Raw genomic sequence first — 72,089 nt, 5'->3', positions numbered from 1 at the left:
TGGAGGATCAATTAGCTTTTCAATGTTCACAGAATTTGGAGTGCATAATGGCTGAAGATGATAAGTCTTTGCAGAAGCTTGGTGGATGGTGGCAGGGCACATTCTGTTTTTCTCAAGTGCCCAAATTGATTTTGGTGTGGAGTTTCTTGGGCAGCAGCCAGGGGCTAATGCAGTATCGTCCTGCCACTCCCTTTCTCAGATGCAGAAACATAAAGAGAGATGGACATATGTGCTGAATATGAAACACAGACATCCTTCTGTTTTCAAGGCCCTAAGACAGAGGAATTAACATCAAGAGTGTATACATACATACACAGGGAATGTCTATAAATACTCTAAATTTCAAACCATGTTTTATTTGTCTTACAGAAATGTATTTAATTAATAATGTATCACAAATAACAAGCAATGAGAACATGCCAAATAACATTTCTAGTGATTTGCTGTTTTCTGTTGCAGTAATACCTTTCCTAAACTTTATAGAAAGCCTCTAACAGGATTCAAACTATTAAATAGTAAATAGTAATTTCATTCATTAATAAGGCTGCTAATAAATGAATAAAACTGACATACTGCATATCCAGACAAGAATTCATGATATGAATGTTAATTGACCTAACTTCAGTGTAACATACAAACCTACATACCTGTTCAATTTCTTTTTAGTCTGTGTGAATATATATATATATATATATATATATATATATATATGCCACTAAACAAAATAACTACATTTATTAACCCAGTGGAAATGTTTATATATATTTACATTTATTTATATTACAATTTAAATACATATAATTTAAATAAATAAATAATAAAAAAAAAAAAAAATTTTTACATGCACACATGCATGTCAAATGTATGCAAATGTCTATATCACACTACTTTGCATTTGCAATTTAGATGATAGTAGGATTCAAGAGTTTATGTGCTTAATTTTTTCTGTCAGTCAGATTATTTCAGGTCTACACACCTTCCAATCCAAATGGACTTTCATTCAGATCAATTGAGGTGTTTACATGAAGGCTTTTCAGTCCAATTGAGCCATCAAATGGATTATAAATGGATTGCATGCGTGCATACAAATAGCTATTGTTCAGATATCTTCTGAAAGTCAACTTTTTCCCCCTTTTTTTTGTAAATAAAGATTAATGGAATATGTTTTGCAAGAAAAAACTATTTCTACTTCAAAATGTCCTGTCATGTTTTTACTTACTACTTCTTTGAAATTATCAATTTTTTGATAAATTTTTTTTAATTGTTTTTTTTTTTTTTTTTTAACAATTTTTTTTAATTGTTTCAAAGACAATATTTTTAAACTCCAAAAAAAAAAAAAAAAAAAAAAATTACATGACACTACGTACATATCCAACTCAGCTGCCTAGGAGAAACATGTAAGATATTGAAAAGATCTTAATTGTAATTTTTCTATCAAAATCAAAAACCTAGAAATCCTGGTTTGATTTAGATCCACAAATGTCGCAAAATACAACTGCTGTAGTCTGAGTGTGGCAATCTGGCATGCTGAACTGGTCTCAGTCTGGTACCTTTCAGAGATCATTTTTTATTCTTAGACATTAAATCATAAATCTGTTAGCCATGAACTTACATGCCATCCTCAGAAGGACAGAGTCGAGCAGAAACAAGGGGAGGCATTCCCACAGACATGTCTTGTAACCCTCTACCAGACAAAACTATTTATCAGAAGTTTGTGAATGTCAGCCAGCTCAGGTACACAGCTGCTCTCAAACACATTAGTCTAGTCACCTGACAAACCGCATCCTCAGTTCCCTTTCTGTCACCCAGCAGACATGAAAATGTACTGTGTGGTGACAAATCCAATTACACATCTCTGCCGCATGCCTGTGAAGCTTGTAAACCAATCAGCTGTCAGACGGTCCAGAGTATCAACTGGTCAAAAGTGATCAGAAGGGTAGCGTGAGATGCTTAGAAGGAGGGATTTGCATTTTTTAGGACAGCCCCCTGTCCCAAGTGAGCCATACCCCCTTTAATTGTTTTTGCGTGTTAGAGAGAGCAAGTTTATTCTGGCAGGGTAGAGAGTGCAGCCTCACTCTTGTGAAGTACCAACTAGTGTGGATGGAGCACGACATCTCTCTCCGTCCCACCTTCGCATTCCAAGTCAGACTGACTTTATCTCCATTCACCGGCTGCGACTTTATTTTGTCCACTGCATCTGAAGTGACTGACTGAGAGGAAAAAGGAAGAAGCAGGTTTTTCAGCCTCGGAGGAAGAGAGCAGGGCTTCCCAAAAAAGTGCATCACCAGAAACCAGTACTAACAGCCCTGGACAAGAACCTCGGAAGACGGTCACCATGTGTGACTGTTTTCACCTGGCATTTCCCAACTGGCATGCATCAGCCGCGGGTGGGCATCACTCTTTTTTTTGCTCTATATCTTTAGCTTTTCTCTCTGTGTGTCTCACTCTGCATGCTCTGTGCTATTTTTATCTCCACACTCGGCCCCTGTGGGGGCTCGAGAATATAATTGTGGAGTTGAGTTGTGCGTGTGCGAGTTAGTGGGACACTGGTGCTCAGTTTGTTGACAAGCATCACTGCATTTGTCTGCTGAGATGACGCTGCACTGCATGTGATCTGGGTGTGTCTGCAGTAAAGGGGGTGTGACTGTCTGGCTGTGTCAGCTGAGTTATGCAGTACTTTATCAACAGCATCTGCAGTGTGTTTGTTTTCAGTGTTGAGAGTGCGATTTATGAGCGTTTAGGAATTGTTGAATTTGAATAGTATTGTCTACAAGGATTTATTAAAGCTTATGGGCTTATTATTTTTTTTTTTCTTATTTTCCCTAATATTTTTTATTTTAATAAAAAGCTAATTTTATTTCAACGATTTCTATGATGTTTAATAAGAAATCAATACATATGTATAATATCAAAAATATTTTGACAGTATATTTATATTAATAGAATTTGATAAAATATGATGCACATATATGAAATGTTATATAATATAATTATATAACACATATACATTTTTAAGATAAAACATATGAGATGTATACATAGGCCAAAGTATCTCTACAAAATCAAAGACCCCATAACATATATTTCAAATATATATAATTTATACTAATTTAATAATATAGTTATATATAACAAATATATGCTCAGTTATTTATCTCTTATTTGTGTCTCCACAACATATACAGTATATATATACAGTACAGACCAAAAGTTTGGAAAAATTACTATTTTTAATGTTTTTGAAAGAAGTTTCTTCTGCTCATCAAGCCTGCATTTATTTGATCAAAAATACAGAAAAAATGTAATATTGTGATAAATTATTACAATTTAAAATAATTGTTTTTAAATTTATTATACTTTAAATGATCATTTATTTCTGTGATGCAAAGCTGAATTTTTAGGATCATTATCACATGATCCTTTAGAAATCATTCTAATATGATGATTCATTATCAAAGTTGGAAACAGTTCTGCTGCTTAATATTTTTTCAGAACATGTGATACTTTTTTAGGATACTTTGATGAATAAAAAGTAAAAAAAAAAAAAAAATGAAGCTATGTTTTTAAAATATAAATATTTTGTAATAACAATATACACTACTGGTCAGTAATATGGGGTCATTTTTTTTTCTTTTAAAAAAAAAAATCAATACTTTTATTCAGCAAGGATGTGTTAAATTGATAAAAAGTGATAGTAAAGAAAATATATTATTAGAATATATATTATTAAAAATATTTTTTTATTTTGAATAAATGCAGTTCTTTTTAACCTTTTATTCATCAAATATATTAGACAGCAGAACTGTTTCCAACACTCATAATAAATCAGAATATTAGAATGATTTCTAAATGATCATGTGATAGACTGGATGTTACATGTGACACTGAAGGCTGGAGAAATGATGCTGAAAATTCAGCTTTGCATCACAGGAATAAATTATTTTTTTAAAGTATATTCAAATAGAAAACTATTATTTTAAGTTGTAATAATATTTCACAGTATTACTGTTTTTTTCTGTATTTTTGATCAAATAAATGCAGGCTTGATGAGCAGAAGAAACTTCTTTCAAAAACATTAAAAATAGTAATGTTTCCAAACTTTTGGTCTGTACTATATATATATATATATATATATATATATATATATATATATATATATATATATATATATATATATAATTTTTTTTTATACACTTTATGCATCTTACCTTGCATGTATCTTCTTTGGTTGTATCATTCTATATTACAGTGACTTGATGGTGGTTCTCCTTTTGGCTTCATTATCAATGGATTTTGAAATCCAATTAATGCGTTAACCAAACAGCTCTAAGTCATTTGGGCACCTTGTCTAAATTAATTAAACTACAACCCGAATTCCGGAAAAGTTTGGACGTTTTTTAAATTTTAATAAAATGAAAACTAAAAGACTTTCAAATCACATGAGCCAATATTTTATTCACAATAGAACATAGATAACATAGTGAATGTTTAAACTGAGAAAGTTTACAATTTTGTGCACAAAATGAGCTCATTTCAATTTTGATTTCTGCTACAGGTCTCAAAATAGTTGGGACGGGGCATGTTTACCATGGTGTAGCATCTCCTTTTCTTTTCAAAACAGTTTGAAGACGTCTGGGCATTGAGGCTATGAGTTGCTGGAGTTTTGCTGTTGGAATTTGGTCCCATTCTTGCCTTATATAGATTTCCAGCTGCTGAAGAGTTCGTGGTCGTCTTTGACGTATTTTTCGTTTAATGATGCGCCAAATGTTCTCTATAGGTGAAAGATCTGGACTGCAGGCAGGCCAGGTTAGCACCCGGACTCTTCTACGACGAAGCCATGCTGTTGTTATAGCTGGAGTATGTGGTTTTGCATTGTCCTGCTGAAATAAACAAGGCCTTCCCTGAAATAGACGTTGTTTGGAGGGAAGCATATGTTGCTCTAAAACCTTTATATACCTTTCAGCATTCACAGAGCCTTCCAAAACATGCAAGCTGCCCATACCGTATGCACTTATGCACCCCCATACCATCAGAGATGCTGGCTTTTGAACTGAACGCTGATAACATGCTGGAAGGTCTCCCTCCTCTTTAGCCCGGAGGACACGGCGTCCGTGATTTCCAACAAGAATGTCAAATTTGGACTCGTCTGACCATAAAACACTATTCCACTTTGAAATAGTCCATTTTAAATGAGCCTTGGCCCACAGGACACGACGGCGCTTCTGGACCATGTTCACATATGGCTTTTTTGCATGATAGAGCTTTAGTTGGCATCTGCTGATGGCACGGCGGATTGTGTTTACCGACAGTGGTTTCTGAAAGTATTCCTGGGCCCATTTAGTAATGTGATTGACACAATCATGCCGATGAGTGATGCAGTGTCGTCTGAGAGCCCGAAGACCACTGGCATCCAATAAAGGTCTCCGGCCTTGTCCCTTACGCACAGAGATTTCTCCAGTTTCTCTGAATCTTTTGATGATGTTATGCACTGTAGATGATGAGATTTACAAAGTCTTTGCAATTTGACGTTGAGGAACATTGTTTTTAAAGTTTTCCACAATTTTTTTACGCAGTCTTTCACAGATTGGAGAGCCTCTGTCCATCTTTACTTCTGAGAGACTCTGCTTCTCTAAGACAAAGCTTTTATAGCTAATCATGTTACAGACCTGATATCAATTAACTTAATTAATCACTAGATGTTCTCCCAGCTGAATCTTTTCAAAACTGCTTGCTTTTTTAGCCATTTGTTGCCCCCGTGCCAACTTTTTTGAGACCTGTAGCAGGCATTAAATTTTAAATGAGCTAATTAAGTGGATAAAAGTGTAAAATTTCTCAGTTTAAACATTTGCTACGTTATCTATGTTCTATTGTGAATAAAATATTGGCTCATGTGATTTGAAAATCCCAACTTTTCCGGAATTCGGGTTGTAGGAGCTTATCTGCTTTTTTTTTCTTTGACCTTTAGATGAACTTCAAGCTCTTTAGTTATACAAACAAACACTTAAAGTGACTTAGATGAGGCGAGAGTTATATGTTAGAGATCCTACAAGCTGCAGTGAGCAACCAATACATCTTACAATACAACGGCTGCATGGCAGCTTAATTACTATAAATATAACCAAGAATGACATACGGAGTATTTAATTAAATAAAATCTGTTTTTATGAACTTGCTGTACAGCTTTTCCATGATGCTTAATGTTTGTGAGATTGCATTAACATTCAATATCTGCAATCTGAGATAATGATTTAATTATGGTCACACTAAGATGTATGCATTGCAAAACTGTTGTGTCAGTAGAACAGACTTAAAACGACATTATTCTATACTTCTGTGCATAAGTGGCAAACAAAAACTGTACATTTTGTCAAGATTGAGTTTTGATCCAAATCAAGTCTATCCTATGACAGTTTTGGCTCTGCTATGCTCATATTCTAAAGTGTGAAATTTGTTATAAGATCAATGATAATTCAATCAAAGAACTTTTCTCTTTAGTTGGTGACTGTGGTTTGACTCTGCAGGCCAGTATAAATGCCTTCTGGACTCAACTCAAGGTTTTTGTGAAGGATTTAGACTAGTGGGACTTGGATAATGGCCAAAGTACACCACCTGAGCATAATGAGCAAGAGGTGGATAAGAATGAATCCTCTGAATTAATGCATAGGCCAGCTGATATTTTCACAATGGAAAAGAAAAAACACCTTAAATTACCTTATACGGTTAAAAGTCATTCTATATGGAGCAAGACATTATAATACATGTTACTTCACAATGAAAATAATTTTTTAAAGGGGACATTGGATGCAAAATGCACTTTTACATGGTGTTTACAAATTAGTGCATTCAAGTCAAAACACAAGATGCAGGGGGCATGGTTGGATCCAGATCTACAGGTGGAGATTGGTAGGTTTAGGGGTGAAGATGGGTGGGTTTAGAGGTGGAGATGGGTGGGTTAGGGATTAGGGGGTGGAGATGGGCAGGTTTAGGTATATGTCAGGTGGGAGGAGTTGGACCTGCATTGGGGACCATCCCGATGGTTTCAGCGCCAAGTTTATTTTTGCTTGCAGTGTGAAACCACACTGAATGCACAAGGGGGGCCAGATAAAACCCAGCAATTTGGGGTGGCCAAAAAAAAAAGACAAAAGTCTCAACCACTTCTGTGGCGTAGGGCGTAAAACACTTGGTTGCATCATTTGACGTGACCAACCTGAGTTCAAATCCACCTTCTGCTGAGCTCCTTCTTCTCTCTTTACCCATCACATATCAGATCGGAAAGACATTTAGTTTCAATAAAAATGAAGGAAATATGGGGTGGCCAAGCTTCAATCAGGGGTGGCACTGACTACCCCCATGTCCACCATATAGCTACGCCCCTGGTTTTTGACAAGATAAAAAATGTGTTGTTTTACACCACAATTGAGGAATTTTAACCAAAGTATGTAGCAGACATAAAGACCCTAAAGAATCATACTTGCAGAAAATGGACATCCGATGTCCCCTTTAAAAATCATATTTACAGAGAAGCTAAAATATTAGTGCATCAATAGGCCATAAAATACTAATTGATTTTGCCAACTTAGAGTCCACTCTTAAAAATAGTCATAACTATTAGCATCTCACTAATGTCCTCCTGCTGATGAATAAATTATGAATTTGAGAGTGTTTGCATTTTTCATGCTCTGGTTTCTCGGAATTGACTGAAGTTACTTAAAAACTGAGAACAGGTCATGCATTGACATCTCATTCTGTATCTTTTGTGTCTGTGTGTGTGCGTGTGTATTGACATGTCATACTTTATTTTTACTTATGAGAATATTTGCAATAAAGGCATAGTTAAAACAAACAACATTGTATGGCAAAGAAAATATCTTATTATACAGGTAAGGAATGACATGAGGTTAGTAAATAAATACAGAAGTTGTATTTTTGTGCAAACTCTCTGTTTAATCCTCTAATTATAAAGCCATAATCTCTTTGGAACATACAGTAAATGCATCAATTAATGCTCCTGATTGATTTGAAACATGAGGGAATTGGTCCCATGTTCTTAATATGGAAGAAAATCAGATTCTGTTTTCAGTTTATTTTACAGCCCTGAAATTCAATTATATTTTGAATACAAACAAGTCTTTCCCGCTTGACTCTGAAAGAGGCTTGTGTATGATGTTATGAGAGCAGGAGTTGATGTTCCTGCTCCCTATATCTGGCTGAGCAGCTAATTAACCGTATTAGTTTATTGAAGGAGCAGAGCTCTGGGCCTCGTATGGCCACAGGAGCAAACTAACAACCTCTAATGACTGTAGTCCTGCATTTAAAAAAATCATATAGCTAATACTATGTAATAATAATACTCAATACTTCACCCCAAAATGAAAATCCATTATTTACTCACCCTCATATTGTTCCAAACCCATATGCTGTTATTTTTCCCGTGAAGTATACAAGGAGAATATTTCAAGAAATTTCATGCAACTCATTTCCACAAACACATTTCAAAATGATCATCTCTTTCAAGTTCAAAATAACTTTCCTTCCAACTTATGTACTTTAAATGTGATTTCAGAGCTTTTGCTAACATATTTTGGAGAAACATTTGCACACAAAAGCATAAATTCCTCACAAACGATGTCAGTAAAATGAAAATGTAGTTGAGATTTCTGATGATGTAGTGTAAATTAAATAAAAAAATCTCAATAAAAAATAGAGCTTTTGCAGACATATTTGTTTGAAACATCTGGCCACACAAGCATAAAATCTTCACAAATGATGTCAATAAAATTTAGTTCAGTTTGCTGATGTCACGTATTCAGTGCAGCAAACCAAGTTTTTGCCAGCAGATGAAATGACCTTTGGCTCCCATTGAAAACTATGTTCTGGTGTGTATGTTCTATGTTCAGGAAAACTATGAATTGTCAACAGCTAGTCACAGTGCTTTGAGTGTCCACACCCCTAAACGACATCTAAATGCTCATTGTTCAAATCTGATGATGTAATTGTTTAATCAACACGTCCACATCCACTAGAATAGGAATAAACTGAAATGAACAATGTATGCACCTTCATATTCATATTACTTTGCAGAGCTTCTTTGTAAAAGCTGTGATCCCACTCCTCCTCTCTCATCCCATATTATATATATATATATATATATATATATATATATATATATATATATATATATATATATATATATATATATATATATAAATCCCATGTTCACTTAGAAATAATTAATGTTATTATAATATACCTGGCTCTGTCCACAATGAGACACACATATTTACCTCAGTGAACACTAGTTACTAGCTTTAGTCATGATGATAACAACATGCATTTAAATATAATGACCTCAGACTAAGTTCAGTTTTATTGTAATCTTTCATAACTTTATAAAATTACATAGAGAACCCATGGTTGTATGCACTATCTGTACTTTATAAGTAGTTTTACAGTATTTTGTATCTTTCTCATACAAATTATATACTGTAAAACTATGTTACATAATAGTCACATTCATTAAATACTTTATCACTTTTTGACCGACACCCTGAGAGCAAAAATGTGATTGGGGAGTAACTGCGTTACAAATTTATGAACACTGAATTTTTCAGACAATTCAAGTTGCACTCATGTCCATCTCAGTTAAGGATCAATGATTGTGCTCAAAAATAAAATAGGCTTTTTTATATAGTTCAGGTTTCTTTCTATTAGTGGTTTGTTGCTTGCTAAATCAGTTGCATGGTGATTTTATAACAAATATAAAGCCAAATTAAAATTATGTGTGGATAAAGGGAGTTCTTGGACTTTGAAATGATATTTAAACACACAGTCAGCCATGTGCACACACACATACTGCACAAACATCATGTGATTGACAGCTTGCTTTGTATTGAGTAAACTGATCTATTCTTCAAATTCTTATTGTTTATTTACTTTGGCAAAAAGCACAATGAAAAACTCTGAACTGCATGAGATCTTGTCTTCTTTCTGCATTTATTTCCCACTGTACACTAATTAGTCTCACTAATTAGAACTCGAATTTATACTAAACAAAAACAAGCAACATTCACTGGAGAACAGAAGGACATAAATACCCTTGCAACAAAATACTTGACGATTCATTAGCTTAAAAATCGAATGATATATTCATTTGTGAATGTAAGCAATGTAACACATTCAGATGTTTGTTCTTCAGAACAATAGCATTAGCAGGAGCTTGAACCACAGCCCTGAAACAGGGTTGTGCCATAACTTTAGAAGAAAGGGCAGGTCCCTTTATCTTATCCACAAAAACTAACAACTACCCACAAACAGTTCTGTCAGTGCATGCTGTGCACTTGGTAAATTACTGTCTGGAAAACAGTGAAACTTATATTTCTGCAAGTAAACCACAGATCAGGTAAGTGCAAACCTATCATTGTTAACCTTTAATGTTCAGCTGGCGGAGAACTTGCATCATTGTAATTAAAATGCAGCAACATGTTGGACATACAAACAATTATTCTTATTATTTTGTTACAATTCAGCTAAACTAGGCTATTTTCATTTTGACACTTGGATACTTTGTACTTCAAGATATTTAAGTAGTATACTGATGTAAACAGCATGTTTTAAAAGCAATACGTTGTGCATAGCATAGTATGTTTCCTGAATATTCAGTCACTAACTAAAACTGTTTTTACAGAGCTCACATATTTAATTTGTAATCCTAATAGAGATATATGAAGTATATGAGCCCAGATATGACTGCAAATTGGTTTATTGATTTATTTTAAATACCTTATGATGGACAATGGTCTTTTAAAGAATTTAATGTATTTTATTCAGTAATTATTACATCAACAAACAATCAGGCTCATTATACCTGACAAGGGTGGGGTGCCTGAAAGCATAAAAAAAATTAAGAAAGTATGGCATGTTGTTTAGGCTTGTTCCATTCACTGTGTTGGTTTTTAACAGATATTATTAAAAAAAAAAATACAAAAAAAAAATCTTAAGCCTGTTTAGCTACAATAGCAGCCAGAAAATACACCTTGTTGAAACTTGTTGATTTGCAACACAACCCCAAACATTAAAACCACAGCTATGTCATTCTTCTGCTTGTTCATCATACATGTACGGTATATGTTAAAACCCTCAGTTAATCTCAGTCAGAAACAAAGTGTCACCTCTGATCTCTCCTATGCACATCAGTTTACATCAGGTTATTCAAACCATTGGTTTTGTCAGCATCACTGAGTGAAGGAACACAGTATGTGATCTGTTTAATTGACAGCTTTTCTTGCTCTTGCTTATCAGTTGACCTTATTTATTTCTCACTGTACGTCCAGTTGTTATCCAGGTGCTGAGTTTGACATTCAATCAGCAAAAGTGGTTTCTAAGCCCCTTTCAAGTTCAATATTGCATTACCTGTGGTTAAAAGCAGAGGTTAAACAGCCTGAGGTCATCATAAAACTTGCGTAATTTTGTTTTTAATTTTATAGTTTGGAGGTGTGTCATGGAAAACATCAATGATAATGACAGAATGATAGATGAATGACATATTAATTACCAGAATACCATTGAGCTGGATTGTTCTCAAAGCCTTTGACATCAACAAAGAGTTTTCTACACCCTGTAACAAGTTTGTTTACTTTGCTTATTGTCTTAACTGTGGATAATGCACATTTAGAATTGCTTTTCCCCAAATGTCTATACATTGGTGCATTCGCAAGTTTAGTGTCAGATCATTAGAAACTGTGAAAAGATGGTGCTGGTTTAATACTGTTTATCTGCGACATGACATACAGTACACACATATAAATCTCCAGTGTGCTTCAATGCCATCTAGACCTGATGCCTGGATAAGTGCTTTAAGGAAAGTGCAGGTTAATGGCCAGGGCAGAGTGAGGCTTATAAAAAAATGTTTATGTACCTAAACAATCCTTATATTATCCTTATATATAAGTGCATTCTGTTTTGGGAAACTGGAAATGTATGCCTTTCTAAGAAGAAAGGAGGCCATTAAAGTATTAAAAAATGTGCAACAGAATAATTTCTTCATTGCGTCAAATTGAAATATATATTATTTGTTCTTTTTTTTAAATGAAATCACAGTTATTTCAGATATTTGTAACCATTTTTTCACTGTTCTTTTTCGGATCTATTGAAGCCTAATGTTTCGGATCTAATGTTTCCATGTTGGTCTTATTGCAGGCAGTGTAAGCCAACCCCTTCAGATCAATAGAGTGCCTCACTTTACAGGAAACAACAGAAGAAGGTAGACTGTGTGGATCATGTGGGAATATCTGCTAGGAAATCTTTCACACAGAAATCTTGCCTTAGATTCTGTCATCTTTACAAATAAAATACTTTTGGTCTGGCAAAATAGATCCCTCACTGACTCTCCAATTAGTGTAAACTATAAAACAGCAAATATCTAAAGTATAGATTGCATGCATGACTAACAGGCTTAGGCCTTCAGGATGGATGTGCAGACAACATAATGCACCTGATACAAATTCAAGTCCCATATGAGCTTTTTGCTTACCTCTCAGATGGGAGACCTTAATCCACATATAGGAGCTTGACCTTCTGTTTTTTTTTCTTTCTTTTTATCACAACAGGAGAAAAGCGAAGGCTGAAGGGACCAGAAGACACAGATGATGATTTAGTGAGTATCAATCCAGTAGAGCACATTCAGCAAATATAAAATATACATGTGCTATAGGTCTCTCTGTTTTAAACTGATCAATGGTTTAATCAAACTAATTGGTATTTAATACACTAGGTATGTGAGGAGCCTGAAGTTTTAGAGGAGGAAAGACCTCGTCCACAGGGTTCCTCTCCTGTTGAGGAATTCGCCACCACAGAGAAATACGCAAAACAGGTGAGCCCTACATTAGAAAAGACTCTTATGTTAACTATATAACGCAATGCACAGTATAATAACCCAAATTTATAACTGCATAATGTTGTATTTGATCATCTAACTATTATCTATAAAATATACCACATGCTATTATGCCAGGCTGAAGGTGACTTCTATGACTCACCCACCAAGAGTTCCAAGAAAAGCAAAAGGATTGGTTTCGGCTCGCTGTTTGACAAGCGTTCCTCTGCCAAGATGAATCAAACAGAGGTCTGAAACACTAAAAGTTCTCTCTAATGAAGAATACAGATGATTAGTAATGTAAATACTGGGAAAACATGATCTCAATTTCTAAATTACTTTGGATTCTGTTTCAGGATACACAAAGTGATCAGTCAGAAATAATAGTGAAAACTGTAAAAGAAGTCTGTGCTGAGGGTTTGGTGGTGAGTGGAGGAAAGGATGGCATCTTCATCAAGGAAGTAAAACCAGAGTCACCTGCCTCAAAGCTAAGTGTGAAAGAAGGTGGGTTTTTTATTATAGCACATTACAGAACATTTCTGAAGCTAGAATACAGCTAAATTGGTTATTCTTCCATCTTTTCCCTTGCGTCCTTATTTGTGCCCTTCCATCTGTCCTTTCAGGTGATCAAATACTCAGTGCTACAGTATACTTTGATAATGTGTCATATGAAGACGCCCTCCAGATTCTTGAGCATGCTCAACCATATAAAATGGCATTCTGTTTAAAACGCAAACCACCTCCAAGAACCCAGGAAGATGCTGAGGCAGAGAGGCCAGATACAACCATTGTAATTATAATACTGTTCATTATATTCTTAATTACAGAATACTGCAAAGCTTCTTCTGAAGTACATCTTACATCTTACACCTTACATCTGCTTCATCAATGTTTGCAGGGCGAGGAGGCTGAGCAAGTAGAGGAAGGTAGCGGACCAGAGATGAGAGGTCGAAGAAAGACAAAAAAGCAACATGATCGCATCTCTTTGCCCAAATTCCCTACCTTTAGCAGAGGTCGCAGGGGGAATTTTAAAAGATCTCACAGCACGTCAGAAGCAGAGGAACAGAGAAAATTAGAGATAAGTCCGCCAACAAGTGACACAGAGTCTCCTCTTAAGTCTCCATTAAAATCCCCAGATGGAAAAGACAAGAAAAAGAAACATAAAATGAAACCTAAGAAGCGTATGGCAGGCCGCAGGAGCAAATCTGTTGAAGAAACCCAAGAAAACGAAGAGGCACTTGCAACAGACAATATGGAGGTCTTGGACAATGAAATTATTATGAATATAGTTGAAGAGAAAGTGCCAATGAATAATGTGATAGAGAGTCCTAAAATATTGAATGTAGCTGAAAATACTGACTCAAATAAAACAGGAAATGAATATACATTCCTGACTTTGCCAGCGACTGAATCACTGCATAAGGTTGAGCTCATCAGTGTGGACACCACATTAAAGACTACTGATATTACAGTCGCTCTTGGAGATAATGGCAAAGAAAGGAGAGAGAAATCAGAACTGAGGGATAGCATTCCAGGAAAGGATAAATATGAAATAGAAACAGAGAGCCAATTAAAATCCTCCACAAGTGGAATGAGAACTTTGGATCCATCAACATTCAACAATATTTAAGACAGTCCTAATGTAATATCACACACGGAACCAGTTGGACATCAAGTGGATTCCGATAGCAAACCAATAAATCAAGACATATTAGAAAAGACCCAAGAGTCGGGAAAAACAGACATGACTATTCCTAAAGTTGATGTTTCTCTTGACATGCCAGAGGTAGGACCAATAAGCAAAACACCAATAACTGGCAGTGACAAGGAAAAAAAAGAAAGAAACATTCTAGAAACTGAAAGTTATGGGATTCGAACCAGAGGACCATTGGCAGACATAGCCACATCAAAGAGTAATTTTTCAAATGCAGTAAACAAAATAGATTTTACATCAGACACTTTCACTTTTGAGATTCAAACAAGAGAGGATAGGCCCTCAACAGACACAAAGAAACCAATAACTCCAACTCCTGTTATATCCCAGCCAAAATCACATGTTCTGGATGTGGACAAAAGCACGAAGAGCACTGGAGGTAGCACAGATATTGAATCAAATTTTAAACTGCCTAAAGTGGATGTCTCTGAACTAGACCACCAAGAATCAATAACTGTAAGACAGAAAGACTCAACCAAAGTGCCTCTTCTGAAACGAGAGGAAATTGAAATTCCTGGCATGGAGGGCATAGGAGCAAAAGCCAAGGTTAAGTCTCCTAGAATTAAAGAACAAAAAGTTGAGAATATAATTAAAATCTCAAAAGCAGGAAAAAAGCAAGCTCAGGTGGAAGCAGAAGAGTTTAATGTTGAGGATGTAAAGGATGCAGTATCAAAATTCCCTGCCTTTAAATTACCTGAGAGAGACATTACTGGAGTCCTTGTACAGAGAGAGGTCACAATCATGGAAATTAAGTCAGACAAGACTGGCATGTCACCTAAAGGATCCCCTTGTAAAATTTCGAGCATGAGCACAGAAATAAACATTAAGTTACCTGACACAATGGATAAAGAAAAACAGAGACTTTCTCCTGTTGCTACAAAAGATCAAGCCTTTGTATTACCAAAAATTGAACAAATGCATTTTGATGAAACGGTTGTAATCAAGAGCAAAACAGACCTATCAAAAATGAAACTTGCTGACCACCAACCCAAAACTGGCAAAATGTTAGCAAGGGATGATAAGCCAAGTACATCTCCAGGTGTAAATTTCAAACTTCCAAAGCGTGAAGACATTGAAATACCAGGAATGGAAGCCATTGAACAATCAGTTCAACCAACAAAAATCATAATAGCCAAAGATACAAACATTCAAGATGAGGCTTTGAAAGACTATACTGACGCAAATATCAAAGCTGACAAAATTGTGCATGAAAAGAAATCAAAGTTATCAATGCCAATTTCTGAAATCATGACACCTGACATTCACTTGCCAGGTATTGCGATTGAATTACCAATAAAGGACACGTCACCTAAAAGTGATAGTGGCACAATCAAGGAGAGGACAACTGAGGCAAAAATATCTCTTGATGAAGACAATATCAAAAAGACAGAAGAAGATGGCCTGTTACCAGATGAATCTGAAAAATCCATCATCAAGGTTAGTGGAAAAACTGAAGTGGAGCCATCTGAACTTCCACAAGCTGAAATAAAAGAAGCAGAGTCTAAAATTAAGAAAAGGAAAATATTTTTCCCCAAATTTGGATTCTCTAAATCAGAAGTATCTGATGCTAACATAACTCTCCCAGCCGAACAGGGCTCTTTACATGATGCAGATGGGACAGAATTATATGTTGAAAGTAAGACCACAGATGTAGAGGCTGAGTTCAAGGATTCTACAGATTCTCCCACAAAATTTAAACTTCCTATAATTAAATTTCCAAGATTTGGAGTCTCATTTCCCAAGACAACTGATGCTGAGGGTGATATTCAAATGCCTGATGTCAGCACAGATGAAGCTAAACTACCTGTAGAAGCAAAAGCACTTTCTGGCAAGAAAGGCATGGAAATGACTCTTAGTGTATCCAAACCTGAAGTTGACTTGTCTCTGCCTGAGGGAAAGGCAGATATCATGAAACTAAAAGGTGATGCACCAATAGGTTATATCAAGGATTCTTTTGAGACAACGGAAGGTCAATTTGTTAGTGTAGATATGAAGGTTGAAGAAACTCAGCTCAAAGAACAAGAGTTTACTGTTACACTGCCTAAATTTGGCCTTATCCTCCCAAAGGTTGAAGCCCACAAGCTAAATGATAGTGTGGAAAAAGAAGAATTGACTATAGACCCCAGAGAATCAAATCCAAAGTCTGATCAGGATGAGAAAGATCCAAGATCTCCAACAAAAATTAAACGTCCTAAAATTAAATTTCCAAAAGTTGGTGTCTCATTTCCCAAATCAACAGATGCAGTTTCTGACAATCAAATTCCTGAAGCCATCAATGATGAGCCTACCATGGAAATTAAAGCTCTAGAAACAGAGCTGCCTACAGAGCTGTCATCATTACCTGGAATGAAAACCCCACATATTATTCTCAGTCTTGCCAAACCCAAAGTTGATGCAGCTACCCTAGAGGTGGAAAAGGCTATTGATGAACACTCTGACAAGAAAAAAGAAAAGGTATTGTCTCCAGATTATGTATTTTCTAAACCAGAGGTTAAGATGAGCCTTGTAGGCCATGATCTTGAACAAGAGACGACTATAGAAGATTTGGAAGTGCAAGCCAGTAATCTTGAGGAAGAAGTCAACCTTTCTTCAGGTTCAGTAGATGAAGTCAGCATGGATGCTAAAGAAAAGGAGAGTGAATTCAAACTTAAAAAACGTAAAATATATTTTCCGAAATTTGGCTTTTACAAATCTGACACTAAGATCCCTGATGCTGACACCAGTCTTCAAAAAGAAGGAATATCTGTGCCTGACACTGTGATCAAAGAGACTGAAATGACTTCTCCTGCTCCAGAGGTTGAAGTCCAGTTGAAAAACAAAAGTACTTCTGGTTCTACATCTAAATTCAAGATTCCAACAATGCATCTCCCTAAATCTGATATTTCCATTTCAATGACTGGGGAAGAATCTGTTGCAAAAGATGAGGTATCCAAACCTGAAGTTGACTTGTCTCTGCCCGAGGGAAAGACAGATATCAAAAATGTTCAGAAAAAAGAAATAAAATCATCTGAAGACATGTCATTTACTAAACCAGATATTGATGCTAGCCTGACTGGCCATGATACTGAAGAAATTCCAGCTGTTGCATTTTCAAAACCAAGGTCAGAGCATGAATTTCATGAACAAGTCATTAAAGCTCCAGAGATTAATATTGAGAGGGGTGATACATCTATGGAAGTAGGTGAAGTGGATGTGAATCTTGAGTCCATTCAGACAACAGAGATGTTAAAAGATGATCCAACCATGGGAGGGTCACAGATCAAATTCAAACTTCCTACTTTCAAATTACCCAAATTCAGAAGTTCATCTACCAAAGAAAAAGCTGAAATAATGGATTTGAGGGGTGAGGAAATTACTTTGGAGACTGAAGATTTAATCACAATAGTAGAACCATCAGATGTCAAAATTGACTCTAATGTGCCCAGTCAAGAGCTGAAGAAACTCGCAATCAGTGCTGATCAGACAAAGGTAGATAGTGGAGATCAATATACCCTGTCACTTACAGAGGCCAGTGTATCAAAGGCAAAAGGCTATATTTCTTCACCAGAGGCAAAACTTGGGGAACCGTCAACTAAAGCAGAAGTATCACAAGCCACTTTAGAAAGTAAAATTGATCAAGAAGTTGATTTAAAAAACACAGGTATGAAAATGAAAAGGCCAGGCTTTTCACTTCCTAAATTTGGATTTTCTAAACCAGATATCAAGGCCCCAGAGACTGATGTCAGTCTTGCACAAGTTGATATCTCCAAACCAGAAAGTGATCTGAAAATCGAAGAACAAATTATGAATATCACAGTGTCAAATGTTGAGGATGATCAAAAAGATACAACAGCGATCGGTGCCACAGCAAAATTTCAACTCCCCTCAATTAACATCCCAAAGATTGGAGGACAAGCTATGAAGGAAGAGAAAACTATTCCAATTGTAGATATAGCTATTAAAGGACCTGAAGTGACTGGTCCAGGTACACAAATAAAAATATCAAGTGAATCCCCATCAGTAGATATTAAGGGACCTCATCTAGCCACAGAGGGTCAATCTGTAAGTGTTGATTTAAATGTTGAAGATGCTGAACTTGGAAAACAGGGGGGAAAGTTTAAGATGCCAAAGTTCGGTGTTGGCCTTCCTAAAGTAAAAGGGTTTGATTTAAATACATCCAAGAAAGAAATTCATATAGAAAAGCCAGAGATAACATCTAAGGGGATGGTTCAGCCACCAGAATCAGAATGTCTAGATGTGCAGATGAAGACATCACCTGAATTTGGGTATTCAAAACCAGAAGTAAAAGCCCATGAAGTTGATATAAGTATTCAAAAAACAGATATCCCCACAGAAGGCAGTATGGACCTAGAAGAAGCAAACGTGGATATTAAAGTGTCAAAGATGGAATCTGACCAAAAGGGTTCAACAATTTTTGGATCTCCAACAAAGTTTAAACTCCCATCAATAAGCATCCCGAAATTTGGTGTTAAATCACAAAAAGTAGCATTAGACATTAATGTGGCAGATTCAGAGCTAGAGGGAACATATATGAAAACAGATATTTCTAAACCTGATGTGAAATCAGAAGTACAGCCACCCAAAACTGAAGCTAAAGTTAAAGGGAGTGCAGATATGCCTGAGGCTGATTCCAAAGGAGTGCAAGTAAAAGTGAAGAGACCAAGCTTTTCATTCCCCAAGTTTGGGTTTTCTAAACCAGACACAGCAAATCCAGAAGTTAATATCAGTATACCAAAGGCTGAAGTATCCATACCAGAGGTCAATGTACCTGATAAAGAACAAACACTTCCAGGAGGAGAGGCTGAACATAAAGATGTAATTATTGTTAGTTCCCCAAACACGAAACTGACAGAAGTTAACCTGCCAATATTTGGAGTCAAAACTTCAAAAGGTACAGTAAATTTACCATCAGCAGATAAGGACATCAAGGTGTCATGTCAAATTCAAAAAGCTGACTTAGATGTAAAAGAAATAGAGACCGATATACATGCCACAAAAGGAGAAACTGATGTTCATCTAGCAGAAGAAAAAGTAATACTACCTAAACCTGATGTTGACGTTCAAGACATATCCATTGAAGGTAAAGCAGATATGCCTGAAGTTGACTTGAAAGGGCATGATGTGAAAGTAAAGAAGCCAGGCTTTTCACTACCAAAATTAGCTTTTTCAAAGACAGAAATTAAGGAGAAAGATGTTGATGCCAGTCAACTAAAGGCAGATATATATATGCAAGAGCACATCATACCTGTTGTAGACAAAGATGCAGAAATCACCATCACAGAAGAAGTGAAATTACAAGGAGATACAACAACTCAGACAAAATTTAAGCTGCCTTCAATCAACTTTCCAAAGTTTGGACTCAAATATCCAAAAGCTACAGCTGATATTCCAGCAGCTGAAGTAGATATCAAAGAACCTGAAATTAGTTTCCCAGAAAAAGGAGAGGTGCAAACCACTGACACAGAAACAACCATAGATATTAAAGGGTCTTCTGTTGATGTGGACATTAAGGTCAATGAGATTGATGATAACGGGATGGGGAGTAAGTTCAAATTGCCAAAATTTGGAATTGGCATGACAAAAGTAAAGGGAATAGAGATGGAGGGTAAAGAAATAAACATAGAGACTGGCCTGATACATGAAGAAAATCAAATTGTACAACAGCCTGTTGTTGAAATTCAAAATTTGAAAATTGAGGGGAAAACAGATAAAGTTGATGTTGACTACAAAGTGAAACTTCCGGAATTGGGATTTTCAAAACCAGACCTTAAGGCTCCTGAAGTTGATGTGAGTTTATCCAAAGCTGACATGGGCACATCAGTGGGAAATGTTGATGTTTCAAAGCAATCTGCAGATATTAAGGTACCAGAACAAGATCCTTATTTGAAAGAGGACACTTTTGCCTCTACAACCAGATTTAAACTTCCAACAATCAGTTTCCCAAAATTTGGAACCAAAGCATCAAAGGATAAAGTGTATATACCTACGGCACATGTGGACATCAAAGTTCCTGAAGTAAGCCTTCCAGATAAGAACATGTCAGGAGAAGTGTCAAATGTTGAAATGACAGGGCCAACAATAGAAGATCCATCCATTGACATTAAGGGAGATGATAAAAAGCAACAAGAGGTCAAATTTAAGCTTCCAAAATTTGGGATTGCTCTTCCAACAATTAAAGCTCCAGACAGTGACCAAGGGCTTAAGAAAGCTCAGAGTGAAACGAAATTGAAAATGTCAGGGGATGTACTATCTATAGACAAGGAAGAGCTAATGTTACCCAAAGGACCAGTGGAAGTGGATGTGGAGGCTAAAGGTGGTGAACTTGAAGTAGAAGAAAGTAAAATCAAACTACCACAGTTTGAAATTTCTCTACAAGCATCGAAAAGTCCAGAATTTGATATTAGTGTTTCAAAAGCAGAGGTTTCTAAATATGAGGTAAGAGAAGCTGGTACAGAAAAAGATGTTCTGGTTGAGGAACCAACAGATTTAACTGAAATTAGTTCTAAGGGACTTAGTGTAAAAATGAAGAAACCAAGCTTTGGATTTCCATATTTTGGATTTTCAAAATCCGATGGCAAGGCCCAAGATATTCAAGCCAGTGAAATGACAGCAAATATATCTTTGCCAGGGGGCAATACAGAAATAGGAGAAAGTGAAAAAGAAGGCAAAACCGAAATAACAGATCCCAAATTTGGCTCGCCAACAAAATTTAAACTCCCAACAATAAAATTACCCAAATTTGGACTCTCCACTCCAAAGGTCCCTAGTGATACAACAAAGGCTGATTCTGAAACCAAGGAAATTAAAGTAAGTTCTGTGGATTATGAGATAGAGACTTCAAAGGTGGATCCATCAGGTCACATCGAAGGCAAAACTGCAGAGACTGAAACCCCATCTATTGATATTAATACAAAAGAAAAAGAGGTTAATCAAGAGGGACAGGAAATTATATTTAAACGTCCAAAATTTGGGATTTTGTTGCCGAAAGTAAAAGTTCCTGAGATGACAGTAACTGCAAAAGAGGTAAAGACAGAAACACCTGAAATTGGGATCACTGAACCAGAAATAAAGATGCAAGCAGAAGATGCAATTCTCCCAAAAGTAGACATGGCTCTAGAAGAAAGTTCCAGTCTTGAAAAAAAAGAGGTAGAGACTGAGTTGAAAGATGATACAGTTGTTTCAGGTTCTCCAAGTAAATTCAAATTGCCTACTTTTAAAATGCCAAAATTTGGAATTTCAACTCAAAAAGCATCTGATGGAAAATTAAAAGAAGCAGAAGTAGATGAACCAGATAGTAACACTGACTTAAATATTGAAGACAAGAGTGTACAAGTGTCTAAAGAATTACAAAGAGAGAGTGAAATTAAAGAAACCACTGAACAGCTTCCAGACACTGCTACTAAAAAACTGGATGGGGACAAAGGCTCCCCAAGTAAATTCAAGCTTCCTACAATAAAAATGCCAAATGTCAGCATTTCAAGAACAAAATCTCAGGAAGGAGAAGATGACACAACTACCAAAGCGAATGCTCCAGATGCTAAAACAGAAACCAAAGATGATACACAACCTGGAAAATCACCCAAATTTACAATGCCTACACTTGAGGATGTCCTCAGGGGCTTTGAGGTTGAATTTAATGTGCCAACAATAGAGGAAATGGAAGCACAAAAGGACGGTTTATCTGTTAAGCAAGATCAGGAGGCTGAAGCCAAAGCTGAGGAAACAGCAGAGTATAAAGACAAAGGAGCTCAAGAGAAATCAAAGTTTACATTTAAATTTCCAAAATTAGGATTCAGCCAGTCTTCAGATGAAAGCGATAAGTTGGTTGATGTTAAGATTGAAGAAAGTGAAAAGCATTTGGAGGCTTCAGCAGATCAGAAAGCAACTGCTAGCAAAGAACAAATAAAAACAGAGCAATGGGGCTGGTTCAAATTCTTATTTTCTTCTCCAACCAAAACATCAAAAACAGATGTGAAAGAAATAATCAAACCGCCTGAAGAGGCTGAGAAGCTTGATGATGTTGAGAAAGAATTAAGCAAGGCACACAAGGAACCTGAGAAGATTTCACTCAATGAGGCTGTGGAGGAAAACCTCAGCCCACCACTCTCACTGAAGTCATCTGAAGCTTTTGCAGATATAAGTTCAGTAACCACTGAGCAGATTGGCCTGTCACAGACCTCACCTACAAAGGTTAAAGTGAGATATGCTGAACCCACTGTCACTGTTGGGGTCAATAATGTACAAAATGATGTTGTGACTTCCACAGCCAGATGTAAACTGATATCAATGGAGCCTCACCAGCCAGAGAAAGTCAACATCCCTTTCTTATCGGATATGTGCTCAGCCTCAGCCGACACCCTGAAACAGATGTCAGGGGAAATTCATGTCATCACATCGAACATACAAGCTATACCAGAAACCCAGCAAGCCTCAATCCTTACTAATTTAGATGCCTGTGGATTTAACACCTCGCCTTTACAAGTAACACTAGGCTCAGATTCAGTTTTGACAGTGGAGGAAACCAGAGAACAAAGTGGGACACCCACATTGGTGGAAAGGCATGTTGTGAAAGAGACTCTACATGATGACAAAGAGACAAAACTTGTGATACAGAGAACATGTTTATTTGAAGGAGACTCTGCAGAACCCATTTCTGATGAGACGGCTTCTTCAATTTGCAGGCTTAGAGACACGGTACACACCGAAAAAATTAGTTATTTTGACAGTGCAGCAACAATTGAAGAGGTCACAATAGTGAGCTCTGAAACATCTCTAAGACATATGGAATCCTCTACCGATGATAATGGGGGGAAATGAACATGAGATATGGCTGGGTTGATTTTATGCTTTTGAATGTATGTTTCAGTGTTCTATATTGTCATGTAAGCCAGCTGAATTGTAACACTACTATGCAACAATGCTGATACTTATGAACACATACTTATGAGTATTGTTTAGCTAACAGAAATTTTATGCTTAATAGCCTTTAAAAAACTATATCCACTGGAAAAATTATGTATGTACATGGAATAATAGAAAAACAAATATATTATAATTTATGTGCGGGTTGTCAGTGTGCTTTATTGTAAATCTGTCATCATGGGACTTGGAGATCACCCAATCACCAATTAAACAGATATATTCATATAAAATTAATTTCAAAGTTGATGTGGCAGTATAACTTTTTGTGGCATTTGTTTCTTTAAAGTTATTTTGTGAAAACTGTGTAATTGCAGTTATAATTCTTTGTTTCTGCAGCCTTGAGAAAGAATAAAATCATTAGGTAAATGTGTTTTATTCACCACAAAGCATTTGCACCTATGGTATGATGGAATCAATGGAATTTGCAAAATACCCAATGCATATTTTCAAACACAAATCATTTTCTTAATAAGCAATGACTTTTCTTTTAACATACATAGTCAAAATAATACATTTTGATGTTGTAAGATAAATACTTTAATTGTTTTTTTGCAAAATAAATAAATAAGTGAAATTATACTCTGTGTCTCTGATTTTCTTGTGTGAACATAAATGTGTACACAAAATAAATAAATAAATACAACATTTGAGCAGATTTAGAGATTGACAATATGACCTTTACAAATTCTAATTTGTTAATTTGTAAATTTTGAAAATGTTACTTGGTAATCTGAACGGATGTATGATGAGTGAATGACTTGTTTGAGTTTGTTATTTTCAATGAATCTGAATTGTTTGGGGTTGGTTCTGGCTCAGTGAAACAGTAACCTAAATAATTTACATAAGAACACTGAACGAAATGAGCACTGAAATAAGAGGTCATGTACTTTTGTTCTTTTATGTACCTGAGTGTCTTCCAGCGATTAACGAATTCAATGTTGTGACAGAATGTGTGAAACAGATAAAACGCTGTAGGCCTACATATGGTACACTTTTTTTGCTCAATGTGGTCTGTGCTCTAGTACTTTGTAACTTTATTTCTGCTTATGGTTAGCCTGTGCCTGCTTATGAACCCATTGCGTGCACTTCCATTGCAATATCATCCCTATTTAATAGTTTATGTGTACACATGTGCATTAGTTGTTTACATTTTTTTGTACAAATTAAGTGAAATTCATAATTGTCACCACAAGCTCATTTATTAAGTCTGTGTATATTTCTGTAGTTGTTTTTGTGAATCTAGTTCAGGAAGGCTGGAAACTTTAAAGCCATATTATACAGTTGTGATACTGTAAAAAAAAAATATATATATGTTTAGTGTTTGTCTGCCTTGACCGCAACTTCAACAGGTACAGTAGAAACTAGTACTTTACACTGTAAACCCTAATGTTGTACTTAATAAAGAAATCAAGTTAAAATAACGTCACATTACTTATAACACCCAGTTTTGCCATCAAAACTTAAACATGTCACAGTGTCTGGGTTGTGTTCCCTGGGTATCCACTAGGTGTCCTCAGTTCCCACGGTGTTTATCATATTATCACTTTCTGTCTCCTTATTTGGTCACCTTCCTCCTTGTTTAGTTATTTGATTGTTCCCCACCTGTCTCCAGTTTCCCCATTATCCTTTTGTGTATTTATACCTGGTCTGTCTGAGTCTTTGTCATGGAGTCCTTGTTGTATGATTGATACTTCCCAGAGTCTGCTCTTCCCATGTGTTCTTGTTTTGTTTCTATGTGTTTGGATTTTCTGGTTTTGACCCTGCCTGGACTGTTTACCCCTTTGGATTTGCCCTTGTAATAAATCTCACACCTGCAATTGGATCTCTCCTGTGTTTCTTGTATCACCGTACGTGACAGAAGGACTCCGTCATGCCTAGATCCAGCGGTGTGGGATTTCGAATCTGCATTGCCCGATGCTGTTCCGGAGGCCGAGGCGGTGACCGAGGCTGTTCCGGAGGCTGAGGCAGTGACCGAGGCTGTTCCGGAGGCCGAGGCGGTGACCGATGCCGTTCCCGAGGCGGTGACTGATGCCGTTCCCGAGGCGGTGACCGATGCCGTTCCCGAGGCGGTGACCGATGCGGTGCACGATGCCGTTCCCGAGGCCGAGGCGGTGCAAGATGCCGTTCCCGAGGCCGAGGCGGTGCCCGAGGCCGTTCCGGAGGCCGTTCCGGAGGCCGTTCCGGAGGCCGAGGCGGTGCCCGAGGCCATTCCGGAGGCCGAGGCGGTGCCCGATGCCGTTCCGGAGGCCGAGGCGGTGCCCGATGCCGTTCCGGAGGCCGAGGCGGTGCCCGATGCCGTTCCGGAGGCCGAGGCGGTGCCCGATGCCGTTCCGGAGGCCAAGGCGGTGCCCGATGCTGTTCCGGAGGCCGAGGCCGCTCCCGAGGCCGTTACCGAGGCAGTGCCCGAGGCCGCTCCCGAGGCCGTTACCGAGGCAGTGCCCGAGGCCGCTCCCGAGGCGGTGCCCGAAGCCAAAGTGTCTCACGTCTCCACAGGCAGTCCAAAGTCAAGTCAGGTGCCCATTGACTTTCCAGAGTTGAGTCAGTTCCCGGTTGACCCTCCAGAGGCGGTGCCCGAAGCCGAGGCGTCTCATGTCTCCACAGGCAGTCCAAAGTCAAGTCAGGTGCCCATTGACTTTCCAGAGTTGAGTCAGTTCCCGGTTGACCCTCCAGAGTCGAGTCAGGTGTTCATGGACCCTCCTGAGTCAGGGTTAGTCACCGTCGACCATCTAGAGTCAGGGCTTGTTCCTGTTGACCTTCCAGAGTCGAGTCAGGTGACTGTTGAATTTTCAGAGTTGATTGAGGTTCCGGTTGACTTTCCAGAGGCTAGTCAGGTGCTTGTGGACCCTCCAGAGTCAGGGCCAGTCACCGATGACCCTCCAGAGTCAGGGCCAGTCACCGATGACCCTCCAGAGTCAGGGCCAGTCACCGATGACCCTCCAGAGTCAGGGCCAGTCACCGATGACCCTCCAGAGTCAGGGCTAGTCATCGTGGACCTTTCAGAGTCAGGTCAAGTCACTGGGTGGCCTTCTGCTCCGCCCTGGGGGACTCCGACGTCGAACACGAGGACGTGGTGGTCATCTGCTCTGCCCTGGGGGACTCTGGCGTCGACCACGAGGACGTGGTGGTCATCTGCTCCGCCCTGGGGGACTCTGGCGTCGACCACGAGGACGTGGTGGTCCTCTGCTCCGCCCTGGGGGGCTTCCGTTCTGACCACACGGACGTGGTGGTCTTCTGCTCCGCCCTGGGGGCGCTTGCCCTGACTACACGGTTGTGGTGGTCTTCCGCTCCGCCCTGGAGGACTCTGGCGTTGACCACAAGGGTGTGGTGGTCTTCTGCTCTGCCCTGGGGGGCTTCATGTTGTTGTTTTTTCCTTTTGTTTTTGTGTTAATTTCTGTCCCTGTTCCTTTCTGTTAGTCTGGCCCTCCGTCCCTCCCCCTGAACCTCCTCCGGTCCTCCTCCCTCCTGGTCTTCCTGTTTTGTGTTACATTCTGGTGCCTGTTCATCATGTTTTTCTTTTCTGGCCCTCCGTCCCTCCCCCTGAGCCTCCACCTGTCCGCCTCCCTCCTGGTCTCTGTTCTGTCTATTGTGGAGCGTCTGTCCTATCCTTTTGTGTATTTATACCTGGTCTGTCATGGAGTCTGTCTTTGGTCTGTCTTTGTCATGGAGTCCTTGTTGTATGATTGATACTTCCCAGAGTCTGCTCTTCCCATGTGTTCTTGTTTTGTTTCTATGTGTTTGGATTTTCTGGTTTTGACCCTGCCTGGACTGTTTACCCCTTTGGATTTGCCCTTGTAATAAATCTCACACCTGCAATTGGATCTCTCCTGTGTTTATTGTATCACCGTACGTGACAAAACAGGTGTGTTTAAATTGCTCATTGGCAGTAAAAATCTTTTGAATTAAGATTTCAAGTGTTATAAAAAAATTTCCATTTATTTAAATTATTCGCTATGTCTCTGTTTAAAAATGATTGGTCACGCTTGAAATTCTGCCTTGACAACAGCGCCGATTGGCCAATATAACACAAGGAGGGAATTGTTTTTGCCAAATTTGCTGAAGAAGCAGCACTGACTGCAGGCCACAGTCATTTGCAGGACCTAGTGATGGGAAGTTTGATTCTTTTCCGCGAACCGGTTCTTTCGGACGGTTCGATTCAATAAACCGGTTGAAAAAACCGGTTCACCGGTTCTTTTACGCTCGACGTAATGACGTCATTGGCGATGACGTAATGATGACGTAAAACTTACGTTTCGCCAGATTTCCCTTCATTCAAGCCCTCGGTTTACCCGGGCTCATAACATTAGCACAGAATCAGTTCAAATCAATCACCAAAAGATCCAGTTCGGTTCAGATGCGCAATGAGTCAGTCGGCTTTACGCTGAATCACGCATGCGCAGTATCATCAGCTCCTCGGTTCTCAAATCGGACGCGTCCGAAAGAAACGGTTTTCGGTTCAGTGTACTGATGATCCAAAAACCGATGCAACCGGTTCTTGACTCGAGAACGAGAACTGCTCTAACCGACACATGCTGCAGTTCAGTATCATCAGCTGCTCTACTCGTGTTCATGTTCTGTTTACAACAAGCTCAATTTGTGAATGTGTCATCATTAACTATAAATAAAGTACAGATATTTCATAAATCATCCCTTATTCCTATTAAACATAGTCTTTAGAGTCTTAATTATTGTCCAACTTCCCTGAAAACCCCTTTGGCCTATACATAATCTACAATATACAGATTAGAAACATTCATCTTAAAAAAAAAAAAAACGAGAACGAGAATCGCTCCAGCAGTGGGCGTGTTTGTTCGTCATCTGGCTCTGCTCGGTGTTCATCTTCAGTTCTCTCTTCACAGCAGTTCAGTCAGTGTACTGTTTGAGTAAATGAATTACTCCAGGATATTGAGATCACGCATGTGAATGTTATTTTACTTTTTTAAACGGGTTGCAGCATCAAGGATAGTAGCAAGTACCATTTTGCACATCCTGCTAGTTGTAAATAAACCACAGATCAGGGCGCTTGCGCTCCAGGCTGTCAGGAGGAGATGGGTCTGTTGTGTTGTTCATCAAAAGGATACTTGCTGCTATCCTTGATGCTGCAACCCGTTTAAAAAAGTAAAAAAACATTCACATGCGTGATCTCAAATCGGGAAGATTGACAGATTCCCAAAGTTTGATATACATCTTTACGCTTGTGCTCCAGACTGTAGTAAACAAATTCAGCTTTGTTTGCAGAGGCTGTGGATTAAAGGTAATATATGATGTTTAGTTTCTTGCATAGACTTATCATTTCATATAATTTAATTCCACATAACTATTAATTAATAATATCTCTGTAAATGTGTCACAGGCGGGATAAAAGGTCTTTGGTTTTTAGTGAACATACCGGCCAAAGAAATTCTTAAAACGATTAACGTTAGGCAGTATTCACGCGGCAGCCCAATTTTACACCAAATAAAAGAAACGTCCTTTCACAAATTACACAAAGAGACATTTCAGTGTCTGGAAATAGATTTTTCTCGAAGTTCGAGCTGCAATATCACACTTAGGCCTATTGTAAACTAACAGCGCTAGTCTGTAAAACATTGGCTATGTTTGGAAGTTACGTGATTTTAACTTAAACGCATTTATACCTTGTCCAATTGTATAAAAAAATAAAACCTTTAACAGACAATAAAGCAAAATTTACCAGCGTAACGTTACTCCTGAGGCCTCGACTCTTCCCCCTCCTCGTCTGCTTCATAACCACCTGCCTGCTAATGTTACTGTCCCTGCGGGAGGAAAACAAACGTGAAATTCAGATGTTCTTACAGAAAGTTAGTAATACAAACGTGTTTATAACTCGAAAATACTCGAAGGCAACTAAGCAAAATTTAAATATATATTTTACCATTATTCTACCTACAGTACCAGCGTACTCTGGGTCTTTCACGACGACTCTCTTCCCGCCTGCTTTAACGCCTGTCTGGCTGCTTGTGCAGCTGGCCCGCTGCCAGAGTAAAACGGTAAAGTATTTTCACCATGCAAATAACATGACAATAAAACGTATAAGGAAATAAAAAAACAATGTGTGTATATTTATGCGTTGCGTTTAAATCTTTACTTACCTATTTAACTTTAAACTTTATTATTTATTTCTTCTTTCAGGTGATCCTGCAAATGACTGTGGCCTGCAGTCAGTGCTGCGTCTTCAGCAAATTCAACAAAAAATTCCCGCCTTGTGTTATATTGGCCAATCGGCGCTTTTGTCAAGGCAGAATTTCAAGCGTGACCAATCATTTTTAAACAGAGACATTGCGAATAATTTAAATAAATGGAAATTCTGAGTTTATAACACTTAAAAGCTTAATTCAAAAGATTTTTACTGCCAATGAGTAATTTAAACACACCTGTTTAAGTTTTGATGGCAAAACTGGGTGTTATAAGTAATGTGAAGTTATGTTAACTTGATTTCTTTATTAAGTACAACATTAGGGTTTACAGTGTGGAGAGGCAATGCCCTTAAATTTAATCTGTGTGCTGTCACCTTTCATGGGGAGCGAGGATCAAAGAGACGCTGGAGATTTCTTCAACATGGAATTTTAATTCAAAGACGTGGAAAACACAGGAACTCACTGAAGACAGCCAACAGAGAACTAGGAACTAAGAACACTTTAAATACACAGACACTGATGGGAACAAAATTAACTAAGCGGGGAACACTTAGAACTGAGAACAGGAACACCAAGTCTGACAGGTGCATTCTTGTTTTTGCTCAAATACTGGATTTACACAAGCATAGTCTGTGCTACAGTAGTTATGTAGTCCACTTCTTAGTATTATTTAAAAGACGTACTAAGTGTTTTGTAAGGGATTTACAAATCACATTAATTACGTCTTAGTGTAACATTATTATATTCTTTTTTCAGCAAAATGGGAAAACTACATCCAGGCAGAGCCAAGCCACCATAAACCTTGGTGGTTTATTCTTAAACCAATCAGCGAGCTCGAATAGTGGAATCATAGTTACAGTTTAATATTTATTTGTTGTAATTTAATTATATATATGAAATGATGTTATTATGTTATGAATTACATATATTAACATATTATTATTTATTTTAATAGTAATTGGCGGCCCACCTGCAATACAATAGCGACCCACTAGGGGGCCGCGGCCCACAGGTTAAAAACCACTGATATAAGGAATAAGTGACCATACAATGTGATCTCACTTAATAGGAGATAGAAGTGTGATAGAAGTAAGGGACATTATCAGAGGAAAGACATTAAGGTTAAGACACAGGTGATGAGTGGCAGATGTGTGAGAGAGGAAGCAAACTGTTTAGCTGACAATAATAATAAATAAATAAGCATTATAGGCACAAATACAAATGTACTTTTTTTTATATATATATGGTGTTATTGTTTTGGCAAGTTTAAATTAAAACATCTATGAAACCTTGTGTGATATTCCTTTAAAATAACGTTTTAGTAGATGTTTTTTAAGTATATTTTACTGTGCAATTTCTTACATAATTTCTCTGAGTTAGACCGAACTTTTATTTTGGTTTTTTTTTATTACTGAGTTTCTGTGTTTTTTAATAAAATATTATTATTATTAACAATTAGGCCTACTTGAAGTATAGCATACTCTACTGTGCAATAGTACTATATTTCTGTTACGAATTAATGACGATAGTTTTATCAAATGAAATGGTGAAATCCTCTCATAGCGCACTGGCGTGCACATGTGTAGCCTACATCATGTGACAATAGCGCATCACAGTCCCGCCCACAGCCCGAGAAATCTTTGGTGCCGGAAGTAAATTTCCCATTCATTTTTCCCATTGACGTTTTGGAAAATCCGTACCTAAAGAGTTTTATAGCATGTCTGAGGATAACCAGCTACGGCTGAATTCAAAAGCATACAACATATCATTTCGAGTAAAAAAACAAAGAGAAAATCCAAAAAAAGTCAAAGGTACAAGACCGTGTACATATTTTCATTTTCGAGCGAATGAACTACTTATCCCATAAACCACCGCGCCCCACTGAAATAGACTGAAGCCACAACTGCGAAAGAGCCTTTTGAGCGACTTCCAAATCTGATGACGGCCGCGCAAACTTTTTCCTCCAGTTAATTTTATTTGAATGTGCAGTTAATAGCAGTTCTTTTAGTATTAATCGTGTAAATAAATAGTGTTTTATATAGGTATTGTGTATTGAATTTTATATTTATCATTGTGTATTTTATATTGTGTGCATGTGTGAAAGCGGTTAACGATCACGTCAGCAATGGTGCAGTGCTTTGTACCTGACTGCAATCACCGCTCAGTCGTCAACACGTGTCGTTGCCATGAATTATTACACAAATGTTCAGTAAATGCACAAAAAGGTATGCCTAGGCTAAATATTGTTTTGACAGTGCCATCATAAAATGCTTGATATGACTCATACCCACTGATCTATATATACTGTATATATTATAGATCAGTGCTCATACCATATAAAGGCTACAGTAGCCTAGCTAAAGTGGACGATAATGCTAACTAACGTTACCAACCTACCTGCAAAACTCACCAAAACTTTGTAGGTCTTGTCCCTCATGCTGGCCCTTACAAAACCCACAAGCTGACCCTCGGACACGCTACACTCAACTATGTGACCCGATCTGAAGTGGGTTTCACCCCTTTGAACACTTGTTTTCCTCCTTGAAAAAAGCCATTATGGCAGCCAAGGAGATCATGGTTGCACTGATAAGTCTACCGTGCAAAAACGCAACACAGGTTTTTATTTTATATTTTTATTAATGATCTTCAGTCTTCAAGGACCTTCGCGGGGTTTAACAAGACACGAGTTCCACCAATCAGATGCATCACTGTGGGATTGTTCAGGATTGTGGGTAATGAAGTACTTATCCAAGACATCGCGAATAAAAGGCATTTATCTCAAAACAAGGTTAGTGCCCCATGAACCTTTGGCATTTATATGAGCATATACCATTGCTTAGTACAGCCGTAGCTGGTTTTAAGTCTACCATGTATAGTTGTGTTTTTATGGCTTATACCCCAACTGTCAATGCAGAAATTGTATTGAATTTTTACTTCCAGCTGTAACGCCACGCCAGCAGAGGGAGCCCTCACTGGAGTATTGACTGTTTACCACTCCCTCTGCTTCTACAGTCATTTCCTGTTTGGGACTATTTAACATGTGCTAGCATGTCACTTCACTGCGAATTATTGCCAGTTAACCTGCCTTACCAAGCGTTTTCCTTGTGAGTATTCTGACTGCCTGTTTGATCACGATTCTGCATGTTATCTCGTTCACGTCTCTTGGATTGCCCCTTTGGATTTACTATTTTATTGGACTGATGTTTGTGTTTGACCTGTTCGCCTGCCTACTCGTCTCTGCCTATTGGATAACCCCTGTGTATGTTGAAAGATCGGACTGCCCTTACGGTACTGACACTTTGCCTGGTTACACGACTCTGATTATAAGATCTTCCTTTAATAAACTCCTGCAAATGGATTCACATTCTGCTTCAGCCTCTTCGTTACAGAATACTTCGCCTCAACTGAATCCAGCAGAAGTTTCTAACTTGCAAGCGGCGTTCGCTTATTAAGGTGAAGTCTTAAAGGGGTACCAAGATCAGTTGAGTAAACTTCAAGCAGTCAAGGAGCACTTGACAAGCTACATCCAGTCACTTCGTCAACCACGCCTAGAGCGGTGAGTTTTGCACTACCTGATAAATTTGATGGTTCAGCTGATAAATGTCGGGGCTTTGTTCGTCAAGTGAAGATTTATTTCGACATTCAGGAAGACAAGTTTAATTCTGATTGAAAAGAAATGTGCCGTCATGATATCTTTATTGTCTGGGAAGGCTATCGACTGGGCTGCCGATGTTTGGGATACTGACATGAGATTCAGACGATCCATTGACTATTTCCTGCAACAACTTCGAGAAGTGTTTGAATATCCCGCAGGGGGCAAGGATATATCAACTCAACTTCTGCAACTGTCGCAAGGAAACAGAACAGCCGCAGAGTACACCATCTTGTAGGGCTGTAGTACTCGAGTCCGGTCTTGGACTCGAGACATTTTTCTATCGTCTCGGACTTGTCTCGGACTCGTTGCATTTGCACTCGGACTTGTCTCCGACTTGGCCATTGGACTCGCCAAGTGTTTTAGTTGGTCTCAACCGAGTCCAGCAAAAAAATAAAATAAAACACTTTTCTTCAAAACAAAACCAGATTTGCATGATGTCGCGACTGAAAACGTTTCTCCTTTTTTTCCAAATCACTCTGTAGCTTGCGCCTGCGCTACTGTGGCGTCTGCTGTTGCTAGGCAACCATGACCCGCTCTCCGTGAAGATGCAGAAGTTTCAGCAAAAAATAAATGGATTTCCAGCACTGTATTCCAGCACATATACTATGTTGTACAGTATAGGGATTGCAAGACTACTGATTTCTACTAGTCGATTTTTTTTTTATTAAAAAATGCTTGAGTTACTCGACTACTCGTGGTCTATGCTATTGAAAATGAAAACACATTAAAAAAATATCAATAAACGCTTATTAATGTATAGCCTTATGTAACAATTACATATGTCAATTTTAAAAACTTTATAATTATGACATTACATATTTAAATTTTCATGTAACAGACAGTATTTGTATCTGTAACAATCACAACATTTTTCGTATCTGCATTCGGATACAACGTCGTACAGTTACTTGATAAGACCGTTATGACTTTTTATCTTTTTTTTTTTTGTAGTTATCACTGAACCAGTATGTCGTATTAAACTAAAATAATTATTAATTTAATATATTAATAATTTAAAATAATATTTATCATGCAAGCAGATAGATGTCATGACAAACGTTTAGATCATTTGAACACGACTGAATCAATTCAATGCGCACATTTTCATTACGCAGAACACTTTAAGCGAGTCTATAATGTTTAGTGAACTTCACTAAACAAATGTGTGTGTGTGCCGCGCAAACCAGCAAAAGATAACGATGCAAACATATAAGAAAGGTAGAAAATGTATCCGTATCTAAGCTGAACTGATTTGGTTTTTGAGAGACATGAGACGCGCAACGCGGCTGTTTGATTGGTGAGCGCGCTCTGCTTATTTCATTCATTTGTTTCATATCGTAGCCTATAAGCTTTAAATCATTGCCCTTTAAATATATACAAATACTATAACGTGTATGATGTATTATTATAGGTAAAATTACTCTTGCAATGCTCTGATTTCTGAAAGATGCACAGAGAGGCGACAACAAATGCGCGTGTTTGATTTGCGCTCTTTTTTTTCTCATAAAGTTTACATTCAATCTTGTGACTTTAGCGCTCTCCGTATAATATTGCGCTGATCCCCTGGCTCACCTGTTATCTAGCAAACACCAGACTGTGTCAGCTTCAGCGAGTATTCGGGCAGAATTTTTCCTTGGCCGTTATTCGTTTTTTAAGCCATTATCCATGCCATTCAGAAATAAGGTATTCGGCTTCAGGCACAACCCTAATTATTCTATTACATATTTTATTTTTACATGCAACATAGAAACATACATCATAGAAAGTACCTAACAGCTCCACGCAATATTGTAATTCTAAAATTCACGTCGTACTTGCAAACCCTTTGTATGCATTATGGTTAATGCATGCTGGAGTAGTCGATTTTTTCCGACAGTATGTAAAAAATTTCGCTGTATTTATGTGCGCATGCCCAGTAGAGCCAAACATATTCCTTCTAGCCTTGCCGCGCGCATTTGTCATATCCTGAGCTTTGCATGTGTGTGTGCACTGTGCCAAGGCATCAGTCATTTCAGTTTTTGACCACAGACATAATGTCAGCAAAAGCAGCATTATTAAGTAAATAAAATGAAAATAAAGTACATAAAAATAAATTGACCTTACAGCTCCAAACTCTGTTCTAGAGGGCCAGTGTCATTTATAGTTTAGCTCCCAGGGTCGGACTGGGGGTAAAACCTGTACTCATTACCAGGGCCCCAAAGGAAGAGAGGGCCCTTGAAAAGTATGAATCTGAAATATATTTTATTTTACCTGGATATTTTCATGGGTGGGGGGCATGGGGGCCCATCAGGACTGCCTATGCATAGGGCTGTTGTGGATGTTGTGTAACACCCCTTTTAGCTTCAACCCTAATTATACACACTTGAACCAGCTAATCAAGCTTAGACACACTAGTATCTTCCAGATAGGTGTTTTAAGGCCAGTTGGAGCTAAACTTTTCAGGACATTGGCCCTCCAGGACCTAGTTTGGAGACCCCTGTCCAACATAGTTGTTACTCTGTTCTTGCCTGCGGGTGTTGCTGTTGGACAGTGTTTTCTCTACTTCCTGTTGGCCTTCTGTAGCTAATCGTAGCTCCGTGTAGCTGTTTTTATTTTATTTTTTCTCTAGAATCTTTATCTTACTATCACTCTCTGTTTTTTAAAGTGATAAAATATAACTTAATTCACACCATATTTCTGATATTATCGATCAATCTTATCAGATTAACTTTGATCGTTCACTTTTATTTTATATCCTATATATTTTACACCTGCAAAGCGTTAGCACTCGTTAGCTTGTCATTAGCGTTTTCATTCGAACCTATCGCTGTTTTCTTTTCTCCTCTCCTCTCTCTCGCTCCAGTTTTTCACAAGTTCATCAAACAACCGCAGTAAGAATATTTCATCAAGCACGGTGAATGTTAGGGCCCTAGATACAGCTTTGGATGCGTCTAGCTCAGGGATTCCTGTACATTGTTCGGTTCCGGCAACAGAGCCCCTGCAGCAGGGCAACTGGGTGACGGTGAGGCAGCGTAGTCGTGGGTCAAAACACCGCTCTTCTGTTCCGATCAAAACATTAAAAAGGTTCTCCCCACTCAGTGATGCACCCACTGAGAAACCTGATGAAAGTGCTCTAGTTATTGGTGATTCTATTGTACGGAACGTGAATATGGAGACACCAGCCACCATAGTCAAATGTTTACCGGGAGCCAGAGCGCCTGACATCTTGGCAAATTTAAAAGTGCTGGCTAATGCTAAACGTAAATACAGTAAGATTGTTATTCATGCCGGCGCTAATGATGTTCGACTTCGCCAGTCGGAGATCACTAAAAATAACATTAAAGAGGTGTGTGAACTTGCAAGCACGATGTCAGACACTGTAATATGCTCTGGTCCCCTCCCTGCTTAACGTGGTGATGAGATGCATAGCAGATTGTCATCACTCAATGGCTGGATGTCTAAGTGGTGCCCACAGAATAACACAGGTTTCATAGACAATTGGACGAGCTTTTGGGGCAGACCTGGCCTGTTGAAAAGAGATGGTCTTCATCCCTCCTGGGGTGGCAACACTCTTCTCTCTAGAAATATGGCAAATAGTCTTAGTGTTTATACTTGACTAACTGGGGCCCAGGTCAGCAAGCAGACTGGCTAAACCGACCGTCTGCTAGCTGCCTCCCGTCACAGAGGTCAGTTAATTCTCAGTACATAGAGACTCTTTCACCTAGATATCACACTATAAAGACTGTGTCTGTTCCCCGAACTACAAAATACAAAATATGTCCAAACCAAGTTAAGATTAACAATTTAATTGAGGTTCAACAAATAAAAAACAAATGCAATATGGATAAACAAATGATAAAGCTTGGCTTATTGAATATCAGATCCCTTTCTACGAAAACACTTGTTGTAAATATGATCACTGATCATAATATAGATGTACTCTGTTTGACAGAAACCTGGCTAAAACCTGATGATTACATTATTTTAAATTAGTCCAGCCCCCAAGATTACTGTTATAAATATGAGCCGCGTCTAAAAGGCAAAGGGGGAGGTGTTGCTTCAATTTATAACAACGTTTTCAGGATTTCTCAGAGGGCAGGCTTCAAGTATAACTCGTTTGAAGTAATGGTGCTTCATATAACATTATCCAGAGAAACAAATGTTAATGATAAATCCCCTGTTATGTTTGTACTGGCTACTGTATACAGGCCACCAGGGCACCATACAGACTTTATTAAAGAGTTTGGTGATTTTACATCCGAGTTAGTTCTGGCTGCAGATAAAGTTTTAATAGTTGGTGATTTTAATATCCATGTTGATAATGAAAAAGATGCATTGGGATCAGCATTTATAGACATTCTGAACTCTATTGGGGTTAGACAACACGTTTCAGGACCTACTCATTGTCGAAATCATACTCTAGATTTAATACTGTCACATGGAATTTATGTTGATAGTGTTGAAATAACTCAGCCAAGTGATGATATCTCAGATCATTATTTAGTTCTGTGCAAACTTCATATAGCCAAAATTGTAAATTCTACTTCTTACAAGTATGGAAGAACCATCACTTCTACCACAAAAGAGTGCTTTTTAAGTTATCTTCCTGATGTATCCAAATTCCTTAGCATATCCAAAACCTCAGAACAACTTGATGATGTAACAGAAACTATGGACTCTCTCTTTTCTAGCACTTTAAATACAGTTGCTCCTTTACGCTTAAGGAAGGTTAAGGAAAACAGTTTGACACCATGGTATAATGAGCATACTCACACCCTAAAGAGAGCAGCCCGGAAAATGGAGCGCAGCTGGAGGAAAACAAAACTAGAGGTATTTCATATTGCTTGGCGGGAATGTAACCTATCCTACAGAAAAGCATTAAAAACTGCTAGATCCGATTACTTTTCTTCTCTTTTAGAAGAAAACAAACATAACCCCAGGTATTTATTCAATACAGTGGCTAAATTAACGAAAAATAAAGCCTCAACAAGTGTTGACATTTCCCAACACCACAGCAGTAATGACTTTATGAACTACTTTACTTCTAAAATCGATACCATTAGAGATAAAATTGCAACCATTCAGCCGTCAGCTACAGTATCACATCAGACAGTGCACTATAGACCCCCTGAGGAACAGTTCCACTCATTCTCTACTATAGGACAGGAAGAATTGTATAAACTTGTTAAATCATCTAAACCAACAACATGTATGTTAGACCCTATACCATCTAAGATCCTAAAAGAGGTGCTTCCAGAAGTCATAGATCCTCTTCTGACTATTATTAATTCCTCGTTGTCATTAGGATATGTCCCCAAAACCTTCAAACTGGCTGTTCTTAAGCCTCTCATCAAAAAACCACAACTTGACCCCAAAGAACTAGTTAATTATAGACCAATCTCGAATCTCCCTTTTCTGTCCAAGATACTAGAAAAGGTGGTATCCTCACAATTATATTCCTTATATATTCCTTGTATATGTGAGGATTTCCAGTCAGGATTTAGACCGTATCATAGTACTGAGACTGCTCTCCTTAGAGTTACAAATGATCTGGTCTTATCATCTGATCGTGGGTGTATCTCTCTATTAGTTTTATTGGATCTTAGTGCTGCATTTGACACAATTGACCACAACATTCTTTTGCATAGACTTGAACACTTTGTTGGCATCAATGAAAGTGCATTAGCATGGTTTAAATCGTACTTATATGACCGCCAGCAGTTCGTAGCAGTGAATGAAGATGTATCATATCGATCACAAGTGCAGTATGGAGTACCTCAAGGCTCAGTACTAGGGCCGCTACTCTTCACGCTTTATATGTTACCCTTGGGAGATATCGTCAGGAAACATGGTGTTAGCTTTCACTGTTATGCTGATGATACTCAGCTCTATATTTCTTTGCGGCCCGGTGAAACACACCAATTTGAAAAACTAATGGAATGCATAGTTGATATAAAAAACTGGATGATGAGTAATTTCTTACTGCTAAATTCTGAAAAAACAGTGGTGTTAATTATAGGACCTAAAAACTCGTAATAACCTAGAACACTGTCTAAGACTTGATGGTTGCTCTGTCAATTCTTCGTCATCAGTTAGGAACCTAGTTGTGCTATTTGATCGCAATCTTTCCTTAGAAAGCTACATTTCTAGCATTTGTAAAACTGCATTTTTCCATCTCAAAATAGATCTAAATTACGGCCTATGCTCTCAATGTCAAATGCAGAAATGTTAATCCATGCATTTATGACCTCAAGGTTAGATTATTGTAATGCTTTATTGGGTGGTTGTTCTGCACGCTTAGTAAACAGACTACAGCTAGTCCAAAATGCAGCAGCAAGAGTTCTTACTAGAACCAGGAAGTATGACCATATTAGCCCGGTCCTGTCAACACTGCACTGGCTCCCTATCAAATATCGTATAGATTTTAAAATATTGCTTATTACTTATAAAGCCCTGAATGGTTTTGCACCTCAGTATTTGAATGAGCTCCTTTCACATTATAATCGTCTACGTCCGCTACGTTCTCAAAACTCAGGCATTTTGATAATACCGGAAACACTTCCCATAACACCCTATGTACTTGCTACATCATTAGAAGAATGGCATCTACGCTAATATTTTTCTGTTTCTCTCTTATTCCGAAGTCACCGTAGATCCAGATCCAGTAAGTATCCAGACCAGATGGTGGATCAGCACCTAGAAAGGACCTCTACTGCCCTTAAAGACAGCCGAGACCAGGACAACTAGAGCCCCAGATACAGATCCCCTGTAAAGACCTTGTCTCAGACGACCACCAGGACAAGACCACAGGAAATAGATGATTCCTCTGCACAATCTGACTTTGCTGCAGCCTGGAATTGAACTACTGGTTTCGTCTGGTCAGAGGAGAACTGGCCCCCCAACTGAGCCTGGTTTCTCCCAAGGTTTTTTTCCATTCTGTCACCGATGGAGTTTCGGTTCTTTGCCGCTGTCACCTCTGGCTTGCTTAGTTGGGGTCACTTCATCTACAGCGATATTGTTGACTTGATTGCGAATAAATGCACAGACACCATTTAACTGAACAGAGATGACACCACTGAATTCAATAATGAACTGCCTTTAACTATCATTTTGCATTATTGACACACTGTTTTCCTAATGAATGTTGTTCAGTTGCTTTGACGCAATGTATTTTGTTTAAAGCGCTATATAAATAAAGGTGACTTGACTTGACTTTGCACATGCTTTTTGTTCAAGATATGCTGTCTCTCGCATCACATACATTATCAGTAGTTAAGTATGTGGTCTTGAAGAGGACCCTTTTTTCTCTCATTTGGACTCGGTCTTGACTTGGACTCGAAACTTTTGGACTTGACTTGGACTCGAACCTCTTTGGACTCGGTCTTGACTTGGTCTCGACTAGTCCTGGACTTGTCTTGGACTCAACAAAGCTGGACTTGACTACAGCTCTACCATCTTGTTTCGCACCCTCGCTGCTCAGAGTGGGTGGAATGATGTTTCACTAAAAGCTGTATTCCAGAGAAGCCTCAACACGGATCTCCAGGCAGAGCTCGTATGTAAAGGAGAAAATTCATCGTTTACTGACTTCATCACGTTGGCAATAAAGATGGATAATTACCTATAAAACGGAAGAACTGTCCATCTCATTGACAGCAATGATCGGCTCCGGAGCAGCATTAAATCTCATTCATGAAGACATCGTCAAGAAGTATAACTTACCCGTCCAACCATATAACCCTCCCATTAAGATCAAGGCCATCAACGACACAGCAATCGGAACTGGCATAACTCAACAAACCAGGACACTTACATTACAAGTGGGGTTATTTCACCAGGAGTCCATATCCTTCTATGTTGTTAACTCCCCTAAGCATGAAGTCATCCTCGGATTCCCATGGCTGTCCATTCCCGACCCCATCCTGTCCTGGCATCAGGGTGAGTTGACCAAGTGGTCAGCCTTTTGTGAAAGTCACTGTTTCTCGTCAGTTCCCCAGCCTTGCTGTATCACTAGTGTTGAAAGTCCTTTGAGTACTAAGACGGTGACCTAGCAGAGGTTTTTAGTAAAACTAAGGCAACACAACTACCACCTCATCGTCCTTGGGACTGTAATATTGATTTACTCCCCAATGCCATGCCCCCCAAGAGTCGTGTTAATCCCTTATCTCGCACAGAATCCCAAGCCATGGAGGATTATATTGAGGAGGCCCTGAGTTCAGGTCTCATCCGACCTTCCACGTCTCCAGCTGCAGCTGGGTTCTTCTTTGTGGAGAAAAAGGATGGAGGACTCAGGCCCTGTATTGATTATCGGGATTAAACAACGTCACAATAAAATTCCGCTACCCTTTGCCATTGGTCCCTTCAGCTCTGGAAACTCCGTGAAGCAAAAATTTACACCAAACTAGACTTACGTAGTGCATACAACCTCATTCGCATCAAGGAGGGAGACTAATGGAAGACTGCCTTCCTCACCACTAGAGGGCACTATGAGTATCAGGTCATGCCGTATGGACTTGCCAACGCACCCGCTGTATTCCAGTCCTTCATAAATGTAATCTTCCGGGACCTGCTTAACCAGTATGTAATTGCCTACATTGATGACATTCTCATTTACTCCAAGTCTGAAGCAGAACACGTTGACCATGTCAAGACCGTCCTCACACGGCTCCTGGAGAATCACCTGTAAGTCAAGGCAGAGAAATGTGAGTTTCACGTCAAGCAGACATCATTCCTGGGTTATCACATTTGTCATCAAGGCGTTAAGATGGACGAGGCCAGTGTCAAAGCAGTGACAGAATGGCCCCAACCTTCCACGGTCAAGAAACTTCAGAGATTCCTAGGATTTGTAAACTTTTACAGAAGGTTAATTAGAAATTACAGCATGGTTGCAGCACCACTGACCTCACTCCTCAAGGGGAAACCTTCCAAGCTTAGGTGGAATGAGGAAGCTACTCAAGCATTCAAAATCTTAAAAATTAAATTTACCACGGCCCCTATCCTCAAGCACCCAGACCCAAACTTACCATTCATCGTGGAAGTCGATGCCTCCAATTCAGGAATTGGGGCCGTACTCTCTCAGCGCCATGGTCAACCGGGTAAACTGTACCCATGTGCATTCTTTTCCAGGAAGTTACCGGCAGCCAAACAAAACTATGATGTAGGGAATAAGGAACTCCTATCCATGAAAGCAGCGATAGAGCAATGGAGGCACTGGCTCGAGGGAGCAGTCCATCCATTCCAGGTGATTACCGATCATAAAAACCTGGAGTACATTAAAAGTGCAAAACGACTCAACCCTCGCCAAGCTCGATGGTCCCTCTTCTTCACACGCTTCCAATTCTCAGTGACTTATCGCCCAGGAAGCAAAAACAGTAAGGCAGATGTTCTATCCAGGCAGTATGATCTCCTCATGGACAACAAAGCTCCAGAATGCATTCTTCCTCCATCAGTAATCATCGCCCCAATTACTTGGGATATCATGGAGGAGATCCAATGGGAACAGGTCCGAGATCCAGCTCCTACCAACTGCCCTCCTAACCTCCATTACGTTCCACAAAGTCTGTGCCCCAGAGTCATTCAGTGGGTCCACTCCTCAGTCAGCTCTGGCCACCCAGGTATCTCCCGCACTCTACACCTGGTACGTAACTCATTCTGGTGGCCTTCAATGTCCAAGGACGTCACTAATCACGTCAAAGCTTGTCAGGTTTGTGCTCAATCTAAGACCCCCAAGGAATTACTGGACTCAAGAAGGAGAGGGGGTCAGCTCCAATATTTTGTGGACTGGGAGGGCTATGGACCTGAGGGGAGGTCATGGGTAGCCGCCAGCGACATTCTGGATCCGTCTCTCACAGAGGACTTCCATAGAGCCAGACCCGATCGACCAGCACCACGGGCACGTCCGCGCCCAGTACCAGGAGGCACTCCTAGGGAGGGGGATTCTGTTACGCCACGCCAGCAGAGGGAGCCCTCACCGGAGTATTGGCTGTATACCACTCCCTCTGCTTCTACAGTCATTTCCTGTGTGGGACTATTTAACATGTGCTAGCATGTCACTTCACTGCGAAGTATTGCCAGTTAACCTGCCTTACCAAGCGTTTTCCTTGTGAGTATTCTGACTGCCTGTTTGATCACGGTTCTGCCTGTTATCTCGTTCACATCTCTTGGATTGCCCCTTTGGATTTACTATTTTATTGGACTGATGTTTGTGTTTGACCTGTTCGCCTGCCTACTCGTATCTGCCTATTGGATAACCCCTGTGTATGTTGAAAGACTGCCCTTATGGTACTGACACTTTGCCTGGTTACACGACCCTGATTATAAGATCTTCCTTTAATAAACTCCTGCAAATGGATTCACATTCTGCTTCAGCCTCTTCGTTACACCGGCCCCGGCTGTGGGCGGGACTGTGATACTCTATAGAGCATCACAGTCCCGCCCACAGCCCGAGAAAGCTTAGGTGCCGGAAGAAAATTTCCCATTCATTTTTCCCATTAACGTTTTGGAAAATCCATATCTAAAGAGTTTTAGAGCATGTCTGAGGATAACCAGCTACGGCTGAACTCACAAGCATACAACATATCATTTTTAGTGAAAAAACGAAGAGAAAATACAAAAAAGTCAAAGGTACAAGACTGTGTACATATTTTCAGTTTGTACATTTACATTACATTACATTTAATCATTTAGCAGACGCTTTTATCCAAAACGACTTACAAATGAGAACAACAGAAGCAGTCAGGTCAACAAGAGAACAACAACAGTATACAAGTGCCATGACAAGTCTCAGTTAGTCTAGTATAGAACGCATAGGTAGGTTTTTTTTTTTTTTTTTTTTTTTTTTTTAATTAAAAGACAAGAAAAGGAAAAGTGCTAGTGTTAGTTGGTTAAGTGCAGGCGAAAAAGATGAGTCTTTAGCTGTTTCTTGAAAATGAGTAAAGACTCAGCTGTACGAATTGAGATTGGGAGGTCATTCCACCAGCTGGGGACAGTCCAGGAAAAGGTCCTTGAGAGTGATTTTGAACTTCTTTGGGATGGTACCACAAGGCGTCGATCACTTGCAGAGCGCAAACTTCTGGAGGGCACATAAGATTTAACCAATGAGTTTAGGTAAGTTGGTGCCGTGCCAGTGGTCGTCTTGTAGGCTAGCATCAGTACCTTGAATTTGATGCGAGCAGCTACTGGTAGCCAGTGTAACCTGATGAGGAGCGGAGTAACGTGAGCTTTCTTTGGCTCATTGAAGACAACCCTCGCTGCTGCATTCTGAATCAATTGCAGAGGCTTGACAGTACATGCAGGAAGGCCCGCCAGGAGAGCATTACAATAGTCCAGTCTGGAGAGAACAAGAGCTTGGACAAGAAGTTGGGTTGCTTGCTCTGACAGGAAGGGTCTAATCTTCCTAATGTTGTATAAGGCAAACCTGCAGGACCGGGTAGTTGTAGCAATGTGGTCTGTGAAGCTTAACTGATGATCCATCACAACTCCTAGGTTTCTAGCTGTCCTCGAAGGAGTAATGGTTGATGAGCCCAGCTGTATAGAGAAGTTGTGATGAAGCAATGGGTTAGCTGGAATCACCAGGAGTTCTGTCTTCGTAAGGTTAAGCTGAAGGTGATGGTCATTCATCCAGCTAGAGATGTCACTCAGACAGGCTGAAATGCGAGCAGCTACCGTCGGGTCATCTGGTTGGAATGAGAGGTAGAGTTGGGTGTCATCAGCGTAGCAGTGATAAGAAAAGCCATGCTTCTGAATGACAGATCCTAATGATGTCATGTAGATGGAGAAGAGAAGTGGTCCAAGTACTGAGCCTTGAGGAACCCCAGTAGCAAGGTGGTGTGACTTTGAAACATCACCCCTCCAAGACACACTGAAGGATCTGTCAGAGAGGTAGGACTTAACCCACAGGAGTGCTGTTCCAGAGATGCCCATCTTTCTGAGGGTGGACAGGAGAATCTGGTGATTAACAGTGTCAAAAGCAGCAGAAAGGTCCAGTAAGATGAGTACCGATAAGGTCCAGTAAGATGTGTACCTGACTGCAATCACCACTCAGTCATCAACACGTGTCGTAGCCATGAATTATTACACAAATGTTCAGTAAATGCATGAAGAGGTATGCCTAGGCTAAATATTGTTTTATAAAAACACAGTTTTTTATATTTTTTTATTAATGATCTTCAGTCTTCACGGACCATCGGGGGGGTTAACCAGACGGTTACACGAGTTCCACCAATCAGATGCATCACTGTGGGATTGTTCAGGATTGTGCATAATGAAGTTCTTATCCAAGACATCGTGAATAAAAGGCATTTATCTCAAAACAAGGTTAGTGCCCCATGAACTTTTGCCGTTTATATGAGCATATACAATCGCTTAGTACAGCCGTAGCTGGTTTTAAGTCTACCATGTATGGTTATGTTTTTATGGCTTATACCCCAACTGGCAATGCAGAAATTGCATTGAATTCTTACTTTCGTCACCGGCTGTGGGCGGGACTGTGATACTCTATAGAGTAGACTTAAAACCAGCTACGGCTGTACTAAGCGATTGTATATGCTCATATAAACGCCAAAAGTTCATGGGGCACTAACCTTGTTTTGAGATAAATGCCTTTTATTCGCGATGTCTTGAATAAGTACTTCATTACCCACAATCCTGAACAATCCGACAGTGATGCATCTGATTGGTGGAACCCGTGTAACCGTCTGGTTAAACCCCGCGAAGGTCCATGAAGACTGAAGATCATTAATAAAAAAATAAAATAATAATAAAAAAAACTGTGTTGCGTTTTTGCATGGTAGACCTATCAGTGCAATCATGATCTCCTTGCCTGCCATGATGGCTTTTATCAAGGAGGGAAACAAAAGTGTTCAAAGGGGCGAAATCCACTTCAGATCGGGTCATATAGTTGAGTGTAGCATGTCCGAGGGTCAGCTTGTGGGTTTTGTAAGGGCCAGCATGAGGGACAAGACCTACAAAGTTTTGGTGAGTTTTGCAGGGAGGTTGGTAATGTTAGTTAGCATTATTGTTCCCTTTAGCTAGGCTAACTGTAGCCTTCATATGGTGTGAATCATATCAAGCATTTTATGATGCCACTGTCAAAACAATATTTAGCCTAGGCATACCTTTTTGTGCATTTACTGAACATTTGTGTAATAATTCATGGCAACGACACGTGTTGACGACTGAGTGGTGATTGCAGTCAGGTACAAAGCACTGCACCATTGCTGACGTTATCGTTAACTGCTTTCACACACACACACAATATAAAATACACGATGATGAATATACAATTCAATACACAATACCTATATAAAACACTTTATTTACACGATTAATACTGAAAGAACTGCTATTAACTGCACATTCAAATAAAATTAACTGGAGGAAAAAGTTTGCGCGGACGTCATCAGATTTGGAAGTCGCTCAAAGGGCTCTTTCGCGGTTGTGGCTTCAGTCGACTTCAGTGAGGCGCGGTGGTTTATGGGATGAGTAACGTTAGTTCCTTCGCTCGGAAATGAAAATATGTACACAGTCTTGTACCTTTTTTTTGTATTTTCTCTTCGTTTTTTCACTCGAAATGATATGTTGTATGCTTATGAGTTCAGCCGTAGCTGGTTATCCTCAGACATGCTCTAAAACTCTTTAGATACGGATTTTCCAAAACGTCAATGGGAAAAATGAATGGGAAATTTTCTTCCGGCACCTAAGCTCTCTCGGGCTGTGGGCGGGACTGTGATGCTCTATATAGTGAAGAGCTGAAAGTGAAAACACCACGCGTGCTTCAGTGTGTGTGTGTGTGTGTGTGTGTGTGTGTGTGTAGTAGAGCACACATTGAGCGCTCATTCACAGAGACATGTAGAACAACACCTTTAATATTCACAGACACTAGTCCATATCGAGATTTGATTAAATGTACAGCCCTACTTTTGATTTATTCATTCAAAAATGGGCAAATTCCGTGACGTTCTGCTTTATACAGCAAGTTCCATTTGTGACTAAATTCCGCGATTCAATCCCTGTCACTTTGCAAACACAGACGGGGTGAATTTATGAATGAAAGTGTGAAAGTTCTCACACAAAACAAAGTTGTTACGTATCCTCACGCTTTTTAAAAGTGGTCTAACATATCACGTAGTAGACTACACCACAGTTACGTTAGTTAACGAAACAACGTTCTTCAACCTGATATTTATCATCTCAAAGTCAACATTACAACTATGCTAGCACTGTGCCTTCATTATAGATTCATTTCTTGATAGATAGATAATCCATTTTTACCTCTGTCCTCCTGTGTCGACTCCAGGTTCACTCGCATGAAGTCCAGAACTGAAGCAATGTGGCAGTTGACTGGATCAACATTGTGTACCACACACCATTTGTCAAAGACACCCCATTTACCAGCATAAGTCTGTCTGGTGGAGGGAGCCCTAGCACTAAGAATGGTATCCATAACCTCCGGCGACAGCCCTGTGTTCCTCAGTTGGTACCCCTCAGGGGCCAAACGTGAAGATTCCACAGGTCGGGCCTGGGATAGAATATCGTGTCCCCTGCCTGAGACAGAAGGTCCCTCCTCTCTGGAATCGCCCATGGCGAGCCGTTGAGGAGAGATATTATCTCCGAGAACCATACTCTGTTCGGCCAACGTGGCGTTATCAGCAAGAGGCAAGACCTTTGTTGGCGAACTCTGGCTAGGACTCCCGGGAGCAGAGAGACTGGAGGAAATGCATACAGGCGCATTTTGGGTCATGAGTGCGCCATCGCATCCAGACCCAGGGGGGCTGGGTGACTCAGAGAGAAGTAGAGGGGACATTGCACTGTCTGATGGGAGGCGAAGAGGTCCAGCTCTGCTTCGTAAAATTTTCTCCAAATCTGTTTCACTACCTCCGGGTGGAGTTACCATTCCTCCGTCGGTAGTGCCTGTCTGGACAGTAAATCTGCTCCCACATTCAAATGTCCTGGAATGTAAACTGCCCTGAGTGACAGGAGCCTGTCTCTCTCCTTGGACGAGGAACATGTTCTATGGTCTCTTTTCCCAAAAGAGTCTGTAGCTATTGAGACAGTACCTGTATCAGCTCCGGTTTCACGGAAGTGGAGACCACGCCGTTGAAACGTGGAGGCTGACCAATAAATTGGTTCCTGTATCCTATCCGTACTGTGCTCAATACCCCCGCAGAAATGCCCGCCAGACGTTCCACGCTGCCAGACTCTCTGAGAGTGGTACCAATTTTAACACTTCCTTTTAAGGGGATGTTGTATGTTCCGTGTCCTGAACGACGACAGGAAACACGGGAACATCTAACATCTTGCTGGAAAACCACCGCCCCCCAAAACACAAGAAGTGGCGGGGATGGAGGGGTTTTGTGAGGGGAAGGGGCGAACGCTCCCTTGTGGGCCTAGAGCCACTAGCTCGGTGCCTTGAATCGGCGGACTGGGAGGGGAAGACCGTGCTAGCTGCTCTAGAGACCTCCGTAGAGGTAGTGAGCCTCTTAGCACTGCTAGTTTCCAGGGGGTAACTGAGAGAAGCGCTCGCTGGAGATCGCTGCGCCCTGAAACACCGGCAGGGTTGGCAGAACGATCTCCTGAGGGCACTGAGGAGAGACGGACACCATGAATATGGTGTCAATGGCCCCTCCCCTTGAGACAAATCCATGTCTCGACGAAGCTCAGCGTCCGCTTCCTTGTGTGCCAAGAGCCACTAGCTCAGTGCCCTGAAGTGGCGGAGAATCGCTCGCCGGCGTGGCTCGACGAAGCTTAGTGCACCTAGAGCCACTAGTTCGGTGCCCTGAAGCGGTGGACCGGCAGGCGACGACCGTACTATCTGCTCTAGAGACCTCCATAGAGGTATTGACCATTTCCTCGTGTGCCCAGAGCCACTAGCTCAGTGTCCTGAAGCGGCGTACCGGCAGGGGACAACTGTACTAGTTGCTCTAAAGACCTCCGTAGAGGTAACGAGCCTCTCAGCACCGCTAGTTTCCAGGCGGTAACCGAGAGTATCGCTCGCCGACGTGGCTCGACGAAGCTTAGTGCGCCTAGAGCCACTAGTTTAGTGTCCTGAAGCGGCGGACCGGCAGGGGACGACCGTACTAGCTGCTCTAGAGACCTCCGTAGAGGTAGCGACCGCTTCCACGTGTGCCCAGAGCCACTAGCTCAGAGCCCTGAAGCGCGGACCGGCAGGGGACGACTGTACTAGCTGCTCTAGAGACCTCCGTAGAAGTAGCAAGCCTCTCAGCACCGCTAGTTTCCAGGTGGTAACTAAGAGAATCGCTTGTCGCTGTGGCTCGACAAAGCTTAGTGAGCCTAGAGCCACTCGTTCGGTGCCCTGAAGCGGTGGACCGGCAGGGGAAAACCCTACTAGCTGTTTTAGATACCTGCGTAGAGGTAGCGACCACTTCCTCGTGTGCCCAGAGTTCCTTGTGTGCCTAGAGTCACTAGCTCAGTGCCTTGAAGCGGCGGACCGGCAGGGGATGACTGTACTAGCTGCTCTAGAGACCTCCGTAGAGGTAGCGAGCCTCTCAGCACCGCTAGTTTCCAGGTGGTAACTGAGAGAATCGCTCGCCGGTGTGGCTCGACGAAGCTTAGTGCGCCTAGAGTTACTAGTTCGGTGCCCTGAAGTGGCGGACCGGCAGGGGACGACCGTACTAGCTGCTCTAGAGAGCTCCCTAGAGGTAGCCACCGCTTCCTCGTGTGCCCAGAGCCACTAGCTCAGTGCCCTGAAGCGCGGACCGGCAGGGGACGACTGTACTAGCTGCTCTAGAGACCTCCGTAGAAGTAGCAAGCCTCTCAGCACCGCTAGTTTCCAGGCGGTAACTAAGAGAATCGCTTGTCGCTGTGGCTCGACAAAGCTTAGTGAGCCTAGAGCCACTAGTTCGGTGCCCTGAAGCGGCGGACCGGCAGGGGAAAACCCTACTAGCTGTTCTAGATACCTGCGTAGAGTTAGCAACCACTTCCTCGTGTGCCCAGAGTTCCTTGTGTGCCTAGAGTCACTAGCTCAGTGCCTTGAAGCGGCGGACCGGCAGGGGATGACTGTACTAGCCGCTCTAGAGACCTCCGTAGAGGTAGCGAGCCTCTCAGCACCGCTAGTTTCCAGGTGGTAACTGAGAGAATCGCTTGCCGGTGTGGCTCGACGAAGCTTAGTGCGCCTAGAGCTACTAGTTCGGTGCCCTGAAGTGGCGGACCGGCAGGGGACGACCGTACTAGCTGCTCTAGAGAGCTCCCTAGAGGTAGCGACTGCTTCCTCGTGTGCCCAGAGCCACTAGCTCAGTGCCCTGAAGCGGCGGACCGGAGGGGGACGACTGTACTAGCTGCTCTATAAGCCTCCGCAGAGGTAGCAAGCCTCTCAGCACCACTAGTTTCCAGGCGGTGACCGAGAGAATCACTCGTTTCTGAAAAGAATGTTACATGTTACAGATTCTCTGAAACTGGGGAGAGTAGGTCTCTTAACCGAGGACGCGGATTCGGGTGAGAGATACCTCGCAAGCGTCTCTTCAACCCGAGGCATCTCCAAATACCCCCTTAACTTTGTATCCACGATAGTTGAAAAAGTCAATGTCGAGGGACCAAAGATGCTGGAAGTATACGGTTTGCTCCATGACTTCGACAGTCTCATCATGGAGGTCAGAAACCTATCCTCCAGCTTACTAAGTTTGGGGGTCTCTTGTTCGCGTGGCCAATCAAGCTGCAACCCCACCGCGCGAGTAACCTCTCGCAAGAGTAACACTCATAGGCGGGCTGCTCATGGCCCGAAAACCCAAGAGAAATAAAATCCTTCTCTTAAACCGAAGAAACACCAGAGAGGAAGCGTGGATCCGGTGATACCGCAAGCGAAAAGGGGAGAGCCTGTCGCTCGCTCGTCACGCAGATCCGTACAAGAGCCCTTCAAAAAGGTGGGTGCGGTCTGAAATAGCTCAGACGAGCACGAAGCATCTTCACTGAGAGCAGTTCACAATGCTCGCACTCGCCCGTCTCTAAAGCTAGAACCGCGTGCACTTCCCCCAAACAAACAAAACAGTAATCATGTGCATCCAGCTTATGGATAAGTAGAGTATGGAGGAACACAATACTTACCATTTCGTTGGCTCATCCTACGAAGGAACACAATACTTACCTGTTACTGACGCACACATGCACAGAATGATCTGAAGACAAAAGACTTGATTGATGCACCTGTGGCGTATCTTTTTATAGCCCCGGGTTGCAGGCGCGCGCCCCGATGACGTCATCAACCGAGGCTATATCACCACCGGGTCAATTCTATCGACGTGTTACACACATTATTCACAGCTGGTCACGATTAAGACGTTTCTCAATGCGCTGAGCAGCGCAGCATCTCGTTCCGCTTTCTCAGGGAACAAGGTTACAGTAAAGTAACCGGGACGGTTCACTCGCTTCGTGGCGCTCTCGGAAAGTTTAAAAACAAATCAGTCTCTTCTTGCCGCTCTGTCGTCCTCTGGTGCTGCTGCATTCACTGCAGTCGGACATTGGAAATTCGCGCTCGTAAATTTTCAAATTGGCCATAACTTTTAATTCATTGCTGCCTACTGGGGTGGCAGCTGGGGTGGCAGGGCTTTCTTTTAGGGTGGCATTTTCCACCCCATGCCACCCCGGTAGATCCGCCCCTGGTCCAGTCAAAGCAACAATAATACAGTAACTCACATTTTGATTCTCAGATTCCATTTTTCAAATAGCTATGGAGAAAATTAATTCCAAATTTAGTATTACATCACTTGCTCACCAATGGATCCTCTACAGTGAATGGGTGCCGTCAGAATGATTCAGACAAGACCACATTGGAGAAAGCAATATTATTGATAAAGGAGACAATGGTTTAAGTTGAATGATGAATTTGTTTATTGCAAACACACAGCTTTTCACTTCACATTATGGTAATTAATGTACTGGAGTCATGTGGATTATTGTGATGTTTTTTATGAGCTGTTTAGACTCTCATTCTGACGGCACCCATTCAATGCAGAGGATCCATTAATGAGCAAGTGATATGCTAAATATCTCCAAACCTGTTCCATTGTAGAAACAAACTCATCTATATCTCGGATGGCCTGAGGGTGAGTGCATTTTCATTGAATTTCACTAAAACTAAAAAAACGATTTCTTTAAAGTGATCTGAACCAAATCTGAACAAAGTCACCATTCACGTGGAACAAAAACTTGTTGAGGGTCAAATAAAGGGTAAATAAATGATAAACAAAATGCCTATATCAGGGATTAGGGTTCGAGCTAAACTCTGCAGGGCAGTGACCCTCCAGGACCTAAGTTGCCCATCCCTGGCCTATATAGAAGACCTCAGTGGGGGAAAAAATATAGTGATGGTTGATCATTTCTTTCAGCAGCAGAGGGCATCTGCTATCCATAACAAACAATGTGAAAGCTGAGTTTTTAACAGCATTCATCCAGACAAACTCTACTACACATTAAAACACGCTATAGCTTTACTAGGTAATCATTAACCAGTAATATGAAGTGTACGCAAATTTCTGAGGAAGTTTAAGCTTTTTTCTGTACCCTGTCGCGTCTAATAATCAGATTCGGTGATCCAGGTCTCTAAATTCACCCAAACACTTGCGTAATAATCATCATCTGGAATCAGAGATCCCGAAATTACATGAACAAACAAGCTGTGATGACGATGTGGATGCGTGCTTCTCATAACCAATCGCTGTGCGATTTATGTTGCATCCATGCAGCTCTCAAAATGTAAATGAATGACGTTGGCAGGATGAGCACACAGAGGCGCTAACAGAGCATTCAACAGTTCCGCTGCAGGTCAGATGCACGCTCGAGCTGGACGGACTGATCTAAACGGAAGCTGCGTGAGTTTAACGGGAGGATATACTCAATAAAGTAACATTCCTGTCGCTTCAAGAAGAGAAGGGGCGAAATAAAGGTATGTAACATGTATATAGCCTATACAGTATAGTATTGTGGTCTATTACAGTTGGAAAATAAAGTGTGAAAAAGAAAACCATAATAGCTATGTGCTATATTTCTACAAAGTAGTAGTAGTAGCAGAACAAATAATTAGCCTCGTCTCTTAAATTGCATTTATTTATTTATTTATGTATTTTGTATTGATCAATGCATCTGTGACTAAATTCAATTTGGTCCCTTTTTTTAGAATTTTGTAGGTTATGTTATTGTCTTAGATTTGCCCTGATGGAGTTGCATATTAGTCATATGAAAGTTTTTTGTCTCTTAGATATATTAAATTATAGCTACTGTAACAATGAAAACAAGACTTAACTTTTAACTATGTGTTAGACATGTTCACCAAACACATTAGTAAAATCCTTTAACTTTATTCTTTTTCCTGTTGATTTGCTTCATGAAACTCTTTTGATCTGTCCACTGCCCTGTGTTTCTCCCTTTTTGTAATATCAAGTATGCACAGTGGTTCTGAAAATAAAAGCTTATGTGTGGTAATCATAAATCTGTTAGATTTCTAGGTTTTAGCAAAATACCTAACTCACTCTAACCAATGTCTAATAATTATCACAATGATGTCCAGTTTCACAAAAATGAATAAATTAATATATAACTGACATAATGACAGTCATCCAAAGATTTGATCTCTTCAAGGACGGGGACTGTCAGTAGACAACACTTTTACCAAACTTTTTTTTTTTTTTAAATGGAATGACCATAAAATCTAAATATGATGTCATAATTCCCACAACATTCTTCAAACTCGGCTGTTGCATGTTAGGTCTAGTCTACAGTAACTTACCTTGATGCATGAGGTCTAGAGTATATTTGTTTACACACACAAATGTGTGTGTGCTTGTATCAGCGCCCATAAGCAAGTGGTGAAACTGACAAAAAATTACTTTGAAATAATTAAAACACAGTGCCAAAGGCCTCTCGTTGCCAGATGATTTTCGGATTGCCAGCACAGACGTTACCATACATGCCAAATCATGTCTAGCCCTTTTGTGAGTTCACTGAGAGCAGTTATTTTATGATTATTATTCTTGACAGGTTACAGTTAAGAATGATAAAAGAGGTTTTCAGGATTTTAAAAATGTCCCACTGGTGAACTGATCAAGGGACAGTGTAATATACTAGAAGGCATGTTTGTCTGTTTTAAAGGGCGTGAGTTAAGCTGCCTCAATATTCACCCTAAGCAAAGCCATAATTAAAGGACAGCGCTAAGTAAGAGGATCTGTCAGTATTGTTCTTCTAATGACACCATATTATAGACATAAAACACATTGTATTCAACAGCCTCACCATTCTTTGTAAAATACCACACAAACAATTTGAGTCAGCATGCTCCTAATATCTTTTCTCCACAGAAATCTGTTTAATATTCTCTTTCACACTCTCCTTTTCATTTACTTTTCCTCTCATCTAAAAACTTACAATACAGTTATAAAAAATTGAGTTGTATAGCCTATAATAAACTTCAGGAAGAGCATCTTGACAGTTCACCCAGAACTCCCCATCATTGCAACAGGTTCAGCTTCTTTCTAAAGTAAATGACTTCTCTAAATTATTTCTTCACTTGTTTTTTTAGCATGCCTTTGTTAGTGTTATTTTAGCATTATTAAGTATTTGTTTGTATTACTACTTTAATATTTATTAATATTTCTATTTTTATGTTTTGAGTTTTCATCTTAATTTTAATTTGTTTTAGTAATTTTGTTTGTAATTTTGTGCTTTTGTCATTTTTAAGATTTTGTTTTTCTAAAATTCAATTTAGATTTTATTTGATTTGATTTCAGTTTTAGTAATTTTATTACTTTACCTTCAGCTGATTTTATTTCAGTTCGCTGCAACATTTCAAGTTTTAGTTCTAAACATTGAAGTTTTCACCTAATAACCTAATATTTATTTCAGATTTATTTCAGTTAATGAAAACTATTTTCTTTAGCCAGAGCAATCTGATCAATTTGGGTCTCATTGTCAAAATAACGTGAATATTATTATTATTTTTTTGTTTAGGTCTTTGTACTATCCAGCCTTTAACTGTTGAATAATTGAACAGAATTTGTGAGTGTGCGTGAGCGTGAGCGTGAGCGTGGGTGCACTAGTGCAGTGGTTCCCAAACTTTTCCATTCCACGACCCACCTAGACAAGTGTAATATATTTCACGACCCACCAAAATATTAAAAAAAAAAAAAAACAACGAGTGAAATTACTTTAAACCTAATCTTACTTAAAATTTTTATGACAGAAATTAAGTATTTAAGAAAAATAACCATTTTATTTTAGAGTACAACTGAAAATTTCACTACAAATTTACAAGTTTTAATTTTTGTTTACTGGCGTTAAAATATGTAGTGTCCATAAAAACGTGAAGCAGGCTCACTCCAGTGAAGTGTGATCTGCGCTGCTGTGTTTTGTTGCATTCATGATCCTTCCGTGTGTGTCGGCGAGAACGGAGCACAATCCAACACTTTTTTAGAAAAGCATAAGAAGCAAAGCAGAACTATCTAAAACAGTTTGGAGATTAAAATAATTGTGAAATAGGTAAAAAAAGACCGATTGAACCTTTTAATGACATTGCTCTGAGACCTTCAAAACACGCAACGCACACGGACTTAATTGCAATTTGAAAATCACACTAAGGATATTGCAGTTCATTATTAATGTTGGTGGGCTATATCGTTGTGATGAGTGGGTTCCCAGTTCCCGCCTCCTTCTTCCTGTGATTGTGAAGATTTTAATGTTTTACACTGGTGCCGAAGCCAGGGAGGAAGGAGGGGCGCGCTGCCGAAGATCCTTCGCCGCTGGGGTGAATCCGCAGTGCCATCGAGCAGGGCGAAGGAGTCTGCCGCCGAGGGTGCTCGATGTGGTGGGCTGGAGTGAGTTGCCGGGGGGGGGGGGGGCGAACTCACTCCAGCCCACCGCCTCGATGACTCCTTCGTGGAAAGAGGTGGGAACCGGCGGACAATCAAACAAAGTTTTAATAACCAAATAAACACAAAACAGCGCGACAGCCCCTCTCGGATGACTGCCGTGCACAAATAAAAAACAAACACAAAATAAAACCCAGGCCTGGTCCTCTCTCGTCCTTCACTGTCATCGCTCCTCTTTTGTATCTTTCCGATCTCCTCCGTGGTTCTTGAGACCGGTGAGTGTTGCTCATTTCCCAATCACTCCACCGGCCTAGCTCTGTTCCCATGGCACTAGGCCCCGCCCCACTCGTCACATTCGTGCAGCCCTAGACTGAACTGTGTTAGTGTCTGTGTGTCATTGAAACGCAAAATTAGCTGCAGCCAAGTGACTTTGTGCGACCCACCTTGTTCCATTCCGTGACCCACGAGTGGGTCGCGACCCACAGTTTGAAAACCCCTGCACTAGTGGGTTGGCTTATCTGTTCACAGTTTTATTATCCTTCAGCATTCCACTATGACTTCTGTCTTTTCAATAGACTACAAAAAGGGTCAGTTCCTTCAGACCACTATCAGCTGAATGAGTTTGATGAAGGCCTTCTTCATTATTTTACCATGCTTCATATTTGCACACCCACCTGCAGACACCAGTGTTGTCCCTGTCACACTGCAGCCTGGAGCAAAGTTTAGGTGGCTTGTTTGGTTGTGTGCATGCTGTTTAAACCATGACAGTCTGAAAGGAAGATAGGACGGGATTTTTTTTAGGGATCACGAACTAAACAAACACGCAAATGCTGCAACTGACTTGTTGGAGCACAGATTTAGATCAAAGTGTCTTTTTTTTGTAAAAGGAATAGTTTAGGCACAATGAAATTGTGTGATTATTTACTCACCTGCTTCCACCCTGTGTTTTTCTTTTTCTGTGAAACCCAAAATATGATGTTTGGTAGAATTTCTGGGTGGCTATTTTCCATAAAAGAAACGGTGGAGGGTTTATACTGCCAAGCTGTAACTAGGACGAAAAAGCACCTTAAAAGTAGTACCATATGACAAATAGTCATATGGATAAAAAAAATTTGTTTGTTTTTTTAAATTATTCATTGATAATACTCCTCTCCTTTAATTCAGAAATTACATGTTTGATGCCAAATTCCATTAATGTTTTAATCATGATAATCAATAAAAAATTAGCTTTTGTGTTTCATGGAAGAAAAAATTAGACTGGATTGAAATGACGTTATAATAACTATTCCTTAAGTATTGCTCAAGCGTATGTATTTGTGTGCTAGTGTTATGATCCGAATGTTCTCATTATGATACAAAGTTTCGAACAACATATACACTACCGTTCAAGTAGTGGGGTCAGTAAGATTCTACTTTTATTCTGGAAGGTTGCATTTAATTGATCAAAAGTGACATATTAGAATGATGAAGGATCATGTGACACTGAAAGCTGGAGTAATGATGCTAAAAATTCAGTTTTGCATAACAGGAATAGATGAATTTCATGCTGATTTATGTTTTATTTTACCATTAGAATGACAGATATAATGAACAACCCAGAACACAGTCGGGAAGACTTCACTGTGAGTGACACCGCAGAGCAAGGCGTTTCATTTCAGGTTGGTATCTAATCTTTTCATTGGTCAGTTCACCACAACACTCTCATGTCGTTCAACCCCATAGAACTTTCTCGCATTTTCAAAGAACATCTTTTTCTTATAATGAAATTGAGTGAGAACTATCAGCTTCAAAACACACACACACACAAAAACATAAAAAATGTCTATATGACTCTTTTGCTATATCCCAAGTCTTCTGATGTCATGCAATAGCTTTGTGTGAATAATTGACTGGAATTCAAGATGTTATTTGCTGAATGTCTTTCATTCAAAGCTAGTGTATGGACAGTTTTTTGATGTTTTGTCAGCCCTTTTGTTGCTTGACAGCCCTGGTCTACTTTCACTTTCAATATATCAAAAACAGCCAAGTTATTCTTCAAAAACTCCCTCTTTTGTTCCACTGAAAAATGAAAGTCATACAAGTTTAGACCAAATGCGTGTTGAGTGTAATAACAGATTTACATTATCGGGCTGAACTATTCCTTTAAGCCAATAAACTGGCTGTAAGTGGAACATTCAGCATCTCTCTTACAGATAAAATCTATCATCCTCCATTTTCAGATTTTCCCAGACACACAGGAGCGCCACCCCAAGGTGTTCAAGCGCTTGCCCTCCATCGTAGTGGAGCCCACAGAGGGAGAGGTGGAGAGTGGAGAGTTACGTTGGCCTCCAGATGACCTGAGAAGCACAGACCCTTCCGGCCAAACACACACACCCATGTCCGCTTCACAAACCCAGATATCACACAGCCAGAGTACAGGTGTGTAAGACAATAATTCAGGAAAAAGGTGTGTATTCTCTCATTATTGGTATTAACAATAACCCACACTACAGTGTGCAATGATCTAAAGAGGAACAAATAAATATACACTTCCTGAAGTCTGCTTATACAGTATGTGTTTCAGTTAAGAGAAGTTCATTTATAAATTAATTGCATGCATTTTCTCCCCTCAGATGAAGTCAAGTGCAGCAGCCTGGAAACATCAGGGGCAGCTGAGCATAACTGAAATCTAATAAATACGTTAATAAATAAGTCTATCATTATCACAAGTCTTGGTTCTCACAACATTTTCTCACAAAGCAACACAAGCAGCCAATCTGGCAGACAGGTGTGAATAAGAAAAGAGCTCACAATGCTACATCTAAGCACTCTTCATAACACATTCATGGCTTTAAAAAGACACTTGAAAGTCTTTTGTACTTTTTAAGATTAAACTTGTGATACATTTTATCCGTGGAAAGTGGCTTTAACAGTCTTACATTCCCTTCAGACTTGAAGGCTTAGTTTGTTTTTCCTGATGCAGAAATTCTGGTTATAAAACTGCTGCATCCATGTACAGTATTCTCTACATTTATGTCTGAGAATATACTGAAAATGTGTAGAATATGGATGACATCCAAAAAAAAAAGAAAAAAAGAATTTTATGGGCAGTTGAAAAATATGAATGTGCAGAATATTGTTCAAAATAAATTTATAAAAAACACAGTTCCTGGATCTCAAGTAAGAAATGTACGGTCAGATAGCCAGTATTGCCTTATGTTTTGACCAGCTGATTATATTAGTTCACTTAATACATGGCTACTTATCAAATAAATGTATGTACAATTTTGATTTAATTAAATTAATTTAATATGTGAGAAATATAAGATCATAAAGTGATACAAAATAGTATTTGGACACTTTGCAAATATTCAAAATAGTATTTGGACACTTTGCATATCCAGTCCAATCTAGTGAGAGATGTATTGATTTGTTATTATGCCCTGCTCTTTGATATATCATAGAAGCCTGTGAATGCATAGTCTAAAAAGATTGCAGTGACCACTGTGAATCTTGCATTTATGTGAAAATGATTCATTACATGCTCTGCGGCTGAAAACTTTATGCGAGGAGACCCCATCCTCTCTTCACACTATCTGGCTGAGGCTTGTGAGGAATAACTTCTGCTGAACTTCAAACATGTCTGTCTGTCAGTCAGCCTGAGGACAAGGACTTCCTTATATCTCAAATGACTTTCTGCAGACTTGAAATTATTAGAGGCGTTTGTGCACATACACAATATTTTCAAACAACTGCAAGAGTCCCACACTGGATTCCAAACAGAGACTGCTTTTGTAGACAGCTCAATTCAACCTCTGGCTACCAGCATTGTGTACTATTACTATTTTCTGTCTTGGGGTTAGGAATTCAAACAGACACCTATCCTTGAGTATTATAAAACTAGTTTGAACCGTACAACAGGCATGGAAGATAAGCCAAATAATGCTGGGAAATACTGGGGAGGCCAACTGTGATATTGTGACTGTGAGTATTGCACATACTGTACAGGCATAAATCACTTCAATTAACATAATCTCTATTTTAACAATAATAGTTAAGATGTTGTAGTAATACTGATTCTTAAACCACTTCACAATATACATTGCACTCATGATATTTTCTTAATATCTAAACCCCATAGTGAAACTGCATTGATGTGTATCAATGTGTATAGTCTATATTTTAAAAATCACATTTTGTCTACTGTAATATTTACGTAATCCTGTAACTAAAGCATTGTGTTCACCACTTCCCATTGCTATCATAAGTTTTTTCTTCTTCTTTTTTTTTAATGGCATGCATTGACAGTTGTGACTTTTAGTCCTTTTTAAATTAATAATTGGAAATCTGGAAATAACTAGGAGTTTCAATTTCATCATTGTAAAAATGAATTGATATTAAACTTGGTCTTAATATGTACACCTTTTTTTCTTTTTTTTATTATTCATTTATTTGGTAAGTTTAAATAAAGATTAATATTAGATAGCTGCTGAGTTTGTGTTTTCCTTTGTTTAATCCCTTCATAATCTATTCTATTCACACCATTCAGCTCAGAGAAATGCTTTCTTAGAAACTATTTTTGCATTGTTTTGTGTATTTTATAAGTTCTCTTCTCTGCTCAATACCCCTATTATTCCCAAAATGACAGGGAATAATGAGAATTTTGTTTTGGAGGAGCATATTCATTTGATCCTGTCAATCACGAAGCTCAAATCAGGTTGTAGTTGCGAATAAAACAAACATTATTGGAGGAGTTTTTGCTAGAAATGCTGGTCTTGTGCTGGCCTTTTTTTTTATTTAAAATTTCATGTTAAATGCAATGTGTAGCTATTTCCTTGTAGTCATTTTGAAATGTACTAGCAATTTCTGAGTCCAGTGTAAAAAACAACACACAAACAAGGCATGAGGGAATAAGATGATTACGAACCAGTGAGTTCAGTGAGGCTGACCACAGTGTCCTTGTGTATAAGAGCATTGAGTCCTAAAGATAAAGGGGTATGAACAGATTAAGTTGCCCATGGAGCATGATGACCTCTCTGTGATTAACATGACCCTGATGAATTGAGTTCAGTCCACAGCATGGGACGGCCACTGTCTGCCCACTGATCCAGAAAACCCATGCCAACATGATATGCACTCTACTTGCAATGATTTCATCTAGCACTTCAATAATAAAGGAACACATTACTCAAAAATAAAAATTTGGTTACAGTTGATGCTGAAATTTACTTGATAAAAATGTGTTCATCAGAACAGATTTAGTATTACATTGTTATGCCCGTGAATGGTGAATGTACAAACAGCTTTTCATTTTTGTGTGAACTACTCCTTCGAAAACATCTCATTCACCGTGCTAAGTATTAAAACATGAAACTCAACCTGTTTATTTTATGAATTTAAACCCTGAATAAAGGGACTCTACTGCCAGTAGGCCATTTCCAGATTTGCATTGCCTGGCCTCAGTTAATGTCATTGTTTTCCTTTTTATCTCTTTTCCACTTCAGTCAAAACCGCTCTGTGCTTGTGCTCGGTAACTATAGAGATGGTTAAATGTAGGGGTTTGGTTACATCAGACACAGATAGTGGCACTTAACCTGGTTCAGCTGGAGCCTGATTAGCAACAGCTCTCAGCTGCATGCTCCTCATCATCATTATCCTCAGAGCTGCAGTCTCAAGCTTACATTTTTGTTTGTTCATGCCTTTTAGTGAGATCTATTTTACTTTTTAATATTCTATTAAGGGTATAAAACGGTACTTTAGTGAAGTTTCTTTCTGTAGTTAAAGGGAAAGAGTCACGTTTATCTTCCCCTCATTTCCCCAAATAAAGCCAGGTGAGATGATAAAGAGGAAACACTTCCATTTACACATATGCACAAACGTGTGCAAACATACACATATTTAATATCCTCCTATCTTGCAGTCAGCAGAAATTAAAGGAGCAAGTCACCCAAAAATAAAAACACTTAGGTTGTTCAACACTGTCAAAGTGTTTGTAATTTTCACAGAAGAAACTGTAAAAATAATGTAGTAAGAACCTTGTCGATTTTAATTTATCTTACCATATATGGTGAAATACTGTATTAAAAAGTATCATTTCTGCATCTTTCAAGTATCAACAAGGAGAGTTTTTATTTAACTCCCTCATATGAGTGTTGCAAAATGTGTCAATGCAGTCTGTTTTAAACCACAGAAAATAGTTATGTTTTTATTTTATGTTCTCCCTCTCACTTGTTATGTTCTACCTCCATCTTTCTTTCTACTAAAGGTGTTTTTCTTCTCCATTAACCTCTTGGCAGACCTGCTAAATGTCATTTCAATCAAATACACTAATGCCATCCTTTAATTGTTGACACATGCTGTTAAAGATGGTTGTGTGTGTGTGTGCATATTTCCTTTTTGTGCTAGCATGAACAGTTTTTTTCAATCAAGTATGCATGCATATGTGTGTACTGTAGTATGTTTTAATAAGTCTGAATGTACTTTATTACATTCATAGTACAGAACAGGTTTATTCAAGATTTGAATAGGAAAGGCTTTTCCTATCAGGATAAAACATTGTTCACCTTTTAAAAAGAAAATATTTACTAAGTATTTTCAATCATTTGGGAGATGAAGGAACACAAAAGAAAATAAATTGATTCTTAAGAAAGAATGATACCTACACAATCCCTTTATGGGAAGCTCTCCATTTGCAGGCATGTATCTGCATGTAAGTGTGTGTGTTTGAGCATTACAGGAAATCATAATTGTGCATTATGAGAATATAGGCTGAAGTCATTTGAGCTAGATACAGTTGAACAACATACTGTCAGGATTATGTTCTGTTTTCATTTAGTTTGAGCATCCTTGTTCCTGTCTTTAGTTTGACCTAGTTTCCTGATTCCAATACACATGTATTATATGTGACCTAAAAGTATAACATCTCTTAATATTAATGTACAGTATCTTAATAATAATAATAATAATAATTAATTTTAAAAGCTTGTCGAATTATGTAGCTAAAGAAAATCCCTTAAATGACCACAAACATGTATATTTCAAATCGTTTCAAAGTCTTTATTTTTTAAATGAATTCTCCATTTGAGCATGTTTGTCTGTTGGTTTGTATTGCATGCAAAAAAAATTATTAGTGGTAGGGATTTTTTAGTCATTCTTTCTGCAGGTTACATCATTACACCAACAGATGGTGAAAATAATTAGCTTTACGAGTGAATCCTACATTCAAATGATTTGTTCAAATCCTCTGAACACTGGTTAATCAAAAATAAAAAAGAACACTACTGTGTTCTGCTTTGAATTAGTTTGGAGCAGAAACAGACAGTAACTTAAAATATTCTGTGACTCTGTATTACTGTTGATTCATAAAGACCAAGGTGGCACTGGTCCACATTGAAGACAGATGACAGTCTAAAGCTACCAGAATATAGTAATGATGTGGAAATGGTTCAGCAATCTATCGCTCATGACATGAGTAACATTGGAAAGTCTGATTCATTTTAGTGATTTGTTTTTTGTTTGTGTTTTTATTGTGAAGGAACTGATTTCTAACAAGTTTTGAGTCCATGTATGTGGTATTTAATGTCTTTTCTGAATTACTATGTCTCAGTTAGCCTATATAAATTAGGGAGAATTCTTGTTTTATTTGTTTTAGTATAAATGTAACTTTGCTGCTGCTACACAAAAAGGCATACATAACCCCCCTAGCAAATCTAGACAGGTATAGCTGGGGGAGGTGGAGGGTTTCAGAGGAGCTCTGATAGCACGCTACAAAACCAGCTTACCACATACACAGGACCAGACTTTTTAAATGTTGAGCAGGCAAGCTCATTGACTGCAGAATCAGCATATAGTAAATAATGTGGCTGCTAGCAGATTGCATGTAAAGGACATGTCAGTCTATGTATCTAGAGTTTCAGTACTAATGCTCTTGTGATATTGCTATATATATTGACCATCTTAAACTTTAGAATCAGAAAATAGCACATTTTCCTTCCTCTATATTTATTTAACAAAACTCTGTGAACAAAACAAGAACCTTGTTTTGGGTTCTCTATCTTTTGAAAAAAAAAATAGGGTTCATATGTGGATCAACAGTCAGACACCAAGGTATAATGAGCAAACTCAGGCCTTAAAGAGAGCAGTCCGAAAAATGGAGCACAGCTTAAAGAAAACAAAACTAGAGGTATTTCATATTGCACCGAGGGAAAGTATTTCCCCCTACAGAAAAAAATAAAAAGCATAAAAAACTGCTAGATCTGCTTACTTTTTTTTTTTAGAAGAAAAACAAACACAATCACGGTATTAGTTCAATACAGTGGCAAAATTAATGAAAAATAAAGCATCAACAGATGCAGACATTTCCCAACAGCACAGTAGTAGTGACTTTATGAACTTCTTCACTTCCAAAATCAATACTATTAGAGATAAAATAAATACAATGTAGCCGTCACCTATAGTATCACATCAGATAGTGCACAACAGATCCCCTGAGGAACAATTCCACTCATTCTCTGATATAGGAGAGGAAGAATTTTATAAACTTGTTAAATCATCTAAACCAGCAAATATGTTTATTAGACCCTATACCATCTAAGCTAATAAAAGGAGTACTTCCAGAAGTCATAAAAACTCTTCTGAATTTTATTACCTCATCATTATCATTAGGATATGTCCCAAAAACCTTTAAATTGGCTGTTATTAAGCCTCTCATTAAAAAAAAAACACAACTCAATCTTAGAGAATTAGTAAATTATAGACAGATCTCAAATCTCCATTTTCTGTCAAAGATACTTCAAAAGGCAGTATCCTCACAACAATTTTCCTTCCTAGAGAGAAAAAGTACTGAGACTGATCTCATTAGAGTTACAAATTACCTGCTCTTATCATCTGATCATTGTTGTATCTAATATTGCTACTGAATCTTAGTGCTGCGTTTGACACTATCATCCACAACATTCTTTGGAATAGTCTGGACAATTATGACGGCCTTCTGATCTGATCGTCATCAATTTGTAGCAGTAAATAAAGAAGTATCATATCGATCACAAGTGCAGTATGGGATACCACAAGGCTCAGTACTAGGGCCATTGGTTTTCACGCTTCACATGTTACTCTTGGGAGATATCATCAGGAGACCTGGTGCTAGCTTTCACTGTCATGCTTATGATACTTCTGTATTTCTTCTCGGCCTGACAAAACATACCAAAACTAATTCGCAAAACTAATGAAGTGCATAGTTGATATAAAGAACTGGATAACCAGTAATTTCCTTCTGCTAAATTCTGAAAAACGATTAATTAATTAATTATTTATTTAATAGTTAATTATTGGACCAGAAACCTCTGCATGTAATAAGCTGTCTAACATTTGATGGCTCTGTCAATTCTTCATCATCAGTTAGGAATCTGGGTGTGCTATTTGAAAGCTATCTTTCTTTTGAAACTGCATTTTTCCATCTTAAAATGTACCTAAATTATGACCTATGCTTTCAATGTCAAATGCAGAAACATTAATTAATGCGTTTATGACCTCAAAGTAAGGTTATTATAATGCTTTATTGGATGTTTGCTATGCACGCTTAATAAACAAAATCAAGCTTGTTCAAAATGCACCAGCAAAAGTTCTTACTATATCCCAGAAGTATGGTCATATTACTCTGGTTCTGTCAACACTGCACTGGATCCCTATAAAATAGTGTATACATTTTAAAATCTTGCTAATTACTTATAAAGTCCTGAATGGTTTAGCTCCTCAGGACTTGAGCAAGCTCTTATCATATTATAGTCCTTCAAATCTCAAAATATAAAAATCAACTGCGGCAGATCATTTTCCTATTTAACTCTGGAACATTCTACCTGTAATTGTTTGGGAGACAGACACACTCTGTCAGTTTAAATCTAGATTAAAGAAAGACCCATCTCTTTAACCAGGCACACACATGACACACTATCACATTTTTATAATTCAAATCTGTTAAAGGATTGTTAGGCTGCATTAATTAGTAATTAAACTAAATTATCCGTAAACCGGAACCGAGAAAACTTCCCATAACACCCGGTCTACTTGTTACACCATAAGAAGAATTGCATCTACACTAATATTAGTATGTTTCATTCTTATTCCGAGGTCACTGTAGCCAACCAGATCCAGACTGTATCAAGATCAGATGGTCACAGCTGTCACCCAGAACCAGTCCGTATCCAGACCAGATGGTGGATCAGCCCCTTGAGACGACTTCTACAACCCTGAATGTCAGCATAGACCATCTCAAATAAATGAGCCCTAGAGACAGATCCTCTGTGAAGACCTCGTCAGCTAGACCTCATCAACTTATTTTCAGATTGATTGTACAGACACTGTTTGGAGAGAACTGAGTTGAATGGTGACATCACTGAATCAAAAATGAACTGACTTTAACTGAAAAATGTTGTGTTTACTGTTGTCCTCCTAAATTAGCAACACACTATTTTAATGTAGAGGTGCTTTGACACAATCTGTTTTGTATAAAGCACTTTATAAACAAAGGTGACTCGACTTGACTTGAATTGGATCAGTGACATGACACTGAATAGACAGTTTCCTAAATGTCATCCTTTTGATGATCCCGGGACCTCAACGCACACTGATTAATTTCACACCTCTCTGTTTTCTCTCACTGTGTTACTGGTTGTATATGCCTACGCATATTATTTTTTGTGTGTGTAGGCTGTTCCACCTACTCAGGCATGTTTGGCTCAAGTGACAGATGGATCATGAAGAGCTTGTCACTTGTCTGTCAGTGCTTGTTTGTGAAGACTGCATTCATGATAACTCTATTATAAGCCATTCAGTGAACTGAGGGTGAGGCTTAGGTCTTGTTAATTTATAATCATTTAGGGAGCATAGTGGCATATTCAACAGTCAAACAACATTTATACTTTTACATGAACGGAATCCAGTCAGACAACATATAAATACTCAACTTAAAAGATACTGCCTCTGGATAACTGAATGAAAAGTAAGTCACAAAGTGTGAATCTGCCTGCTTTGGATCAATCTAGGTCAATTCATCTTCTCGTGTTATTATTGATTTTTAAAACTACACCATCAAGATAAAACTGAATCATATGAGACACATTGGGAATTGAGGGCTACACTTTGTTGCCAATTCTGTTTGTTCTTACCCATAATGCAGTTCAGCTCTCAATGGTGACTCTCAATCACGATCTTTCTCTCTGACAGCACAGGGAGCGACACAAGCTCGGCTTTGATTTCATCCCCAGACACAAGCACATTTGAGGATGAGAGAACATCTCTGATGGAGGGAGAACGAAAAAGAGAAAGGTTGTTTCAGGGTCAACAAATTGTGGATTACATGTAAGAAAACAATTTCATTCATCCCTGTTCATGTCAGCCATGGTGGTTTGCAAAGTTGTGCTCATTTCACTTCAGTCCTTTGTTTTTGCTTCTGGCTGTTGACCATTATGTATGCAAAGCTTTACATTTGCATCAACAAAATTAGCTGCTTGCAAGCAAAAAGTTCCCCTGAGTGTGTTTGCAACAGATGTTTGTCAGTTAAGTTAGTCATGTCCTTTCTCGTCTGTGTGGCAGAGAAATAAAGCTAAATACAGTCTCTGGAGCCACAATGCAGATGATGTTTAATGCATGACAGGTCTTTACAAGACCAATAATTAACACACATAACCAGTAGACACAGGCTAAATACAACACTTCACAGGGAACTATAAATACAGACTCAATTTGTGTCTATGCAATATTGTGCAAAGGGTAAACAGGTTAAAACAGTAAGTTATCTGTTTTAGTGCAGAAGCGTAATCGGGCAGGATAAAATGGATAAATAGATTTTAGAATGCTATTATAAAAAATACAAATAAAAACCTTTTAGAACTCTTTCTATGCTATTGCGCTTATTTTCATGAAAATAAAACCAAATCATTTTCAGACCATACAGACAATAAAGTTGATTAGTTAAACAGTTCTCAGATAACACACGAACAAATTCGACAAAAAGGGTGTTACAAAAAGTTTCAGGGCAGCGCTCACTTGTGGTCAAAAATCCAAAACATGCTAATAACTTTGGATTATTTTTGTCGATTGACATGAGACTGATCTTGTAGATTCCTTGGATAATGCAGAGAACATCAATACCAATTATGCCATAAATGGAACTTGTTGTCCACCATTTAGATTTATGTTTGAAAACCTTCTTTTTCAAAGTCAAGTCAAGTCCAGCTTTATTGTCATTCCGCTACATGTGTAGACATACATTGGAACTAGATGTTGTGTCTCGCAGGTTAACATAAACATAAATATTAACATACAATGCTAGATTTAAGAAAATTTTTTAGACCTACATAGCTAACTTTCTGAAGCGGTGGTCTAACTATAGATATACTACAAATAGTTGACTTTTCATATACATAACCTGAGACAGTTTTCTCCAATTTTCTCCAAATCTTTAGACCATGCCAGCTAAAATTGATAGATTTTGTGTCAGTAGACAAAACAGTTTTCGTTCACTGCATAAACAAATTTGATGGCATAATGACAAACTGCATCTGAGGCCAATTTTGATATATTGACACCAAACTTTGTGTGCCATTGTCACCTCACACTCGACACCATATCAGTTTGGTATCAGCTATTGGGTATGAGTGATAAACAATTCAATCATATTGTATTTATGATTTGTCAGCCATTTTTACTAAAACTCATCTTAAAATGCCTTTATGTACCCTTAATTTTTTTTTTTTACTTTAGTCACAAGGAGTTTCTGAAACTAAGAACTAAGGAACAGATGAATGGCAGTGTTACAGCTGAATACAGGCTTCTTTTGAAGTGTAATGTTGCTGTTTCTAAAAATAAAAGTAGAAAACTAGGGCAGTCTTCTCTTATTTTTAGTGAAGCAATAATCAGCATTTGAACCAGTACTCAGCCTTCACCAGCCATTGAACGAAGGTTTTAAAAATGTAAGACTTCAAAGCAAGATGGATTTTTATGTGTTTGAAAAAGAGGAGTTTGCCTGTGTAAAAGTGGTTGCTAAGTTATTCTATATTATTGCTATGGCATTGCTAGGTTTTTGCAAGTGTGTTCAGGATGGTTGTTAGTGTGAATGTGAATGCATGGTGCAAGTTCTGCATCTAAGCATATAGGGATGTTTTTTTTTAACACACACATTCTGTGCAATAGTAATAATAATCAAAGCTCTTTGTCTGAGAAGAAACCAAACCTCCAAACAAAGCAAAAAAGATCTGTCATGCTGTCTAGTCTCTGTTTCCCTGGGTCTCCACTAGTGGGCTCACTTCCCCTTAGGCACTTCACCATAGGCACTAGTATTCCACTAGTCTTGTCCTGTCATCACAGTAATTGCACTCCTGCTAATTGCACCAGGTGCATTCACTTAATTGTCATTAGCCTCCCTATAAATACTTTCCATGTTGTCTTCTCGTCCTCCGAGATTCTTCAGTGTCTTCTCGTCCTCCGAGATTCCTCATCTTCCCGTTCCCTTTCCTGTCCCCTCATTTGTTTGTTTGTTTTGGACTGCTTTTTGGTTTTGACCTTGGCTTGTGTTTACGACGATTTGGATTACCCCTCAATAAATACCTGCATTTGGCTCTCTCTCTCCCTGTGTTTCACTGGTCGCGATCGTCACAGAAGGACTCCATCACTGAGATCCAGCGGTATGTCTGTTCATGTTTCCTCCCCAGCCACCGAGCGGGAGAGGAATGGTTTTGAGGGAGCCCACCTGGTGGTTTTCCGTGGGACCATAGGGGAGGTCGCAAGGGAGTTAGTGGTAGAGAGGAGGTTCGGCATTGCTCTCCACCATGGCCCCCCTTCGACCCTGGGCTCGTGTGGAACGGATCGGAGCCGCCGTCTCACCATGGGGGACGGAAAGGAGAAAGGAAGCGTACGTCTGCTGATCCAACGCCACGTCACGAGATGGCCGCCAGCCCAGCGCCGTTGCACAGGATGGCCGCCAGCCCAGCACCGCTGCGCATAATGGCCGCCGGCTCAGCGCCGCTGCCCAGGATGGCCGCAAGTCCAGCGCCACGGCACAAGATGGCCGCCAGCCCAGCACATCAGCACAAGGTGGTCACAAGCCTAGTGCCACGATGCAAGATGGTTGCCAACTCAGCGTCACGAGGCAAGATGGACGCCACCCCAGCGCCGCAGCAAAGAGTGGTCGCCAGCCCCGTGCCACGATGCAAGACGGCCGCCAGTCCAGCGCCAATGCCCAGAATGGCCGCTGAGACATTTTTGGATTATTTCTCCATGCTGTCCAAAATCCTAGAGATTCCGAGGAGTGTTCACATCACGTCTGCCTATCCAGAGACTGTTCACGTCACGTCTGCTGAGCTAGTGCCACAGTACAAGATGTCCACCAACCCAGCGCCACTGCACAAGGCGGCCACCAGCCCGGAGCCACTGCAGAGGATGGCAGCTACAGTAGGCTTTCCAGAGTCGAGTCATGTTCCCGTTGACCCTCCAGAGTTGAGTCAGGTTCACGTTGACCCTCCAGAGTTGAGTCAGGTTTCCGTTGACCCCCCAGAGTTGAGTCAGGTTCCGGTTGACCTTCCAGAGTCGAGTCATGTTCCCGTTGACCCTCCAGAGTTGAGTGAGGTTTCCGTTGACCCTCCAGAGTTAAGTCAGATTCCGGTTGACCCTCCAGATTCGAGTCATATTCTCGTTGATCCTCCAGAGTCAAGTCAGGTGCTTGTGGACCCTCCAGAGTCGAGTCAGGTGCTCATGGACCTTCCAGAGTCAGGGTTAGTCACCGTTGACCTTCCAGAGTCAGGGTTAGTCACCGTCGACTAGGGGTGCTCCGATCATGATCGGACGATCGTTAATGCGCATCTCGTCAGTAAAGCCGGTTCTCTAATCAGCGGTTAATTCCATCAGGTGCGTGATTTCACATAGAGCAGCTGTTACTACACAGAGCCGTTGTTAACTGAGAAGATGCGCCAATAAACGCTGAAAATTAACGTGGATTTGCGCATCTTCTCAGTTAACAACGGCTCTGTGTAGTAACAGCTGCTCTATGTGAAATCACGCACCTGATGGAATTAACCGCTGATTAGAGAACCGGCTTTACTGACAAGATGCGCATAACGATCGGCCGATCGTGATCGGAGCACCCCTACCGTCGACCTTCCAGAGTCAGGGTCAGTCATCGTTGACCTTCCAGAGTCAGGGCTAGTTCCTGTTGACCTTCCAGAGTCGAGTCAGGTGCCAGTTGACTTTCCAGAGTTGAGTCAGGTGCTCGTGGACCCTCCAGAGTCAGGGTTAGTCACCTTTGACCTTCCAGAGTCAGGGTTAGTCACCTTTGACCCTCCAGAGTCAGGGTTAGTCACCTTTGACCTTCCAGAGTCAGGGTTAGTCACCTTTGACCTTCCAGAGTCAGGGTTAGTCACCTTTGACCTTCCAGAGTAAGGGTTAGTCACCTTTGACCTTCCAGAGTCAGGGCTAGTCACCGTTGACCTTCCTGAGTCAGGACTAGTTACCATTGACCCTCCAGAGTCAGGGTTAGTCACCGTTGACCTTCAAGAGTCAGAACTAGTCACCATTGACCTTCCAGAGTCAGGACTAGTTACCGTTGACCTTCCAGAGTCAAGTCAGGTCACTGGTGATCTTCAAGGACAGAGTCAAGTCACTGGTGATCTTCAAGGACAGAGTTAAGTCACTGGTGATCTTCAAGGACAGAGTCAAGTCACTGGTGATCTTCAAGGACAGAGTCAAGTCACCGGGGTTCTTCATGGGAGAATTCAAGTCACCAGTGATCTTCATGAACAAAGGCAAGTCACCATTGATCTTCATGAACAAAGGCAAGTCACCATTGATCTTCATGAACAAATACAAGTCACCAATGATCTTCATGAACAAATGCAAGTCACCAATAATCTTCATGAGCAGAGTCAAGTCAGCACCGATCTTCTGGAATCCAGTATAAACACCATGGGATTACCAGAGTCTTGTCACTTCTCTGTGGAACTACCAGAGCCTATCCACGTCTCTG

General features: G+C 39.7%; 2 protein-coding genes and 1 long non-coding RNA gene across 3 annotated transcripts; 2 read left to right on the top strand and 1 right to left on the bottom strand.

Annotated features, from left to right (window-relative positions):
- Window positions 1-10,220: 10,220 nt before the first annotated feature.
- Window positions 10,221-24,077, top strand: LOC132110345 (protein AHNAK2-like). Its single transcript, XM_059516886.1, is given in 7 exon segments — window positions 10,221-10,399; window positions 12,606-12,652; window positions 12,770-12,868; window positions 13,010-13,120; window positions 13,228-13,375; window positions 13,495-13,661; window positions 13,770-24,077. Coding segments are annotated over 4 exon segments (9,963 nt in total). The 5' UTR covers window positions 10,221-10,399; window positions 12,606-12,652; window positions 12,770-12,868; window positions 13,010-13,105; the 3' UTR covers window positions 23,403-24,077.
- A 5,021-nt stretch (window positions 24,078-29,098) lies between these two features.
- LOC132111189 (uncharacterized) lies at window positions 29,099-29,850 on the bottom strand. Its single transcript, XR_009424750.1, has 3 exons — window positions 29,615-29,850; window positions 29,418-29,496; window positions 29,099-29,278 (listed from the first exon to the last, which is right to left on the bottom strand). It is a non-coding gene; the product is annotated as an uncharacterized LOC132111189 (long non-coding RNA).
- Window positions 29,851-53,007: 23,157 nt separating this feature from the next.
- Window positions 53,008-59,440, top strand: LOC132110903 (protein LBH-like). Its single transcript, XM_059517989.1, has 4 exons — window positions 53,008-53,184; window positions 57,672-57,756; window positions 58,318-58,516; window positions 58,711-59,440. Exons 2-4 carry the CDS (start codon window positions 57,673-57,675, stop codon window positions 58,761-58,763), a joined length of 336 nt encoding a protein of 111 aa, XP_059373972.1. The 5' UTR covers window positions 53,008-53,184; window position 57,672; the 3' UTR covers window positions 58,764-59,440.
- The last annotated feature ends 12,649 nt before the right edge of the window (window positions 59,441-72,089 follow it).

Source organism: Carassius carassius, chromosome 30 (genome assembly GCF_963082965.1).
Source record: "Carassius carassius chromosome 30, fCarCar2.1, whole genome shotgun sequence".
Lineage (NCBI taxonomy): Eukaryota > Metazoa > Chordata > Actinopteri > Cypriniformes > Cyprinidae > Carassius > Carassius carassius.
Note: the sequence above shows the minus strand (reverse complement) of the source record. Positions and strands in the feature narration are given on the sequence as shown.

Excerpts from the sequence above, each read along its gene's own strand:
- LOC132110903 (XM_059517989.1), top strand. The coding sequence starts at position 57,673 with ATGACAGATATAATGAACAACCCAGAACACAGTCGGGAAGACTTCACT. Across the intron at positions 57,757-58,317 it reads AGCAAGGCGTTTCATTTCAG|ATTTTCCCAGACACACAGGA; the intron begins GTTGGTATCTAA and ends CTCCATTTTCAG. Across the intron at positions 58,517-58,710 it reads ATCACACAGCCAGAGTACAG|ATGAAGTCAAGTGCAGCAGC; the intron begins GTGTGTAAGACA and ends TTCTCCCCTCAG.